The 72089-nt window shown below is 40.1% G+C and overlaps 1 protein-coding gene across 1 annotated transcript; it reads right to left on the bottom strand.

Annotated features, from left to right (window-relative positions):
* Positions 1 to 21440: 21440 nt before the first annotated feature.
* On the bottom strand, positions 21441 to 57117 carry UGCG (UDP-glucose ceramide glucosyltransferase). The gene is made up of 9 exons (XM_032418374.1): positions 56581 to 57117; positions 37132 to 37273; positions 30050 to 30152; positions 29239 to 29340; positions 27668 to 27780; positions 24457 to 24635; positions 23319 to 23405; positions 22267 to 22456; positions 21441 to 21764 (listed from the first exon to the last, which is right to left on the bottom strand). Exons 1-9 carry the CDS (start codon positions 56676 to 56678, stop codon positions 21594 to 21596), a joined length of 1185 nt encoding a protein of 394 aa, XP_032274265.1. The 5' UTR covers positions 56679 to 57117; the 3' UTR covers positions 21441 to 21593.
* Between the last annotated feature and the right edge of the window lie 14972 nt (positions 57118 to 72089).

Genomic DNA, 72089 nt, shown 5'->3' with positions numbered 1-72089 from the left:
GTAAGTTTTCATACCTTGCAAGAGCTGACTTTGCTGGACTCTTACTTTGCTCCTTCTCTTGCACTGTCAACATAAATTCACAAGGCCTTGATGAAAATGAAGATGCTCACAGAAACACAATCTCTGACCAAAAGCTCCCTCGTTGGATTCAAGGATGTGAGTCAGGAGTATTTTGTTTCACTGCTTAAGACACTGAAATCTGAGGGCGCCTGGGTGGCTCAGTTGGTTAAGCGACTGCCTTTGGCTCAGGTCATGATCCTGGAGTCCTGGGATCGAGTCCCACATCGGGCTCCCTGCTCAGCAGGGAGTCTGCTTCTCCCTCTCCCGCTCCCCCCTCTTGTGCTCTCTCTCTCAAATAAATAAATAAAATCTTTAAAAATAAAAAATAAAAATAAATAATAAAAAAAAAGACACTGAAATTTGAGTCTTGATGATGACTCTGTGGGCTCATAACCAGCCCCAGGATTGCTTGCATGGAGCCACTGGAAGTCTGGAGCAAGTTCCTGGGAGCTACCAAGTAGCTGACAAACTAGGAAGCATGATCTTTGACTCATCCACCCATTACACAACTAATCAGCACTACAGAGCTTGGGTGTTCACCGTGTGTCACCACACGCTGGAGCCACACCTCTCCATTGCTGGTATAGCTTGCCTGGCTGGCCTTTGCAGCATCAGAAGATGTTTGTTGACTTGAACAATCAGTGCCTTTTCTATTACCTAATGAGCTGCATTAAGACTGACATTCTTACTTGTCAGTCATTTTTCAGTGTGAGAATTTGGTTGTGGGCTCATGTTGTGTCTTGGGCAATTACTGTGGATTTCTCTGGAACCACCCCTGTTGACATGACTTGTACTCACACCTAGGATTAAAGTCTACTGACTATCAGAGGGCAAACACCTGTCCTCACACTGAACACAGCTAACATTACAGTCAGGGCACAACTTATTTTTCTGTCGGAAGTATCTCCCTGTCATCCAGGAACTCTAGACCCCACCATTATTCTGTTCAACTCCCTCCCTCCTCCCCCATTCTTTCCATGTCAGAAAATTTACCTCAGAATCATAAAAGTTGAGACTGCAGATAGGGAAATAAGCACAAGAAGGCTCATTCTACATCAAATAGCAAGTGAAATGGTCTTTTCACCCAACTACCATGCCCCCTCAAATGAAGAACTGGTGTAATATGTGGCAGGAATGATAGGAAAGGCGGTACATATCTTTATTTTTCTAAAGGACTCTAATATTGCCTTGGAATTCACCAAGCTCAGAATTTTATGGAAATGGCAAAGTGAAATGTTGAGAATGATTAAAGCGCGGCTATAGTACACACTGGGCAACAGCCCATGGTGAGTTCTGAACCCTAGCTCCGGCTCCTCTTTAGATGATTCTGGTGATGACCCTAAAGCAGAGGGGCAGATGAGGTCTAATTCTCTGTAGGCAGCCCATGTCGCCCCATCTCACACAGTATGCCCTGCACTGGGAGGTCTGCCTCTTTCTTTTTTTTTTTTTAAAGATTTTATTTATTTATTTATTTGCGAGAGAAAGAGATAGAGCACATGCGCATGCAAGCTGGGGAAGGGGCAGAGGGAGAGGGAGAGAATTTCAAGCAGACTCTGGTGCTGAGTGTGGAGCCTGATGAGGGGCTTGATCTCAAAACCCTGAGATCATAACTTGAGCCGAAACCAAGAGTCAGACACTCAACCAACTGAACCACCCAGGCACCCCAAGGTCTGCCTCTTTCTGTAGGATCCAACTGCTACATGTCATCTTTCTGCACATGCTTAAAGGTACAGTGTTTGGATGCTGAGTCTGGGAATAGCTGAGTGAGGCTGGTGCCCTGAATCTCTTACCCAAAGTCTCTGAGTGTACACTCTGCTGGGACTCCTCTTTTCTAGTGGCTGTATTCATTATAAATTGTGGTGGCAAAAAGGGGTTTTAAAGGCTCTCTGGCCAGAGGAGTCCCTTCCTGCTTGAGGTCAGAACTGAAAATGACTTCCCCATTTACACAGCATCCTGGCATTTCCTATACAACAGTCTGTCACTTTTTGCCCAATATCTCCTATTACATGGTCACAACCCTCTTGCACTCTTTCATGCATCAGAAAGGCAGAAGAGTTGGTGAGTAGTTTGAGTTCTTCAGCTGCAATCTGTAAGGGATGTAGCGAAGTGCTATCTGTGGTCGTTTTATGGGGAAAATCGAGGAAGGTTTGATGGAGGGAGATGCCCCCTACCTCTACCCATCCTTGATCCAGACAGACATTGGTTACAACACTGCTTACCCCATATCTCGGACTGAAGAGACTTTCAAAGATTCCTTCTTCCTCATTGGAGCCATCCTTAACGGATACCTCCTGAAAAAAAGAGAATAAAAATAAAGTTTGCTACGTGTATATCTTTAGGATAAACTCCTAGAAGTGGAACTATAGGTCAAAAGGCACATGATCTATAATTTTCATACTGAAAATTATGCCAATTTGTACCTCCACCAGCAATGTATGAGAAGAGTGCTTGTTGTCCTATACCTTTGTAAATAAAATGGGCTTTTGCCAATTTTATAGATGAGCAAATAAAATAAAGTTTGCATTCAACTGTGAAAAATTCATGCTTGTATCACTGGAGATTCTTTGGCAGAAGGAGATCTGGATTCTGCAGAAGCTTTGTTGAGGTTTACTCATTATCACCCCAGGGTCCTGAAGAGAGGCTGGGGAGAGGGGGAGTGGGGAGGAGAGAAGAGTGGTACAGAGGGGAAAAAAAGGGTGAAGAGGGTGAGGAAGTCAAGTGGTAGTAGGTTGGGGCACAGCCAGCGAAGCTAGAGATGACAGTTCCTAGCTATCAGATGCATTCCTCTTCTCTCTCCACCTGACTTGCCTCCCTCCATCCAACACATACATTCCACCCAGCTGCTCCACGTCCGTGAATAGGTAGTTATGCTCTGGGCACTTAATCATCCCAACGCCATTCTTGGACCTCAGGATGGACACTAGACATGGAGGCACCCACTGCCCAAGGAGTCCCTGTCGAGTGTGCCAGGAAAAAAGGGGTTGTTTAGGCTGCACCGGAAGGCTTCTAAGGCTGCATTAGTGATTATTTGGGATGGAGGACATGATCACAGGTGAGATTCTGGTCTAATCAAAAGACCTTAGGTCTTACTGTGAGGGGGGGATAAAACTATTGGATCAAAAATTTTAATACTAATGTATATGGTTTGGTAAATGTATATGGTAAAAGCTAGTGTGTTAGTCTGTTTGGGTTGTAATATACAAAGTGGCTCATCCAGATTACCCTGAGCGTTGGTGGTTTGTGAAGCTACATGTTTTAAGGAAGAGTGACATGTTGGCCATATAACCAGGTCTCTGGTGAACCTATAAATAGCTCAGTAGCTAACCTCCCCAGGGCCTAGAACATAGTTTGACAATTGGAAGGTACAGGATCCAGTGTGGGTCTGGCAGCTAGGTGATGTCTACCCCTCCCTCAGCAGCAGGAGGAGCTAATTGCTACTCTGGAGCTTCACCATCATTTGGATCCAGCTCCTCCATCCTTTCTTCTGCCATCTACATCTCCGCCAATGAAATACTCTTTACTCCACCTGACCTCACACTCTGCGCACTCAGAGCTTCAGCTCATGTCTTCTTACTGCCTGTTCTCTGTGTCTTTTGCTTTTCCTATCAATTGCTCAGTGCCCAATGTCTTAAATTCAAAAATCCTCAAAAGATAGAATCTGGTGGGTTCAATTAGTCACTGGCGTCCCTTCTGCTCAGTTTATAGACTGACATCTAGGCTGGCTACCGTTCCATCAGATGCTCATTCAGTTATGGCCATGCTGGAGGGGTCAACAGGGGCAGCATGGGATCCAGGGTGAGAAAGCCTGAGAAGGGGGTCATGGGTATGGGGCTTAGGTCATTAGACTTCTTTAGGACAACCAGACTAAATGCCTGGACTCACATCCCAGCTCCATGTATTCCCATATGACAAACAAGCCTGTCAGGTGAGCAGGGATTTCTTGTACATGATCTTCAAGGTTCTTTACAGCCCTGACAATCTAATTTGGTGGTTATACCAGTCCGCAAATAACACATCTGCTCTTCCTGGTTACCAGTCCTTCCTCCTATATGATTGTCTCATTTACCTACCATTTGAGATAAGACATCAAAGACCATTGTCTTTCTTTCCTCATCACAATGGATTACATATTGCATCTGCTGATGTCTCTGATAGACTCAGGATGTTGCAATGTGGGAAGCACAGTGTTGAGAGGAAGGAATGCTTGTTCCCCGTTCCTGACACTGTCATGGAGAAAGCATGGGCAGACACACCCAGCCTGTGTCTCCACATAGTGCTCCCCAAGGGAGGAGGAGTGACCAACTGGAAAATTCTCTTTTGGAGCAGCTTACTCTCGGAAAAGGCAGATTCTCTGCTTCTCGATGCAGTGAACTTACCAGAACATATTCTGCCCTTAAAAAAGAGAGAGAAAAGACTACTATTTGGGGGGTAAATAGTAGGAAGTCTGGGGAGGTGAAGCCATGGTCTCCTTTGCAGCCATGAAGCTAGTATTTTTATTTTTGTCTTTGTAAAATTTTACAATTATGTCTCAGTCACTTTGGAAGATGGCTTAGGAGGGCGGGGTATGGTCAACGAGCACCACCTTGTTTCCCAATAGATGCCCATCCTTGGGCCTGGATGTTAGAAAGCATGCCACACCAGCTTTGATACAGCCCAGAGTGATTTGCCTCAAGGGTCCCAAAGTAACCTGAGGAAAGAAGGACACCTTGCAGGGATATTGGCCTCCTACCAGGGAATCCCAGGCCCCGGACTCTATCCAGAAAGATGCTCTATTCTTCATTTTCTTCTGTGGCTCGGTGCAGTGGAAAATGTTCTGGGTTTGGAGTGAGAGGATTTGAACTCAAATCTCGGCTCTGCTGGTTACTATTTGCATAATTGTACATACATGTAAGTCTACTGAGTCTCAGTTTCTCCATCTTTAAGATGGACCTCATGATACCTACTCAGTCCTTGTGAAGAGCTCATTCAATAGGGAAATAAGTGGGAACACGTTTGTCGACTCTGCAGATGGGAGTGGTTGCCAACAATCCCACTGAGAATGAGTGCATTGTGCTCTTCTCACCCACCCACCTCCCTCTGCTTTTCCTCTTGAGTTCTGGTGGAAACGAAAAAGATGCAGTAGTTTTCTGATGACTATCGCATTGCTAAGTTTTCTGTGAGCCCCCTCATTTGGAGCAAAAGGAGAACCGGGGCCTGAGCCAGACCAACTGGGACTAAATCAGCCTGGCAGGGGGGTATTCTGAAAACTGTGGGGAATTCACTTGTCAGAATCCCTGGTTACTCTTATCATTTAGAAAATGAATATAATCATTCCAATCTCATAAAGTTCTCAGGGGGAATAAATGGGCTCAGTGATCAGGCGCATGATTAGAATGTTAAATGTTATGTCTCTTCTTTCCATTAAACACTGAGTAAGATGCTACTCCTCAGAAATGTTTCTTATAGAAGTAACTTGCTTTGCAGGAAGGACCACACGACAAAGAAAGCTCACAGAATGTCAAGTTCAAACTTGAATCCACACAGAGAACTGTCATGTGACATCCGGACAGATTTGAGTTTGATAATTTTTTCAAACACCAGAGAAATGATTAGTAGTGACTTTTCTAAAGATTTTATTTATTTGAGAGAGAGAGAAAGAAAGAGAGCATGAGTAGGGGGAGGGGCAGAAGGAGAAGCAGACTCCCCGCTGAGCAGGGAGCCTGATCCCAGGACCCTGAGATCCTGACCTGAGCCGAAGGCAGACGTTTAACCCGCTGAAGCCACTCAGGTGTTCCAGTAGTGACTTTTAATATATTAAAAGTTGTGATTAGAAAGCCAAGTGAGTTCTTTGCCAATAGTCAAACCAGGAATGAGACTTCTCCAATTCCATATCCCTGACCTAAACCCCCATCTGGTCCAAGCCTTGGCGTCCCACCTAGACTAGTGCAATGGCCTCTTCATGGGCCTTGTCTTGGCCTTAATTGGAACTTGTCTCAAGTTCCTCCTCAATAAAGCTTCCCTACTGTTGCCAGCTGAATTTTTCCCGATGCACCACTCTGATAACATCAGTTCCTGCTCGGAGATCCGCCCTGGTTCCACAATCACAGTTTTTAAACTTGCCTCCTGTTCCTTCCTTTTGTGTACCCTTCGACCCTTTCAAATGGAACTAGCACCTGTATGGATCCTTCAGTCACCATGTGCAAGGGATAGAAATAGTCTCTGGATTTTGGGTAGTTTGCAGACTGATTGACAAGACCAGAGAGTCAGCCACAGCCCTGTATTTATAGAGCCCAAACAGCCGAGCCACAGAGCTGGCTTTATGAGGAAAACACCTTGGTTGTTTCCCTGAGCATTAACCAAATCTGTGGTTTTTCCCTGCTGCCACTTCTGGGTCAGAAATTCAATTTTATTGCAACTGCTATTTCTGCCAGGATCTGTGACATCTCTTCAGCAAGAACTCAGTCTGGAGGGCTCTAGAAGCCAGAGTTCTGCTACCCTTTGGACAGAAAAAATTAAATCTATATGCACTACTGTTTCCTTATATTGCTTACTTCAAAATCACTGTCTCCGTGGGTAAGCCTTATCGATGGGGTCTGGATTACATGTTTATGCTACAGTTGACAGGAACGCTGGGAGAGTTCTTTTGGCTTTTACCTTGGGGTGGGGTGGGCTGAGATTTATAAGATGGCAAATTCCCAAAACATAGCAAGAGTGCTCAAAAATTGCTGGGCAGCCAGAAAATGTGATGAATATTTATGGTATAGTCAACTCTGTTTACTCAACATTAATCTACACCCTTCTTGCATACTTAAGCTTACCAATGACAAGTCTTCTACCTTGAGATAATGCAACTATCCTCCAAAAGAAAACAGACTTATCCTCTGTCCAAAAAGGAGACAACTCAAGGTCTCACCAATTAGGGCATCTGGCTTCAAGTCCCGGATTTCTGGGTGACGCACATTCTCTAGTTTCATCTGGATTCTGGCTTTATATCCGGGAACCTATGGATTATATTGTTAAGATAACCACCAGCACCACAACCCTCCATTATACATTAGTAAGCGTATAGGAAAGAGGAAAAATAACAGTTATGACACAGAAAGGAAAAAATACAAGTACATAATATAGCCTTTCCCCCCACTATTTATTAAATGGTCAGAGTTGGTGTTTATATGTCTTCTTTCCTCTACCATCCACTCTATGTTCCTTTGTCCTCAGTTAGCCTGTTGGCTGGATGATTCTATACTATTCTATAGCGTTTTTTATTTAACTGCTACTGGGTGAAGAAATACTGGGAGGTTGTGAAATATTAAGAAAAATACATATTGGTTTCTGTCCCCAGTTCCTGACTCAGACTGTACATTCTAAGCACTCAGAGCACTAGGAGCATCTTTTAGTCTACTGAGATGACTCTTGGTGGGCTCCTCGATAGGGGATGGTCACCAGAATGACCAGGCCATGATTAGCAGCTTGGAGTTTTCAGCTCCAGAGAGGGGAGAAGGGCTAGACATGGAGTTCATAAGTGATCATGCCTCCGTGATGGAGCCTCCATAGCATCCCAGTAGTACGGGGTCTAGGGAGATTCCAGGTTGGTGAACACATTCAGGTACTGGAGGGTGATGCCCCCGAACTCTATGAGGACAGAAGCTCCTGAGCTTGGCACCCTCCCAGAGCTCACCTGATGCATCTCTTCATCTGGCTGTTCATCTGTATCCTTTATCATGTCCTTCAATACACTGGTAAACATAAGTAAAGGCTTCTCTGGGTTCTGTGAGCCATTCTAGCAAATTAATTGAACCGGAGGAGGGGAGCCATGGGACAGAGGCACAGGTTACAAGCTGGACTTGTGATTGGCACTGCAAGTGGGGTGGGAGCAGTCTCGTGGGGCTGACCCTTAACCTGGGGGATCTGAGGCTATCTCCAGGGAGCATCAGAAGTGAATTAAGTTGTAGGACACCCAGCTGGTGTCTCAGAGAATTGCTCGGTGGGGGAAAACCTCCGCATACCTGGTGTCAGAAGTGCTGTGAGCGTGGCAGGGTGAGGGCACAGGAGACACACAGGAGGAAAACCAGGTTTGTCCTTACAGAGACCTAAGGTATATCCCGACTTTCAGACATAACCTCCCCCCTGCCTCCATTGTATAACTGCAACCCTCTTCCACCTTGAAAATCAGGATAAATCATCCTGGTCAACACCATGACCCCCTTTCTGCCTGTTCTTCAAGTGATAGGAGGAGCCCAAATGGCCAAGTGACTGGTTCAGCTTTTACTTCAGTGTCATCGTTTTTGGGTCCCTGGTGGAAACGTTCCTCGTCTGGTAGTAAGATTCTAAACTAACAGAGCTCAGAGTTGTGGAAATGAGCATCAAACTAAGTGGTATATCAGATGCAACAGTGAAGATGCTACACCCACCATTTCATCTTTTTTCTTGCTCTGGATCCTGCTCAATCCTGGAAGGATTGGTCACACAGTAAAAAGGTCCAAACAGCATGCTTAAATGTGGTATACAGGGCCTCCCAAATCTAAGGACGTCTGCCAAGCGATGTGCCTCTTTCTTAATGGTAGAAGTTGCAAGGCACACCGACCTTTTCCTTTGAAAGTGGTATCCCAAGCCTTGGGGCGCCTGGGTGGCTCAGTCAGTTAAGCATCTGCCTTCGGCTCAGGTCATGATCCCGGGGTCCTGGGATCGAGCCCCGCATCGGGCTCCCTGCTCAGTGGGGAGCCTGCTTCTCCCTCTCCGTCTGCAGCTCCCCCTGCTTGTGTTCTCTTGCACTCTCTCTCTCTCAGATAAATAGTAAACAAAAATCTTAAAAAAAAAAAAAAAAGAAAGAAAGTGGTATCCCAAGCCTTGCACTTTATGAGAGCTTTACACTTAATGAGGCAGCAGCCCCCTATATTTTCATGGCATGCGTCTCTCCCTTTGCTCACATCTGTATCTTCCCCAAGGTACCTAAAGCGCCGGCTGCATCCTGGCCTCCAGGTTCTATTAGCCTGATGTCATCCATATAATGGGCCAGCAGCACGTCCTGTGGGATAGGCAGAAAGCCAAGCTCGGACACAACTGTGGCACGGAGGCAGAGTCCAGGTAATCCCAAAGCCAAACAGAGAAGGTGAGCAGCTGTGCCTGCCGGGTGAAAGCGAAGTCGCAACTAATGCTTTCTCCGTATTTGAATGGACACAGTTACCACGCCCATAGCTGCACACCAGGCATTAGGAGCTGGGCTTGTTTGCTCTAGTGAAGAGACCACATCTGAGAGGCGGATACAATTTGAGTCTCTACCTAATTAAATCTATAGTAATACTGTATACTTCTTTGAGTTTATCTGATAGCTGCATAGGTAAAACAGATTTGTTAAAAAGGGATATGAAAGGAACCATTCCCAAATAACCATAACCACAATCAAATCTTTTTCGATTGCATACGCATTTCTGAGAATCTTCCCGAACATGTCATTGCTTCTGGTTAGCTCTCACAGTGGGGAGGAGAAGCTCGAGAGCTGGGCTATCCAATGCCGTAGCACTTGACACGTGGTTAGTCCATAAGAAGATGTTCTGTAAGTGTAGCTTAGTACAAAAATAAGTGTATTAATAAGCTGTGTATTGCTTTCATGTTGAAATGATACTGTTTTGGATATAGTGGGTTAAATAAAAAATACTACTGAATTAATGTTACCTGTTTCTTTTTACCTTTGTAAAATATGGCCACTAGAAAACTTAAAATTAGATGTGTGCTCACATTATATCTCTATTGGACAGTACTCCTTGGAGGCTTAATTTGCTTCTCTTACCACAATAGCCCTCATGACGGGGTCAGGAAGCAAACTTGGAAATTATGCTCATTGCCAAATTGATCTGTTCTAGCTACACTCAACCACAAGATAGGTGTGGGGTTTCACAGGGCCCCATGTGAAGCTGATTGGAATTAAAATATTTATCATCTGATCATGATAAGGCTGCCACTCACTGGTAATCCACAGAGGCATCCTAGTTTGCCATGATTTCAAAGCCAGAGGTTTGGAGATTTTCTTTCCCTCAGTATACATTGATGCTGATGAATAGCTGTCTCTTCGGAGAAGATGAGGAGAAAGAGGCACAGTATAAACCTGACATGTTATCATAGAGGCTTTTGTCAGGGATATGCACCCTTCCTTTCATTTAAGGGGCTCAGAGTTTCTGAAATAAATCAGGCCTGTGAATTGAGTGAGGACATGGGGTTTTCTATTGTAGTGGCTCAAGTATGATCTCTTTCCACCAGACTGGGGTTTTTTTTTTGGTTCCAGAAATCAAGTACAACCTTGTAGGAGGCTGCCCACCTGTTTCACTTCTGGATCTTATGCTTATTAATTAGATACCGTCAAAGAGACCATTCCGGTTACCACTGTAAGTACCTTTGCCACGTGCATTAATCCCAGATATCATGCCTCTGATGGTTATAGATGCAGTGTTTGGCCTTGCTCAAGAGCCCCACCCCGATCCCACCATCCTTCCTGAAATCAGGAAATCCCTCCCATCTGCATCTTTGGCCAAATACCTTTACAAAGATCCTTGCTCTCCCTGAACAAACGTGTTTCTCAATGGTTTGGTGATAGGAGTACATTGTTGATCTTTACTGGGAGATGGACTGAATCACCGATGATAAATGCATTCCCCAATCCCTGTCTTCCTAAGTCTACTCCTTCCTTGCCATTGTCCCAGAAATGTCTGCCTTTCTGGCTTCATTTGGTGGGGTCCACCTCTGAGGTAGTTTCCAGCCAGCCAGTTGAGCAAGACAATCAGACGTACTCCCAGCTGTTGGAGCTAGTAGTTTCATCCAGAATCTCTGGCAAGAATACGGTCTCGAAAAATGCAGCCTAATCTTTAGTCATGTCCCTCTCTCTTTGGTCAAGCCCTTAATCTCACACACATTCACCAGGGTTTTGCTGATAAAAATTAGCAAAGATTTAAAAATTCCTTTGATGTCTTAGCCATCGTCCTGGTTCTGGGCCCCTGGGGACATACTAGGATATAATTCTAGTTATAAAGTCTGGAGATAATCAGAGATGATAAGGGTAGGGCCTGAAGAAACTGGCTCCCCCTTGCAGAGTAACTCCCGGGAGAAGATCATCGTGGGATCCCCACTGGACAAGAAGGAAGAGAAGCTGCATCTGCCGGCAAGAGGCTCTGTGGGATTCGGGATACTCTGAAGCACACAAATCCCCCCAAATCAATTCCTGGGGACCTACTTCCTTCTGGTCAATGCCATAACTTTTGCAATAGACCTGATGAAGCTATGGATTCAGCTAAGGTTTTAATTTAACAAGCTTCAAAATCAAATTTTGAATATTAGGTGGCAGCAGGGAAAGCCAAGCTGTGAGTAGGAGACTTGAACAGGGAAATAAAGTTAATAGCACCAAGAGCCCGTCATATGCAGGAACAAATTGGAGAGTGGTGTCCTTGAGAAGTCAGGTGAGGGTAGGAAGTCAGATGCAGTGGGCTGTCATCCTGACATGGATTTTACTTAGGTGTCAGCCTCCTGGGACTTTGGGAAGTCAGACCCTCATGGAGGCAGACTTAGGGTCGGTATGGAACAGAAAGGATTCCCAACTGTAGAAAGCGAGCAGGTTGTAAGTGGAACATTCCCATCTGACCTGCGCAAAGGGAAAAAAGAAGTTTCTAGCCACGCTGTGGTCATAAAGGTAGGGATGGTTTTCATAAACAAACAGAAATCCTCTTAGGTTAGAGCAACAACTTTCCTTCTGGTCTCTGCCTTCAGGGTCATTACCACTCTTATCTCCATGTAGCAACCAGAGAAATCTAACACACAAAACATTCAATGGCTCCCTACTGCCTTCAGGATAAAGCTTAAATTCTTTATCTAGGATTCTTTATCTTTAAATTTAATTTATCTTTAAATTTAAATTCTTTATCTAGGATTTCAAGGCTTAGCATGCTCCTGCCCTGTCGTTCCATCCATCTTCATCTCATGGTCCTCACCTCCATCCCTACCCCTATTCTCAACCCTATTGCTTCCCAATGACCCTGAATTTCATCCAGGACTCTGTCATGAAGCGAGAGAAATGTTCTTTAAAAGCCTACAGCCTTCTAATGGGGTGGATCCTATCAAAAGAAAGACCATAATCACAAGGTTTTTGCTAGTCCTTTTTATTTCTAAGGGAGAAATTGTTCCTTTTGTTCAACTGAGCATCTTGATGGCTTTTGGAGCTGAACAGGTGGGCCTGGAGCTAAGTTTGCAACCTGTAGCTGATCTGCCTTGTGTCAAGAGTAAGACGAATGTGGCTAGGAACAAAAACAAGGATGGGGAGCTGAGAGGGTAAAGAAAGGACACCACTATGTGTGTGTGTGAGATAGAGAGAGAGACAGGCAGAAAGAGAGAGAGAGAGATTGAGGGGATACTACTATTACCATTAAGAAATCCTCAGTGGAAGGATGGGCAAAGGACTTTGCAGGTCTGAGGAGCAATTTGAAGTTGTTTTTCATGCACTGTGGCATGGTACCACAGCTCGCGACTTGGTAAACCTCAACAAAGCTTGAAACCATTTTTACTTCTCCATTTTCTTTCACATCCCTACTCCTAGGTTTGGAGATGTTAGAATTTTAGCCAAGGCTATTGAACTTTCCCCTATAAAAAGTCTTAACTGATTCAAAAATTTCTCATTATTCCATGCCACACTAGCATCATCCATTCAGATCAATACTAACACAAGGTTCCTTATTTTTTTTTAAAGATTTTATTTTATTTATTTGAGAGAGCGAGAATGAGAGAGAGAGAGAGAGCACATGAGAGGGGGGAGGGTCAGAGGGAGAAGCAAACACCCTGCTGAGCTGGGAGCCCGACGTAGGACTCGATCCCGGGACTCCAGGATCATGACCTGAGCCGAAGGCAGTTGCTTAACCAACTAAGCCACCCAGGCGCCCACAAGTTTCCTTATTTACCACAGTTTCCTTGAATTCTTTCAATTCTCCCATGCAGAGATTTCGGATTTATTTTCTTGAGTATTTTCTTGACTAATTTCTTCAGACAGAGAACATGGCTGGTGTACTTTCTGAGGCCCTCTGTGTCCAAAAAATGCCTTCTTTTTTTTGCCCTCCTATAATAATGTTTTGACTGGACGTGAGCTTTTCTGATCATAATCCACTACCCCCCCCCCCCCCCACTAGCCTGTAGATATCATTCCTGTGCCTCCCAAGAGCCTCTGGTATTGCTAATAGTCCAATCCTGGCCTCACTCTCTTTCCTTTGTCAGTAACTTGCTCTTTCTGGCTGATGAGGGTAAAATTCATCCTTGAAGCTCAGACCTTTCACCAGCATGCTTCTTTGTGGGTGTGTCTTTTCAATAAACCCACCTGGGCCCTTTAAATAAAAATCATGTCTTCAGGTTTCTTCTCTCTTCCCCTTTTCCCTGGGCCTCCTACTGTTAGACTACTAAGTCTTCACCCCACTGGTCCTTTACCTTTTGGATCCGTGCATTTTCGCATTTAGAATGCTTTGTTTTGTTTTGTTTGGCGCTGGGTTATTGAGACACCCTCCCACCCCCAAACACTAATTGGTTTTTAGACGGAATCACTCTATTTCTACGTCGAAATTCTAAATTTAGAAATCTTGCCTTTTAGTTCCATAATTTCATTTGTTATGCTCTAATTCCATCTTCTTGAAAGTTCTCATTATGTTTTCCCACTCATTATGTTTTTTAATTGAATTCCCCTCTGTTTCTCCCATTAATTCTGCCTCCACTTACCCACATCTTCTGGCCACTTGGTCTCTTTCCTGCAAATGACATGTTCTCTTCGGTTGCAACTTCTTTTGCCTGATAATTTGGTAAGTCAGCTGTGGAATCCCTCCAGCAGTGGTGGGCTGACTGCCACTGTAATATGGGCCAGCCGGAACAGGGACAGGAAGCCTGACATTTCTGTTGAGGCTTTGGGGGTGGGGTCTCTGTTCTCAGATGGAAGAAAGCTCAATCTTCTTTCTAGCACCATCAGTGGAATTCACCGGTGTCTCCCAGACAAGATCACGGCAAGGACGTACGGCAGCCAGATTTGGACTCGTGCCTAGATTTCAAGCAACAAGCTCCTAGCTGTGTCTGGACTCTTTATTCTGTGGCTGAGTGGTCCTAGCTGGGAGGGACTGAGATCAGAAGTGACTATAACAGGGGCACCTGGGTGACTCAGTCGTTAAGCGTCTGCCTTCGGCTCAGGTCATGATCCCAAGGTCCTGGGATCGAGCCCCCCATGGGGCTCCCTGCTTTGCGGGAGGCCTGCTTCTCCCTCTCCTGCTCGCCCTGCTTATGTTCCCTCTCTCGCTGTCTCTCTCTCTGTCAAATAAATAAATAAAATCTTAAAAAAAAAAAAAGTGACTATAACAGGTTGTCATTTTCCCAGAACTCCGTGGGACGGCAGGTGCTGCTCTCAGCAACTTTGACTCAATGTCTTTAGACACAGCAATGGTACTCTTCCACACACTTCCCCCCTTGGGCTAATCCATGAAAACAAAGTAAAATTTTTAAGTTCCAGCTACCCTGGTAACAAAGTTCAAAATTAGAGTTTCTAAGAAAAAAATATTTGAAAACTTTGTTAACTTTTCAATGTGTTTTCCTCTGCGTCTAAGTTCCCACTAACCCGGCCTCTTGTTTGCCAATCAACATCTGCCATTCTGTATGATCTGCCTCGTAGATTCCTGGGTGTTGTGGCAACCTCTGGTGATTACACTTGCACGGGGCCACTATTTGGTTCCTGATCACCATTCCACCATGTGGCGGGGGAGGTTCCCCCCACACCAAGCAATGCTCAGGACACCAGCTGGGTGTCCCAGAGTTTAGCTCCATTGTGACACTATCTACCCAGAGATAGGATTAGACCTCACAGGGTAAGGTTTCAGTTCTACAGGACAGTTCCCCAACCTACCCCCTGCCGCTTCCAAAGCTGGTCCAGGTTGTCACCTAAGCTTCTGACCAACTGGCTATAGATTGGAGTTTCCAACCACCCCGGCCTTGAGTTCCATTATTCTGCCAGAGCGGCTCACAGAACTCAGAGAAACATCTCACTGACTAGATTACCAGTTTACTAAAGGGAGTAACTCAGGAACAGCCAGATGGAAAAGATATAGAGGCCATGGCAGGAGGAAAAGCTTGGAGCTTCCATGCTCTCTCCAGGCACGTGGATCTCCCCCAAATCTCCATGTGTTCACCATCCTAGAAGTTCTCTGAGCCTCATCCTTCAGGTTTTCATGAAGGCTTCATTATATAGGTACGATTAATTAAATCATCGGCCATTGGAGATTGATTCAACCTCCAGGTGCTCTCCCTTCCCTGAAAGTTCCAACCCTCCAATCACGTTTGGTTCTCCCAGCCACCAGCCCCAACCCTAGCTGCAGTCAGAGAGTCACCTCATTAACCTAACAAAAGGCCTCTCTTCATGTAGGAGATTATAAGGGTTTTAGGAGCTCTGTGCCAGAAAGGGGGGGGGTGAAGATCAAATGTATATTATTTTTTTTAAAGTGGTCTCCACGCCCAGCAGAGCCCAACTCGGGGCTCTAACTCACGACCCTGAGATCGAGACCTGAGCTGAGACCAAGAGCGGGCGCTCAATCAACTGAGCCACCCAGGCACCCCTATGTTTCTTCTTATAAATCAAAGTATCTTAGCCACTTCGAGATCAAAAAAAATATGTCGTAGTGGCTGAGCCTCAACTTTCCTGCCCACAAGGCCACCACCTTCATTCCACAGTCCTTGACTTGTGTGAAATGCATCCCCATGGTAATATAGCTCTACTGAAATGTTCCTTGAAGTGTCCCGGAAAGTGCCTGCATCACAATCTAAGGAAAGCTTATAAAGGTACGGAGTTTTTGGCTTTAGGACATGGGAGTGGAGCACTGCAGTTGGCATTTAAAATAACTCTCATATGAGATGCCTGGGTGGCTCAGTCGGTTAAGTGTCTGCCTTCGGCTCGAATCATGATCCCAGGGTCCTGGGATCGAGTCCCGCATAGGGCTCCTTGCTCAGCGGGGAGCCTGCTTCTCCCTCTGCCTGCCACTGCCCCCCTTTGTGATCTCTCTCTCTGACAAAATCTTTAAAAAATAAAATAATTCTTAATACTCGTTTGGGAACCATGGAAGCTACAAAGCCATGCGGAAGAAAAGTCCCCGTCAGATGGCCACGTCTAGAGACCTCGGCCTCCATGCTAATTGCTGTCAGTGCCCAGAGTCAGAGAGCACCCAGGAAACTCTCTTTGAATTATACAGGAAATTGTGCTATAAAGGAATAATAGCTGGAAATATTCCAGCCATTCCAGCCAAGGTAAAATTCCTTGAAGCCCATGTCACGGGTGCACCTCATTCCACACAGGTGTGTCGTAATGCTCTGCTGTGAACAGCAGGTTCTCGGCCTTTAGATTCTGTGGCCATTCTTGTCAGACTGCGGGTCTGTGCAGTGGGGTCTTGCGCTGTTCTGCCAGGCCTTGCAGCTCAGGCCGTTGGCTCTGACATTCTGAACAGTATTACATGGGCTACAGTGGCACTATTGAGAACAGTTTAAATGAATCAGATTGATTTTCATCTTGAAGGCTAGAATATTTACTCTGAACCACCAAGGGCTGAGGGGTCAGTTGCCCTACAAAAGATCATGCAACTCTCTCCATCAGATTGTGAACAATTCTTTCCCTCAAGCCTTGGAGGAAGAAGAGCTACTTTGTCGACGGTGTAACTAAGCTTTCATTTTCACTTAGTGACTTGAGATCCTTATCGTCACGCACAAGGTTTTACTGAGAACGTGGCTTTTCAAATGCAGTCCTCCTTTTAATTCTCACACTGACCCTGAGAGGTCGATCACGTCGGTGTCCACTGAGGCAGAGAGAGTGTGTATAGGAAGCAAATGGTGACGCTGGAAAGTGGACCCGAGCAGGCTGGCTCCACAGACTGCATTCCTCTCATGTGATTGGCTATAGGTCTCAGGTTGGTGACACAGGCATGCTTATCTTTGTTTGTTCGTTCATTCCAGAGAATGGACTTTGTATCAGGTCCTAAGCCAGGAGCTTGGGACACCAAGTCAAGTACATTACTGACCCTCCCTGCCCTTGGTATTTCCAATTTAATGATGAACACAAACAACTATAGGACCAATGAAAATAACTAGTATTAGGTACTAGGTACTAGGTACTAGGTACTAGGGCGGACGTGCAGGGCGAGGCTGTGGAGGCAGACACAGGGTCCAGAAGCCGTGCAGGTAAGTCCCGGAGGGACTGGCACCTGAGTGGAGTCCCAAGGGCAATGTGGAGGCTGGAGGAACGGAGTTGGAGGAAGTAACAGGCACAGAGGCGCAGAGCGGGAAAGAGCAGACGTCAGGTCAACGGCAGGAAGCTTACAGTGAGAGTTCAATGTGAGTGGGCTGAGCAAAACAGCAAGAGGGGAGGTGTGCGCAAGGATGTCACCTAAAATGGCCTTTCTGCCATGAGTAAGCCTTGGGCTTTAGCCTGAAGGTAACATCAAGCCATTCAAGTGTTTTAAGACTAGGAGTAATGGAGGCCAGGTTTTCTTAGAGGATACTGGCGGCCTGGGGAGGGACGGCCTTGCCTGCAACTCTGCTCTCAGACCTGAGGTGCAAGTTCAATCCGCACAGGGGCTGCAGACCTCCTGCCCAGCAGCACACGCAGCTAGCAGGAGTCCGAAGAGAATTATGAAAATGCTGTGTGCATCTCTGTGGTGCAAATAACCAAAACGGACTTTGAAAGACAGAAAATGTGAACTGATTCGTACCAATGAAATAAACTGCAAAAGGTTATTGAAGTGCCAGGCCCATATAGTTTTATGGATAAATGCTTTCAAACTTTCAAGGAACAGATCATTCCTGGCTAAATAAGTAATTTCTGGAGCACAGGGGGGAAAAAAAACCCAACTGACTTTGCAGTTAGCATAACCTCACTCTGAAGCCTAGAAAATATTTCATTAAATACTAGCAAATAAAGTTCAGAAATGAACTTCTATCTGGTGATGTAAATTGTTTATTATGGTTAAGAGACAAGACTTGGAATACACAATAAGGAAGCATTAAGACCCTCACTTAAATAAGATCAGAAATTCCAGTGGTTATAAGTCATACATACAAAATTACTCAATTTTGCCAGTCATTTAAAAAAATCCGTATGTTGAGGGGCACCTGGGTATCTGACTCTTGATCTCAGCTCAGGTCTTGATCTCAGGGTTCTAAGTTCAAGCCCTGCATTGGGCTCTGCGCTGGGCGTGGAGCCTACTTTAAAAAAAAACAAAAAACAAAAAACTCCTTGTTTAAACAATGAGGTACAATATTTTCATCTCTCAATTTTAGAAAGATTTTGAAACCAGCCATTCTGTGTTTGAGCAAGGATACCAAACAACGAGCAGCTCTGCGCACTTTCTCGAACCATTTCGGCAACAGGTATCAGAAGACTGGAAGGAAATAATACATTAATGGTGGTTTCACGATTTCCTTTATTTATTTTAAAAAATTCAGATATAATTAACAGACCATAAAATTTGCCTTTTAAAGTATACAATTCAGGGTTTTTTGTCTATTCACAAGGTTGTGCAACCATCACTGCTGTTTTACGGCAAAACATTTTCATCATTTCAAATTCTTTTCAGACTCTTCCTCCCCTGGGATCTGCTCTCCAGTTAAAAGTATTCTGCCCTCACAGGCTGATGGTGAAATAGGCCTGGAAATGCCTCCAGCTTGGGAGGAGCCTGGCCCTGGACAGTGCGGGGGTCGGGCTTAGCAATCTCCCATCTGGGTCTCCAGCCAGTGGAGCCATTTCTTTCCTTTCCCAGCCACTGGAGTGGTACCATCTAAAAGGCTGAGTCAGGCTGTGAGCCAAGGCGGGAGGGGGGGCCAAAGGGGCCAAAAAGGGCCAAAGCTTCTCAGGTCTGCCTGCTCAGAACAAGCAGAGCTCAGGCCTCACCCCGGAATAACTGAACCAGAATCTCCTGTGGGCAAGGGCGAGGCATCTGTATTTTTTTTTTTTTTTTTTAAATTCTCCGGGTGGTTCTAACATGCAACCAACGTAGAAAAGCCCAATGTGAAGCCATAAGCCTGACTGTAGTGCAGGTAAAAAGGAAGATTTCAAAATTAACACTTGACAGAATTCTCCCAGTAATTCTGCTATGAATAGTGGAACATGTTATTTACAAAAATATAAAATAAAAAAAGGAAAGACAGTAAACAAAAATACATTATTGTTAATGTTTTGATTGTATTCAAATTTTTATTTTGAACAAAAAACTTAATACAATGATTTTAAATAATAAAACGTGGTATATTCTAGATACTTGTTGGTATTTTTGTTTTAAATTTGGACTCCTACAGTTCTGTTGTGATGCTTCCTTCAACATTTATATTATTTCTTACCATATTATCACCACTCTAAACTTGCTAAACAAAGAATCACTCTAAGTGAAGCTTCACTTGAAGCTTCACTTTACCACAGAAAACACACATACAGAACAGTCATTTTTATATTTACAAAACACAAGAAGTCTGTCCAGCCATTTGGATTTGTTGTTACATTGCCCATACTGAGATTAGCAAAAAGCTAACTAATAAGCAAGATTTCACTTCAGCAGTGCAAAAGATGGCATCAACCAAACTTCATTAAACAAACCGACAAATTACAAATTCAGTAAAATTCAACTTGTGTAATAGAGATTAAAAAAAAAAACACAAAGTGGGTCACAACTAGACTGGTTTTCACTGTGCAACTTTCCTCAGAGAACAACACTACCCATTTCACATAGAAAGGAATATGCATCAAAGCCTTTGTTCATGAAAAAAATGCCCTCCAAATTTGTCATAAGGCGCAAAAAAAAAAAAAAAAAAAAAAAATTTTTTTTTTTTTTTTGAATGAAGCAGTTTGGCCCAGAGAAAAGCTTATACATAATGTGTATACATAGTATATACACATTAATAGCTACAATTGAAACCATGTTAGTCATTAGACAATTAAATGAATTGGCTCAGTGCAGTGAAAATGTGTCCATTTTCTATAAATATGTAATTATTGCTGATATGCTACACATGATGCTTTGACACGGAAACTGTAGTAACTTAGACTTGCAAGCCGCCATATTGCCGGCGTCGGCCCTGCGGCAGGCGTTCACGTGGACAACATGCCATCCAATCCTGAAGAAAAAGCAAAAATTCCACTACAGAAAAAAAAAGGCTTATGCACTGTCCCTTACATTTTTGCCTATTTTTTTTAAAAAAAACAATAACTAGTCCAGTTCACCACAAGTTAAGTACAACCTGACAAGCAAGTTTAGCGGCAGGATGGGGAGAGAAGAGTGAAAGACAGCATGCATTTACAACTAGCGCCGATCTAGTCTATTCTGTCATACAAACTGGAATACAAAAATCCAATTTAAATAAGACTAGACTAACTGTAAGAGTTAAAAAAAAAAAACACATACACAGTAGACTTAGTTTGATACTGATTAATTTTAAGAGGAAAACTCATCTTGTCCCCACTTAATACTCTACTGCAATTTATTTGATGGCTAGAATATTTACTTACTTAAAAAAGATATTAAATACCTGTATCATGAAATTACATTCTTTTTAACAATAAGACATACTGTGTAAGAAAATAGCTCATGTGTGAAATGTGTCTGAAATGCATTTTTCCTCATAACTATCAAAACATCCACTCACACTAAAACAAAACCACCACCACCCCCCCCCCCAAAAAAAAGTTCAGGAAAGATGGGGTGGGGTCAGGTAAGGAGCAAGGAAGGAAAGGTTTACCAGCACAGTGATTAACAATGGTTCAAGACAGAACCAACAGGAGTTGGTCAAAAGGATGCCTTCAATACATGGCTACAATTAAAAACCCAACTCAACCACTTTTGGTTCATTGCAGTGAGACCAAAAAAATCTCTCTCACAGATTCATATAAATACTAGACTCCAGCTCTTTTATTATTATTTTTAAAGTTTTCCCATTTGTTTTTGCAAGGCCTAGCTACCTTATTACAATTTATATTTGCTCTGCAACAACTACAAGAGGTAGGCATAGAGCATGAAAAAGTTTCTTAGTTAGTACCCCGCTGTGGGCTGTCCACCACATAACACCTTTCACTTTAGACACGTAAAGGGATTACTTTCTAGCCTTTCCTAAACCCCAAAACAAAGCTGCTGCCATCCCATGAATGTTCTAAAAGAGTGTACTCACAAATAAGAAACTTTCTCTACTGAAGGATACTGTCATAGTGTTTGTTGCAGAGCATTCATATATTTATATATATATATTTATTTATTTTTAAAAAATAAACAAACAACAACAAAAACCAAACCCAGGTTCCTAGAACCAATTCTCTTGATTCACTACTTCCACAAAATAAAGTGTACCATTTGGCCAAGACTACAGATGTGTTTTTTTTTTTTCTTCACAGATGCAAGTGCCATGCAAAATAAATTAAAGAACAGATATCAAACATACATGTGATAAAACTACTGAAGGTAGATCTTTAAAAGCATTTATATAAACATAATTTATAATACTTCTCTTTTTTTCCTTTATGTACAGTCACAAAGCTGTCGTTATACATCTAGAATTTCCTCCGCTGTGCCTCCACAGCGCAATCTGTAGCGACCAGTTCTCCAGCTTATGGTAGGGTCCCATAATGCCGACAAAAAAATGTATATTGTCATGGATTCACGGATGAACCAGGCTACTGCATAATCAAGTTTTGAGAAACACAGTGTGCCACCCTGGGGATTTAAAAAAAAAAAAAAACAACAACAACTGACTGACCGACTGTCGAACTAGACACAGTTAAAAAAAATGAAATTCTTCAATTTCACTCTTTTAAATACACTACATAAAAATCAAGCCTGCTTCTTTGTATGATTTAACTGCCATGCTATATCTGTTAAAAAGTGTTAATGATGAGTAGAAAAACCATTAAAATCATGGCTATCCTGACCTATTTTAGTGTGAATACTTGATTCTTTGGGGAGCCTTAATAAAAATCATTTTACTACATTATTTTTTGAGCCTTAATAAAAGTCATAGTATAACTACCAACTGAAAGTTGAAAATCAAGTTGAGTTTTGCATCCGCATTCTACTAAGGAAAGTAATGTTTAAACCTGATATTAACCTTCAATGGGAAGCTAAAGAATGGCTCAGATAGATTTCTTCAACCTTTTCTACATTAAAATAGTTCTAGTTCTACCAAATGACTGCCAGCCTCTTCATGCCAGCCACATACCTGGACACCCCTGAGTTGAATGTAGTCAAATATAAACCAGGCCAGGCAATGACACATGAAAAATACCATAATATCCCATCTGAATACATGGTGGGCCGCCCATCCGATAATCAAACTGGCAACAAAGCACTCTGAAATTGGCTCACAAATTATTGTAGCAGGAAGCATGTTAATTCGCAATTTGGTCCACCTTAAAAAAAAAAAAAAAAAAAAGATTTTCTTTAAACAACAGCTTGGTTACAAGACTAATCAATTTTCCCCCCAAATGATCAGCTCTTTACCCTGTAATATAAAGGCCCTCCTCTTTAAAGAGTATTTAATGAATTTCTTTTCTATTTTTATTCAGTATATATTAAAAAAGTCTATAAATTCATTTGTATGGATTATAGAAGTCAAAATATAGAAAGTCAGAAAACAGAGATCAGCATATTGAAGAAATCAAATTCTCAACATCTTTTTAATTCTTTTTTTTTTTTTTTTTAAAGATTTTATTTATTTGACAGAGAGAGACAAAGCGAGAGAAGGAACACAAGCAGGGGGAAGGGGAGAGGGAGAAGCAGGCTTCCCACCGAGCAGGGAACCCAATGCGGGGCTTGATCCCAGGACCCTGGGATCATGACCTGAGCCGAAGGCAGACGCTTAACTGACTGAGCCACCCAGGCACCCCTCTTTTTTTAAATTCTTTATTTAAATTCAACTTAGTTAACATATACTGTATTACTGGTTTCAGAGGTAGAATTTAGTGATTCATCAGTTACATATAACACCCAGTGCTCATTACATCATGTGCCCTCCTTAATGTCCGTCACCCAGTTACGCCACCCCCCACCCACCTCAACATCTCTTTATTGAATGCTTTCAGGGTTACACAGCAAAGAAAATGTATTTATACAATAAATTTATTTTAATAATGATGTTAAACTCTCTTTTCTGGAACTAAGCAAAATTTGACTTTTAGATATTTTAAATACCAAGTTAGACCATGTAAAAATTACTCCCCCCACCCTTTTTCTTTTAACCAAGTATAAAAAGAAAAAAACCAGCTGATTTACCTGATCATTCTGGACTGAAACTGGGAAATTGAGTAAGAGCCAGAGTTTTGCATTGCAACCTGAGTGGACATCGCAAACCTCCAGCCTCTGAAAATTAAGACAATTATAAAATGTACTAAGATGATGATGAACACATACAGGCATGACTGACTATGCATTTACTCATCACTATAAAGAGGAAGCAACCGTTGGTGTTCAGGGGGAGCCTAGTTCTCAGGATTAGCACCCTACTTGGGGTATATCATACTTATGGATGTTTTAGCAATTACACAGGCCCATGACAGTACCATCTACAGCTGGAAGGAACTACAACCCCTCCGTTTACAGTTTAAGAAACTTAAAATACAGACATTCTGAAAGTACTAAGTGGAGTGGGTTCTGTATTTCATAGTTTAGTCCCTGATCACTACTAAACAAAACCAAAACACCACCAGCTCAAATGGGGGGCGGCGGGGGAGATACATGTGATACGTGCGTATCAACAAGATATCCACATGTTGTGGATATTCAACAAGAAATGCAAACAAAATGCAGCATTATGTATCTCATGGGAAACACTATGAAACTATGAGCCACATGAATAACATCATGAAAGAATTTTAAAAACATACCTCAATTTTTAAAATCTTATCTTTAGTAAATTATCACACAAGGCAATGAAAACCCTTTTAAAAGCAAACAAGTATTTTGTGACAGAGAAATGTTATTAAGTCATTCTGTGAATCATTAGGTGGCTTCATAGCAAAGCACCAAATAATCTACTGAGAAATTCCAAAATGCGAAATCATATTCTTTAAATTTTCACCTGCTGGCTTATGACTGCACTAATATTTTTAATTCTTCTAAAACACATAGAAATTTACATCTATAATAATGTAAATTTATAATCACAGAGAAGCTTCTTTTAATGTCAAACCACGTTAAAGAATCTAAAAGAATCAGAACACTTATTTTCTTCACTTATTTCTTTCATAATGTATCTATGAATAATAGGAATTACTTTGTAAAATATTAACCTATTCTGTACTCACCAGCAAGAAATAAAATAGCCCCAAACCCATGGGTTTAAAAAATACAATAAACCAACAGGAGCCAGCTACTAAGACTACTACAGCCTGATGTCATTTCGTTTGCTTACCGGTCAGCTATGGCTTTGGCCATAAAGTAATCTTCGGCAATGTACTGAGCAAAAGCTATAAGCCCTCCTGCTTGATCTAACACATCCTTTCTCATTAAACAAGACATTCCCGTCACACATTTGAAACCAGTTACGTTGGCAGAGATATATGACCTTGGATGAGAAGTTCCAAAATATACCTGCCAAAACAAAAGCAAGAACATTTATGCATAATTAGAATGTTATGTTAAAAGTATGGTATTTATAAACATTGTTTTCTTCCTAATGAACCTCCTTTAAGTATGACTGAGTATCTTATTATTATTATAAAATTACCTGAATAAAAGTTATTACAAAATAATGTTTACATGTAGCGGGCAATCAGTAATTTCTTATTTGATTGACTATTCTATTTTTTTTTTCAAGATTTATTTATTTATTTTAGAGAGAGCAAGAGAGAGAGAGCACGTGAGCAGGGGGCAGGGGCAGAGGGAGAGAGACTCTCAAGCGGACTTTGCACTGAGCAAGGAGCCCAATGTGGGGCTCGATCCCACGACCATGAGATCACGACCTGAGCCGAAACCAAGAGTCGGACGCTCAACCAACTGTGCCACCCAGGTGCCCCTAGATTGACTATTCTTGTTACCACTATTACAAAGAAAAATATACTTCTGGGAAAAAAAAGTGTATTCTATTCTCAGATAAATATTGTGTTCCATAAAGCTGCAAGATTCAAAGATTTATCCAAATGTAACTGGTATATAAAATAAATTAGGTAAAAATATCATTCACTGACATATCAAATATTAACAAATATCTTACACAGCCTACTATCAAATGTTCGTGTAATGACACACACACACCCCTACATACACAAGTGTATGTACGTGAATGTACATGTGTACTCACACACGCATACATACATACAAACACCACCTATAGGTGTATCAACCTACAGGACAATCCTATTTTAATTCCTTTCATAGCTAGCTGCTTCCTGCCCAAGTCACTGAGCTTTTTCCCGATTTCCCCAATGTTATTTTTCAATGTATTTTTCATAAGCAGGGTAGATACTAAAATTCTGTCTCCCATTTTACTCCCCCTTTCCCTAGATATGCTTTGAAGTCATGAGCTATGCAAGTTGCTAAATTAGTGGTAGAATAAAATGGTCATCACCCTAATTATTAGACATAAAACATTATTATTTACATCTGAGATACGCTGCCTTTTCCAATTAGCTTGAGAGGAGAACGGTGATTTTTCTCAATGGCAGGAGTTATGCACACAGTGTGGAACAAGAGAATTATCAGGGGTGATGAAGAAGATGATTCTTGCTACCTACCCTATGTCCAGACTTCAACGAAGCTTTGATGTTTGTGGGACTGAACTGAACCAAATATATAAGACCAGAAGCACACATCTTAATTCCTTAAGTAGTTATTACGTGGGGCTTTAAGAATGAGGTGTAAATAGGGACTATGTCAACGGCTCCCAGGATTTCTTTACAGACTTGAAACAATCCCTCTATTTCCATTCACTCTAAGTACGGCAAAAGGGGCCTTTAAGGATTAAATTTAACCTCAGGGACTGACCGTGATCTAGGAGATGTGGCATACCACTGCCATATACATCAACTTGGATATTTCTAAAACAAAAATACAATGTGGCATATAAGAATAAAAAGTATTTTATTTTAAAGTAGCGGCTCAGAGTTTCTCTTAATAAACAAAAACTCCGGTATTTAAAGATTTAACAATTTCTTGCAATAGGACAAATATATTCATAGGCAATATTAAGAGCTCATAGCTCAAACTGCCAAAGGTTAAATTCCACTCACAATGTACCTTTACCCCCTTAGATCTGTGGTAATCACAAGACTGAAATACAAAATAATGTAAGTGCAGATATGCTTAAAAGCAAGTTGATATATTTAAAAGACTACAACCGTATATCCTTCCCTGATGACATTAAGGCAAGTTTTTCTTCCCAAATGTGTTAACAGCACAGGAATGGTTAAATCAGGTATAGAACATACATATGATAGACTGTGACACAGCCCATAAAAATTAATAACTTTCTAAAAAGTTATTAATGATATGGAGAAAAGCTAATGAAGTGACAAAAGTCAACTTATTTTTTAAAAGCACATAGAAAAAAACAGAAACTTCCTCTAATAGGTAGGGTTATGGGTTGTTTTTTATTTTTTGCTTCTTTTATTTTTCCAAAATTTATAGTTTACATTTCTGTTATAGGGTAAAGAGAAAAAAAAAGGAAAACCCAAAGTAAGTTTCTCAGGTAACTTTTAGAAATCTGTTTTTAAAGGAAATCAAACAGGGGTGCCTGGGTGGCTCAGTTGGTTAAGCGCCTGTCTTTGGTTCAGATCATGATCTCGGGGTCCTGGGATCAAGGGTCCCCCCCATGTCAGGCTTTCCTGCTCAGCGGGGAGTCTGCTTCTCCCTCTTTCTCTCCCTCTGCGCCCCCACCCCTGGCCAAGCTCCAGAACACTCTCCCCTCTCAAATTAAAAAAAAAAAAATCTTTAAAAAAAGTAGGACATCAAATGGATTTTATAATGATTTGTATGAATAATTTTCCCTTTTTTGTATATTTAAAATACTCTGGGGATGCCTGGGTGGCTCACTTGGTTGAGCATCTGCCTTCGGCTCAGGTCATGATCCCAGCGTCCTGGGATCGAGTCCCGCGTCAGGCTCCCTGCTCAGCGGGAAGCCTGCTTCTTCCTCTGCCTGCCGTTCCCCCTGCTTGTGCACTCTCTCTCTCTGACAAATAAATAAAATCTTTAAAAACTAAAATATTCTGTGATATTTAAAAAAGATTCTTTTCAGACTGGATCTCTGAAAGAATTATATGCCATGTGCTTTTATGTAAATCAGTAGTCTGGAACCTAACTCTAGATCTGAGAGCGAGAGCGTAAGGAGAAAGAATACATTCTGTTCAGCTGGTGATGAGACCGTAAGAGGAATTTCCTGTGCACATTCCTTCTCTGCCAGAGGGCAGTTACGTTCAGCTGTGAGTGATTCCAGGGGCCCAAAAATGTCTTCAGTAAGAAAACAACTACTCTCATCTTGAGGATGTCAGTATCTAGCAAGTTAAAACAGACTTAATCACAGTTAACTTCGGGTAGCTCATCCCAACTCTCAGACCTAAACTAGTCTCAGGTTTCTGGTAGATGAGGGATGTGACAATAGGAATATTACATATGACCACCATACTTACCTGTTCTAATGTGGCAGCAAAGCCCTGTCTGTCTGCTACATAAGGCAGACCATGAACCAGGCCTACTTTCTCTGTCATTTGGTTAACCATGTCAGTGAGTGTGTCTGGAATTACTACAATGAAAAAAACAAAAAGGTGGCAAGGGAGAGAGAGAAAAAAAATTATTTTTAGTAAAGTGCCCACTAATGTGAAACATATTTTGTGAGCTATTATCCTTTTTTTATATTTGGATCTAATAGAATCATTCTCCATCACTTTTCTAAGTAGAATACACATCCCAAAAAAGGCATAATACATGATAAGCTAATTTACACGATACATTTTCAGGCTAATAAATACCTAACATGTACCAGAGACAGGATATACCTTGAAAATGTTACTCTCCCTGTTTCAGAACCTCCAAACTGGACTAGAGACAGTATGTCCTAAAAGAAAAGGTACAGGAGCAGAGCTCTAAAGAACCTCGGTCCTTATGTTGGTTCCCGCATTCTCTAACTATAGGAAATGAGCCTCCACTTTCTTAGAGGGTATGAGATATCCTATCTCCTAAAACCGCTAATGCTAATGCGAACTGAATGGCATGATACTTGACAGGGATGTGTACATATGTTATGAAAACGTAACAAATATATGAGAAAAACAACTGAACATAGCAAACACGAAGAATGAACATAATCTCTGACCACGAACTGAGGGATCTGTAATGATCCTGATTAATTAGGCATGCCACACTTCTATTAGTTTCAAATCTGCATTTTAAGCTAATAAAAAAATTTAAATCATTGTCCCCTCTTCAAATAGCAAACATCTCATATCTTTTTACATGACTTTATTTTTATTTCCTTCAAGTCTTACGAACGAAATCTACTCTATAAAGTGTACTTGGACCTTAAATACAGTGGTTCTCAACTGCTGCCCTGCAGGGGACATTTTGCAACGTCTAGAGACAGTTTTTGGTTGTCACAACCAAGAAAGAGGTGCTACTGGCATTCAGTGTGTAGAGGCCCGGGATACTTGCTAATCATCCCACAGGGCAGCCTCAGCAACAAAGAGCTATCCAGCCCAAAATGCTAAGGTCAAGAAACTTGTGGTAATTAGATATAAATATTTAAAAATGCAAAACTGCAAATTATAATTTCAGTATATAAACGCCTTCCTACTAAAATAAGCCATGTATGTATTTTGGTAATACATTCACCTATTAATTTTTGTGAACTACATTTTGTGTGAGATAGTATATTATTGGTGCCACAAACAGATCATGAACAAGGGAAAATTTACAACTATGAAAAATCCTATATAAGGGGCTATAAAATGGACCATGACTATCTTTTTCTTAATAGCTGGAATTTTCTCTTTAAAGCAAAATATTTTTATACATGTAACATTCTAGGTTAGCATTACAAAATTCCAAATCTTAGTAAGTATAACTTGACATTTTACCATGAAATAAGATGAAATAAATTACTTTGTTAGGCAAATAAAAAGGATTGACAAATATATTTTCAGACTGCTTTTGGCATTTTACCATCAAATGGATAGTTTTGTGAAATAAATAAAAAGAAGCTCACCTCTTATTCCACTATCACAAATCCATATCAGATCATACTTTGCAACTTCATATCCTGGCATTAAATTATTAATTTTAGGATTAATGCCAACTTTTTTGCCACCTAAAAATGTAAAGGTGCAACAGTGAAAAAGATTCATGCAATACTGAAAATATTTTCTATAATACAGATATAGGGTAGAGAGAAGTGAAAAGTACTTTCATACATAATAATTTAAACAAACATACTTTATCATTATGCTTAACATTCCTTATTATTCGTAACATTTAGAAATTGTTCATTCTCAAAGAGAATTTCTTTGAAAACATTATTTTCAGTTTTTTAATTCTTAAATGCATCAGTAGTAAGTATGAATCAATGTTTAATGGCAAATATCTCTCTACAAGTCTTCAGAATAAGCCTATAGGCTTTTGAAAAACATTTTTAAAAATATATATATATTCTTTTTGTAATATCATAAGAGCAAATTCTATCAATCACTCCCAATTACAGTGAATGCGATATAGAAAAGCCCACAGATCGAAAATATTAAAGAAACAAAAAAACAGACTCTCATGTCTGATTGAGAAAACAGGGTAATTGGGGGGGAGGGAGTAGGGGTTTTTGTTGTTATTTTGTTAATCCCAGATATGAAAAAAACCTGTGTTTTTAGAACTTAAGTTTTCTCAAAAGGATATAAACATATCCTATCACTACTCCAACATGCATAAAGCAAACATGCTAATAACTTCACTCTAGTTTAATACAAAGATTGCTGATACTTAATATTATTAAAGCAAAAGGGTTATTGCCGAAGTAAGTTGTTACCTACCAATAAACAATCTAGCATCAACATTTGGGTATTTTCCAAGAAGCTTCTTACATACATCAATGGCTGGATCATCATGATCTTGTACACAAAGGAGGACTTCATACTAGTCAAAGAACACATTTTATGTAAATTAATCTCTTACAAAAATAAGCACATTATTAGTATTTGCTGACTGATAAAAAGGCGTTAGGAAAAACAAGCAATTGTACACACACAGTTTAAAGTTAAGAGAGTACTCATAATGGATGCAAACACTTATGATATCAAGTGTTGCTTTAATTGAGAGCAGCTTCTCCCTGAACAGGGGCCTATTTGCAAACAGAAGAGATCATGAAGGGCCTGGCAGCCCTCACAGCTGAGGGCCATTCCCAGATAGGCATGACCTGATAATTAAACTGGATCTCAAGCTTCTCCGTGGCTCCGAAGCTTTACCAAATACTCACAGGGTGCCCAGCAGTGTAAACGCAACATAGAAAGCAAAATAAACACCCCCTCTGTTCTCTAGAAGCTTGGTCTCTGAATTTATCATTTCATGAAGGTGCTATCAATTACGTATCAACTCCCCTTATGATCAATTTAAAGCACTTTCCCAAACTCTTCGCATGAAAAGGACAAAGGGAGTTTAGATTTTTGCTGTATAGTAATTTCTGAAATAAAATAGAATTTGACTAAAAATCTATCAGCCTGAAAAGCACGGTTAGCCTTTTAACAATGAAAATACCCAGGGTTCTATTCTGCTCAGTAGGTTAGGGAGTCATTTCTTTGCACTTGACTGGTTTGGTCCTTTTCCCTGGGATATTTATTTAAAGAAGAGAATACTGGGCCCCACTCTTACTTTTGAATTAGAACTCAGGGGGTGATTCTGACATGTAACCAGGTTTATAAAATCTTGAGCTAAACTTTAAGTTACCAATTAGTAAACTACTAAATTTTTAAAAAGTATCTGCTTTCACATACAAAGATGCTACTTCAATATTTTATGGGGTATTCTAAGTAGTAATTTTTTTTTTCCAGAAGTGCTATTAAATTCATGCTGACTCTGCAACAAATTTCCTACCAATCTTTTTCTAAAATGGGGTTGGCATTTTTAAGCAAAGGAGGGAGGTTAATTATGTCCACGAAAAAAATAACAAATCCATGGGTCCTAAAAAATAAAAAGAACTAAAGACATAACTTTTTAAGTGTCTAACATACAGGGACTAGCCCAGGTAAAGGGGAAACTCAGCAAAAACTGGCAATATGGAAATTGGTGGCTGAGTATGAAAAGGGGCCAGGACTAAGGTCAAAGAAGGAGATAATACGATTTTTTAAGTGTAAAAAAAAAAAAAAAAAAAATGTTTTCTCAATAATTAAGTAGAGGGGAAAACAATGTATACTTCCCTCATACTTTCCACCTATTATTAGCATACATTCTATCAACTATCTACCTTTAATGATGACTGACCAAAATTGCCACTCAGGAGGTATCAAAACCAACTTTACAACTACCCAGTCTCCAGGGACCAGATAAAAATCGGAGGATGGGAAGGACACCACTCTGGCCCACACCCTTGAATTTCCCAAAGGGTTGACTCTTAAGTCCTATAAAGCATCAGTCATCCTCGAAACCTGACTCTCAAAACAATGTTTGGCTGAACCAGCCAAAAGGCACTGACCTTAACAATGAAGATCAGAAAGATTAAGTGACCTTCCAAAGGGTAAAAGTAACAATTGGCTTCCCTACTAGAGCAAGCTGTTCAGCCAGGCTTGCGGTAAAGAATTCCTTGTTTTTCCAAACACCGCATGGTTTCTTTAATGCTTTTACAATTTATGCTGTTTTGCAGGTATGACCGAATACAGTGAAAGGGATATTCATAAGTGATATAATTCCATAAAATATAATGAAAAAGCTTTGTAAAATATATGTTCTAGAAATGATTTCAAAGGAGGCAGAGTTTACCTTTCTTCAAATGCAAGATTTAAAATTTTTATTTTAGGGGCACCTGGGTGGCTCAGTCAGTTGTGTTCAACTCTTGATTTCAGCTCAGGTCATGCTCTCAGGATCCTGAGAGCTGGAGTTCCACATGGGGCTCCCTACTCAGCAGGGAGTCCGCTTGAGATTTTCTCTCTCTCCCTCTGCCCCTCCCCCTGCTTGTACTCTCTAAAATAAATACTTCAAAAAATTAAAGGTTTTATTTTTATTGATTATACTTCTTAAACTTAATTTTAAACAAAAATCAAAAACCTCCTGATTAGCCAGGGTGCAAATAAAACTCAATTCACATTATCTAAAAAACGTTAAGACTCTTATTAAAAAACACATAACTTTTGCTTGTTTCTGAAATTGAAAATGAAAATCATACCAAATAGGAGGTAAGCATTTCACGTATTTCCTAAAGTATGAGATTTTAACCAGGAGTTCGTTTTTTAGCTGTGATAATCACCTGTGTCTTCAGTTTGATCAAACATTTTATTTGCTAGGAATCTCTATTAGAATAGTTAAGTCACTCTAACTACCCTGCAACTGGCAAAACACAACATTATCAAATTGGTTAAAGGCTTTCTTAGTTAACACACAAAAAAATTTCTGAAATGTTTTTTAAAGACTGTGTTTATTTACTTATTTAGACAGAGAGTGCATGAGTTGGCGGGGGGGGGGGGGGGGGGGGGCAGACGAACAGAGGGAGAGGGACAAGCGGACTCTGCGCAGAGCCCAATGTGGGCTGGATCTCACGACCCTGAGATCATGACCTGAGCTGAAATCAAGAGGCGGAGGAGGCTTAACTGACTGAGCCACCCAGGCGCCCCTGGATATTTTTATATTATCTTAAGGATGGGACATAAGTATATATGTTCAAAAACATAATGTTTATTAAAAATATTACACTTTAAAAATATTTCAAGATAACATTTACTTTATAAATCTGAAAGGGCTATAAGATATAGTGAATTCCATTATAAATCGGCGTATTATGAATACATAAAGTCTAGAAATAAACCCCAGAGTAGTTTAGATAAGAAGGTTAGTGTTCCACAACTCTTTGGTAAGGTTACTATACAAATAGCTAAACTGGCTAATTTTCCCTTTTTCTTTTCAAACAGTGCAATGACTAAAAGGCTGAGAACAAGAGAGGTGCAGGAAATCCACCAACTGGGATTCAGCCCTTTGATATTTAAGAACTGAATATCTGAAACAGCAATAACCATGAATGCTACTTTTCAGTTTTTACAAATAAATTCAGATGCATACATAATATTAGATTTAGATATATAAATAACATTAGAAAAACCTCACTGATAAACTTTGCACTATAGCAAACAAAATAAAACATCCTCTTAAAATAGAAAACTGTTTTAATGATATTAATCATATTGCATATCAAGTAGAAATATCTTGAACTATTCTATAAATAACTACACATTTTTACAGAAAAATTTTATGATGATATTTGGATGACAGCAGAATATGAATTTTCTGTAACAGAACAGATTTAAACCCCAAATGCCTAGAACATTCTCTGGCATGGAGTGATTAATACACTTGTTAAGTTAATGCATTTATCCTTAGGATAACTTCTGAGTGAAAGACAGATGCCAGGAAGGAGATGTTTCATAAGAACACAGCTCTGAATTCAAAGTTTGGACAAGTAATATTACATACTTCTCTATTTTCAAGAAATTGTCTATACAGTTTTCCAAATTTACTTGGCGAATTCCTATCTTGCAGATTCACCACATATATTGTGCTTGGTCTTCTGATAATGGATTCGATTTTCTGTCTTCTCTAATTCTTTGTTTAGATCCTGTTAAGGGTAACTACACTACCAGCAAGAAAGAGTCCAAACATGGCACCGGACTTGTAACATTTTAAACCAATTCTGTATTTGCAAAAAAGGCAAAAAACCCACCATTATTACCACAGCCTCACTCTGGTAATAACTCTGATCATTTAATTTAAAAACTCCTCATATGGCCAGAATTTACTAACATAAAGCTGTCAAGCCATTTGAGACATTGCTGCATCTTCCCTCCGCAGCTAAATCTCTCCCTAAAACGCCGTCTATGCTGACACCAAGCTGAGCGCTCAATTTTGCGGAAAATGAATTGTATGGCTTTTTCATTATTTTTTTTCCCCCAAGGAATAAATATCAAAGTAAGTGGAGGAGTGCCTGGGTGGCTCAGTCCATTGGGCGGCTGCCTTCGGCTCTGGTCGTGATCCCGGCGTCCTGGGATCGAGTCCCGTGTGGGGCTCCTTGCTCAGCGGGGAGTCTGCTTCTCCCTCTCCCTCTGCTGCTGCTCCCCCTGCTTGTGCTCACGCTCTCTCTCTCAAATAAATAAAATCTTAAAAAAAAAAAAGAAAGAAAGAAAAAGTGGATTGGGGCTCCTAAGTGACACAGATGGTTAAGTGTCCCAACTCTTGGATTTGGCTCAGGTCGCAATCTAGGGGTCCTGGGATGGGGCCCCAAGTCAGGCTTCGAGCTCAGTGCAGAGTCTGCTTAGTAAGACTTCCTCTCCCTCTGTCCCCCACCCCCCGTCCATGCGTTCTCTCTCTCAAATAAAATCTTAAAAAAAAAAAAAAAAAACCCAAAATAAGTGGACTGACAAGATATGTAAATGTAAAGTACAGAAATCTTTCAGGGCAATTAGTATAGTAACGATTCTCACCAAAATTTAAACCCAGAAATTCAGAACAAGTACCAGCAGTAAATCTTGCACGTGTCCAAAATTAAATAAAATTTCTAAACTTCAACATGTTCTTTTTCCAGAATGGTCTATAATGTTCGGAATCAATTCAGGAGGAAAACCTTATGTCCAGAATGAAACTGGACATACTTCTGGAAAACAATGTTCACACTCGAAAAAAAGCCAATAGTAAAGTCTGCTGGGCCTGGCAGTCAGACAGATGTCCCTTTCAGGACTACATGCCTCCTGGGTGACATAAGCAACTTGTCTGTTCACACTTAGATTTGTGGAATTTCAGCAGTTTAACTTCAGTTTCTTGTGGAACATCTGCCACTGGGCTTGGTCTTTTAAAAAGCCAATAAAATGCCATGAAGTCCAAGGTTTCCTTTAGATTGCAGGTCCCTAGCACTTTCCCTCCGCTTTCTATATTTTCTATTTACACAGCTAACAAACAGTACCTTTATAATTAGTAAAGTTCTCTGAAAAAAGAATAAAAACAATCTCTTATATATGTGGTTCCTCATTTTATAAGTATCAAAACAGCTTTCTCTGCGATCAATTTAAATACCTCAATGACGTAAGTGCAAAAAGAAGCAAAAACTAGAGCTCTTGAGATAATCTCAAATTGTAATAAAAAAAAATCTTCATTCATTCAGAAGAAATCAATTATTGATTTATCCCAAATGTTCAGGATTAATGGATACATATGTCCCTGGGTTATTTTTAGAAACTCTTTCTACAACTAAAACCCACACTAACTTCCGCAACCAATTCAATTCCATCATCCCCCAAGGACCCAATATAAAAGTTCCATAACTAAGTTCTGAGAGTGGGTGAATGGGGATAGGGTGGGATGATGATTAAACAATTAAAATGTGACATCAAGTTTCACAAGGATAAATGCATGATTCTAGCTTAATAATAATCAATGAAATATTTAATAATAATGAGATTTAATAATAACCCATGAAAATATTCATTAAAAAATTCTCTTTGCATTTACTTACATAATGTGAGGTTTGAAAACCTTCCATTTTTCTAATTAATTTTATTTGTATCATTCTTCCTAAATTACAAAAGTACACTTTTTGCACTTTTAGTTTAAAAACATCAAGTATGTATCTTATTTTTAAAAAATTACATATTCGATTTATTGGATACATACTGTGTGCATATATATATACATACACACACAGACTAGAAGAAAAATACGTAACTGTTTTGCTTCAAATTAGCTTCAAATACCCACTTCCAAACTTTAAAAGCACTAATATAAAAACAACACTAAAAAATAACCAATTATACTCGTGTCCACATACTTAATAAGAGGTGTATTAAGGCTATTACATCTGTGTCTTCTCTATTCTTTTCATTGATGCTACCGAGAAAAATACGGGCTGAAAGAAAAGAAATAAGAGTGTCACCCTAAGAAATGTGGTGTGTATTATTTTCCTTCTCACAACTTGAGATACACTGTCCTAAAGAAATAGGAGGGGAAGGGTCTCCAAGTGGCAAAAACTATGGACAAACTGGACAGTCAGTGTAAAAACTGACACAAGACCTTGGAGGAAAATTCAATGGATCATTCAATGAATGATCAAGCAGGTAGAAATGTAAAGACACATTCAAAAGCGGTGTTTCAAAGAGGCAATTTAAAAAGCTGCAATAAAGCTAGATACATAAATCTCTTGATTTAGTAAGTTCTCCTAAGAAACTACAGGTGGAATATTAAAGGGAAGAGATAAAAAGGATACTGTCATCTCAAGAAAACCGGGAGTTCGCCAAAGGCGGCGTACGTTGAGTTCACAGATCTACAGACCATATAGATAAATGATACGAACAATACAATTAGGCATTCAAACCCAGAAAGATAAAGAAATTAGAAATTAGGTATGAGGAAGCCCCATCTTACTGCTAATTGTAACCTATTCTTGGCTCAAAAGCCAGATTTCTCAAGGGAATTTACGTTTACTTCCAGCTCTCTCGAATCTCATTTCAGACCACTAAACGCTGTTTTTTCTTTTGCACTGCCTTCTCCTCCTGTCGTTCACATACAACTCTCATGGAACAAGATTTTTATATTCAAACTATCAGGGACTTAACAGTGTCTGAGCTCCAGGCGGTCTGCTCTGGGATTTCTAATTCAGATGGACATGCAGGTGGTCACAAGGTCACAGAAGGAATCTGCACGCCTTCCTCAACCCCAATTCTGTCCTGTAACTGCTGCTATTGCAGCATCAGTTGTATGAGGCCAACATCATCATGCACTTTTTTAATACCTCTACCTTTTACAGTCAAAATGCCTCTTTAAGGGTTTACCATGAGAGAAAAGCAAAAAAAAAAAAAAAAAAGAAAAGAAAGAAAGAAAGAAAAAAAGAAAAGCTCTCACCCATTCCTAATGAGTACAAGGCTGTACTTACTTTGGGGTAATCCAATTCGAAGAATGTCTCCAAGTTGTTGATTAGGTTAGGATCTACCCCTTTCAGGGGCTTCAGAAGAGACACGCCTGGGAGCTTGCTATACGGCTGTTTGTCTGTTGCCTTCTTGTTGAGGTGTAATCGGCTAAAAAGCAAATGATGTTTACGTCATTTCTGCAGAACACATTAGTGCCAAATCTGTATAAAGTATGTGTTAAGCTATCAAGAAATTACTAAATTCTAAGTTTTAAAAAGCTATCTGAAAATGAAGGGATGTAACCAAATAAGCATCCAGTTTAGGAAAACCAGAACTAAGCAGAATGAATGTTCCAGTGAAGGCTGGAGCTGAAGACTGTTGTTTATGGCTGTACTCTCAGTGCTTAGAGAACCATGCCCAGCAGAGAGGAGGCATTCAATAAATACATGGTGAAGAAATGAATTATAGTGTTAGCCCACATATTAACCACCCTTCCTCCCAAACTGCCATCACTGTAGACCAAGAACTATAACAACAGTGGGGGGAATCCCTATCTTCCCCAGAAAGAGAGAAATATAACCAGAAAAATCTGAGAAATTTCTACCAGAAATTTCTACAGAATTTTCTACCAGAAAAATCTGAGAAATTTTAAAGAGCTGATCCTCTGCAGTCCACACAACACACGACTGAAAGAAGTACTACACTCCCGAACGGCAAGCAAGAAAATGGGATAACTAGCAGAACTCCTGATATACACAAGATCAGAATGGCAGCGATGGAACAGAAGGAATTTGAAAGTAAGAAAAAGAAAAAATCTCAATGATAAGAAAAATGTCTATTAATGCCATTGGAAGATAACCAGTGCCACCAACACACAGATACGTTAGCCATTGTTCTCAGTGCTGGTCCATCCCAAGGGTGCTACAGCATGGGGCTCCTAAGGAGGGAAGCCATGCCAATTAATGAGAGAATTTGCCTCAGTTAATGTTTGTGGTGTGACAACAGAGAGAAGAGATGCCTTTCAGCCGAGTGGTGATGTTTCTATTTTTTTTTTTTTTTTTTAAAGACCTTATTTATTTGACAGAGACAACAGTGAGAGAGGGAACACAAGCAAGGGGAGTGGGAGAGGGAGAAGCAGGCTTCCCGCGGAGCAGGGAGCCCAATGCGGGGCTCGATCCCAGGACCCTGGGATCATGACCTGAGCCTAAGGCAGACGCTTAATGACTGAGCCACCCAGGCGCCCCGAGGGGTGATGTTTCTAAAGGAAGTCACTGAAGTCTTTCCTCCTTCTCATAAGCAAGTCTCCAAGCACTCAACAGTAATTAGAGGTTAGAACAATCACGGGACCATGCACAAGATATTTTAAGACACACGTTCTTCCACATTTTAACATCTCTGAAATCAATGGCATCTTAACAATTGGTGGCATCCAGTAGCAGTCCTGAATTAGTAGCATGAAAACCAACCAATGAAACCTTCTAGAAGATCAAGAAAACACCAGCATCAATGCATCTTTGATTCAATGAAATACACTATTAATCTATGAATGACTTCTGAAAGTACACCACTAACATCATGCAGAGCAGTTAGCCATGGGCTCAGGTTCAACTAATTAAAGGCTGGGATGTGCCACGGCGGAATATCTAATGTTTCAGATAAGGCCACAAAACATTTTACAGAAAGAAAACAGGTTACTTACAATGGAAAAAATTTAAACCAGTAAGAGATTTTTTAAAGAACAAGACTGTATCAATATCCGATCTACAGCCCCCAAATACCAGAAAATAATGGGGTACCATTTCCAGTAGTGCCGCTTGGTGTGGTTAGTGCATAACTTGCTTTTTTACTGGTCTGCGATGAGAAGAAATGGAGAGAAAGCGTTTAGAAACAGTTACAGCAATTTGACATTTCCATGCCATCCAAGCATGTGATCAGTATTTATTTTTATTGTAGTCTACCAAAGTATCAGTCCATGCCAGACTGGAAATATTTTAAAGAGCTGATCCTCTGCCATAGATAGTTTGGAAAATATTCATCTAGCAAGTTCATCGAGAGGCTGACCAGAGGTAAAACCATGATCTAAAATTTATATAACCACCGAGGCACGTGGGTGGCTCAGTTGGTTAAGCGTCCGACTCTTGATTTTGGCTCAGAGGTCATGATCTCAGGTTCATGGGATTGAGCCTGCACTGAGTATGGTGCCTGCTTAGGATTCTCTCTCCCTCTTCCCCGCCCCCCATGCACACGTATGCATTCTCTTTCTCTCTCTCTCTCTAAAAAAAAAATAAAATAAGGGGTGCCTAAGCGGCTCAGTCTGTTAAGCATCCAACTCTTGATTTTCGCTCAGGTCATGATCTTGGATTGTGAGATTGAGCCCTGCATGGGGCTGACCATGGAACCTGCTTAAGATTCTCTCTTTCTCCCCCCCAACACCCCCCCCCCCCCCCACCGCCACTCTCAGATGCGTGCACTCTCTAAAAAAAAAATAATAAAAATAAAATAAAACAAAATTTATATGACCACTATTCCATACCTAACAAAATGGCAGACCAGATGTCTGGAGAAACCTATCCAATACAGAACATACAGATTGTTGGAGAAAAAAAGTTTATATATTTAATTGATTGACAGTAATATCCACATGGTTCAAATCACCGAAGATATTAAACACAAAAGAAGTCTCGCTATCATCCCTGCCCCCCATTCTCAGCATTATTAGTTTCTTACTCATCTTTCCAGAGACTTTTTAAAAATGCACATACAAGCCAACACACATGCACAAATTCTTACATATTTATAATGTTTAACATAGATGCATTAAAAGCTTGTTTTAAAATACATAACTGAACTGTTAGGAAAATAAATGAAACCTCCCAGGTCAGAAACAAGGAGAAATCTCTGAGTGAGGGAATGCTGACTGGCCCCAGGGACATCTGTTGGTGGAGACAAGCCTGAGACAAGAATGAGGGAACTCTGTTCTGTCCACCGTGTATAAATATGGAATCTCTGAAAGGCAAAGTAGAAAAATGCTGGCCCACAGTGGGAAGATGGGGATGCTCCCTTCTTGGATTCACTCCTGAATGAAGTGGAATAAAAGGAAAAAAGTCTTCCAAGAGAACACCCAAACACATGGGTTTGGAACCCATAATGCAAACTACCTGTGATGCTTGAACAAAACCCAAGGGAAATAAAAAAATTATAATCACTGACACTAGAAACTCAATAGACAGGTAGGACAAAAGAATGCATATACAGTTTAAAAGAGAACTGGAGAACTGGAATCTAGATTTGAAGAAATTATTCAGGATGTGGCACAGAGAGAATGGGACGGAAAGACACTGAAATCATGGAACAGTTTGAGACATGGGAGGATAAAACAAGAAGGCCTGATATCGCAGGAATTTTTTCATCTCTTCCTACTCCATGATCTTTAAGTGCTATTAAACTTATCAAAACTTGCACGAGGTCATGCCAATACAGAGAAACCCAGACCACTAACCCATTGATTTTGGCAAGTCTTTAGATTAAAAACAACAAGGATAACTTAAACAGTGTTAAACAGTCTAGTATTGATTCTATTCCCCCCCTTCCCTTCTTCTTTATTAAGACATTTTAGTTTAAGACACATAGATCAATGGGATAGAATAGAGAGCCCAGAAATGGACCCTCAACTCTACGGTCAACTAATCTTCGACAAAGCAGGAAAGAATGTCCAATGGCAAAAAGACAGTCTCTTCAACAAATGGTGTTGGGAAAATTGGACAGCCACATGCAGAAGAATGCAACTGGACCATATCCTTACACCACACACACAAAAAGACTCAAAATGGTTGAAAGACCTAAATGTGAGACAGGAATCCATCAAAATCCTAAAGGAGAACACAGGCAGCAACCTCTTTGACCTCAGCCGCAGCAACTTCTTCCTAGAAACATCACCAAAGGCAAGGGAAGCAAGGGCAAAAATGAACTACTGGGACTTCATCAAGATAAAAAGCTTTTGCACAGCAAAAGAAACAGTCAACAAAACCAAAAGACAACTGACAGAATGGGAGAAGATATTTGCAAATGACATATCAAATAAAGGGCTAGTATCCAAAATCTATAAAGAACTTATTAAACTCAACACCCAAAGAACAAATGATCCAATCAAGAAATGGGCAGAAGACATGAACAGACATTTTTCCAAAGAAGACATCCAAATGGCCAACAGACACATGAAAAAGTGCTCAACATCGCTCGGCATCAGGGAAATCCAAATCAAAACCTCAATGAGATACCACCTCACACCAGTCAGAATGGCTAAAATTAACAAGTCAGGAAACGACAGATGTTGGCGGGGATGCGGATAAAGGTGAACCCTCCTACACTGTTGGTGGGAATGCAAGCTGGTGCAGCCACTCTGGAAAACAGTATGGAGGTTCCTCAAAAAGTTGAAAATAGAGCTACCATATGACCCAGCAATTGCACTACTGGGTATTTACCCCAAAGATACAAAGGTAGGGATCCGAAGGGGTACGTGCACCCCGATGTTTATAGCAGCAATGTCCACAATAGCCAAACTGTGGAAAGAGCCGAGATGTCCATCAACAGATGAATGGATAAAGAAGATGTGGTATATATATACAATGGAATATTATGCAGCCATCAAAAGGAATGAGATCTTGCCATTTGCAAAGATGTGGATGGAACTGGAGGGTATTATGCTGAGCGAAATAAGTCAATCAGAGAAAGGCATGTATCATATGACCTCACTGATATGAGGAATTCTTAATCTCAGGAAACAAACTGAGGGTTGCTGGAGTGGTGGGGGGTGGGAGGGATGGGGTGGCTGGGTGATAGACATTGGGGAGGGTATGTGCTATGGTGAGTGCTGTGAATTGTGTAAGACTGTTGAATCACAGACCTGTACCTCTGAAACAAATAATACATTATATGTTAAAAAAAAGAAGATAGCAGGAAGGGAAGAATGAAGGGGGGGATATCAGAGGGGGAGACGAACCATGAGAAACTATGGACTCTGAGAAACAAACTGAGGGTTCTAGAGGGGAGGGGGGTGGGGGGATGGGTTAGCCTGGTGATGGGTATTAAAGAGGGCACGTACTGCATGGAGCACTGGGTGTTATACGCAAACAATAAATCATGGAACACTACATCAAAAACTAATGATGTAACGTATGGTGATTAATACAACATAAAAAAAAAGACATTTTAGTTTAAATGCTAATACAGATGTACCTTCTATCCTTTGGAGAGCTTTTCATATCAAGAATGCAGCATTTTATCAGACACATTCTGACTCACCCAACAGCAATGAAGCTCTCTCCAGGTTTATGAAGAAGAGAACTGGTTAATACTAAATCTGAAATTTCTACTCAAAATAACTATAACCTAAACTATATCATAGGACCTTTAGAAAAAATTCTCATTTGTGTTTCTCCATATCTATCTCTCCTCCCCCACCCCCCAATATTTTCATTCCATACCCCAAGGAGTCACCTTGTGGAGTATACCCTAGGATACAAGAATCCTACTTTGGAGAATATTGTTTCGATTTATGTAACAGAACTGACAAAGCCCCTTGTTACAAATTAGGTGAAATGTTTATCAAAAACAGTAAAATATCCATTAAGTCACACACAAAATCACTCCGCACTGTGCTCAGCACACAGTGGTGCTCCATGACTACTTAGCATTCCCTTGCTGAACAATCATTTTTGAACCCCAAATGTACACTAGGCATTACCTTGTGCACTGGTGGTATAGCGAACAGGGGAATTCCCGACTATCAGGGAGCTGCAGTCTAATGGGGGAGTTGCACACATATATAAGCTCTTCTCCATATAAAACTTATATGTATAGTCAACCAAGCTATGTTCTAAAGCAAGAAATATATTAACTTGGCCTGCCACCTAGAGAAATGATGCAGGTGGATGCCTTAGCCATAGCCAGTGTTTTGTAAACCCATCTGTATTTTTCCAAAATATGATCAAAAGCCCATTTGCCCAGAGTCTCAAAAGTGGCCTGAGTGATGGAGTCCTCCAAGTGGGGTGTCTGTGACAGGGTCTACAAGGTTTACTGGTTTCAATCTTTGGTATCTGGTTTTTAACTTTGGTATCTCAGGGCAGGGGTTCTGTATTACTTAGAACGGACTTGAGCCCACTGCAGCCACACATTGCACAGGCTTTATCATGGGTGCCCATTTCTACCCTGGGCCTAGAGCAGGTGACTTGCTTTCTGTCAGGATCCTTTGTACAATACTTTCTCAGTTTCAGGTTCGACACTGGGAATCCAGTTCTACCTCCCCATTGTGCATTTGGCTTGCGGGCCTTGTCCTTCTTTAAGAGGGTGGGGGAGAGTATTTTTTCTTGATGGGTAACACACATATAGTAAAGTCACATGCATTTTCTCAGAGTGAAACACCCATGTAACCAGTACCCAGATCAAGAAACAGAATATTACCGGAACCCCAGAAGCCCTTGCCATGTCCCTATCTACTAACTACCCTCCTCCTCGAGGGTAACCACTATCCCGACTTCCAACACACTAATTCTGCCAGCATTACAATTTTATCTAAATGGAATCCCATAGGATGTACTCATTTGTGTCTGGTTTCTTTGACTTCAGTGAGATTCATCTTTGCTGTTACATTTAGTTATAGTTCATTTTTAAAAAAGATTTATTTATTTTCAAGAGGGAGCACGCGCATGCACACACAAGCGGGAGAGGGTACAGGGATAGGGATAAAGAACCTTAAGTGACTCTGCACTGAGCATGGGCCCAACACAGGGCTCGATCTTACGACCCTAAGATCGTGACCTGAGCCCAACTAAATATCTCACTCAGGTGCCCCTAGTTCATTCATTCTTATTACAGCATGTATTCCTTGTATTAATATACCACACTTTATTTAGCTACCTTCTGTTGATGGGCATTTGGGTTATTTCCAATTTGGGGCTAATACAAATAGTCTGCAGCCTTGTCTCTGTCCTTACTAAAGTACCAAAAACCCTGGCCTAAACCCCACTCCCACCCCTGGACTTAAACTTTTAGACAAGATGAAGAAATAGGGACTGAATCTGCTTGCCCACCTGAAGCAATTTTTTAAAAATCAGACAAAATATGGGAAACAATGGCTTTTAAGATACCGGACATAAGGTAAAGAAGGACAGTGATTCCTGCGACATGGAAAACAAATGAAGTAAGCCCTCCAATTGCCCCAGCTTACTGCTTTGAAATAATTTCCAGGCCAGGAGACCAGTGTTTCTCAACATTTAATATACATAATGCCCAGAGGTAAAAATCACAACTTAATGGACCAGCTGCAGAGCTTAAGAATCTATTTTTACAAGCATCCCAAATGATTCTAATGCAGGCTAGCGTGAACCACACTACAGTAGACTATAAATTCTCCAGGCTCCAGGAAAATAATGATAAACAGTATGTTTATCTCAATTAAAAAAAAAAACACCACTGACTAAATAAGAGTAAATAAACATATACAGAGCTCAGAAGGTAAGGTTTGGTTCAGAGATAAAATTACAGAGCCATCCAGAGTTTGTTAAATACATTAGCTCTCTCAGGTAGAGCATGCCATTAGCAGGTACCCACAAATCAATGTAACTGATAGAGGGCCAGTAATGCATGAAGGAGACCAGGAGTGAGTAACCCAAGAAGCAGAAAGATAGGCAGGAAGAAAGGATTTAGTAAAGAAGGCTTTATTTGGCTAAGCTGTTTTTCTTTTTGAAAGTGTTCAAGGAAGAACAACACTAAATGCAGCTGAGAGAGAGATCAAGACATGTCCCTGACTGTCCCCCTGACTGTGTGGCCTTGGGGCCCTTGGAGCACTGTGGGCAGGGGGAGGTAAATGAAAACAGGCTAAGAAGTAAATGAATGAGAAGTACAATGTGATAACAGGGAATAAACACTATTCTCTCCTGAAATCTGACCTGAATAAAAGTTACTCTGGCCAGAGGAACTAGATGGAGAAAGGTTTTTCAGTTTAATTTTGGAAAAAAAAATTTTTTTTCTTTAATACTTGAGTATAGAGAGTAAGGGGAACAAGCTAGTCAAAGGTAAAGAGAGAGAAAATTTAAAATAATTAATGGCATGCTAGGACCCACGGTGTGAAGCAGGAGTTAGGAAAATCTGACAAGACTGAAGGTAGGAGGGTGAAGAGTTGGAGAGGTTCTGCCAGTAACGGGTGACAGGGGCTGAATAAAGAAACAAAGCATCCGGATAGCACCGCAGGCTCAGCAGAGATCTGAGACCATGAATGTGTAGTAGTACTAACCCACAGGGCTATGGGATTGCCCTCTGCAGGATTTTGAAAGTTGAGAAGCTATAAATCATAAGATGGGTTCAGGATAACAAGGCCGACTGACAGGAGGAAAGGCGAGGGGCAAGATGATGGAGTGATGAACTCGAGCTCTGGCTAGATGGAGGACTTGACAAAACACGAGATAACAGGTGGAGGCCACAACTGTGGATGGGTAGATGGCCTAGGGCAGTTGTTCTCAACTTGACTGCACCAGAAAATCACCTGGGGAGTTTAAAAAAATCCTGATGCTCAGACCAATTAAATCAGAATGTCTAGGGCTAAGATGTAGGCAAGCAGTATTTTTTTTTTTAAAAAGGCCTCCCCTGGTGACTTCAAAGTGCAAAGCCGAGAACCATGGACCTAGGAATACTAGATCACTGTAAGAAGAGAAGAACGCAAGAAGGGTGGAAACTCAGGAAGATCAGCAGTTACAGGATGGCTGAAAACAAGGAGGCTGTGAAGGAGCAGTTCAAGTCATGTGAGAATGGGGAAGAGCTGCAGAAAAGAAGTAGGGGGTCTCTCCATAGTACTCTCAACACTGCCAGTTACCAGAAACTTCAGATTCACAGCAACTGGAGAAAAGTCCCATACAGATACTCTATCCCTGTGGATTACTTCCGGGGTTATTTTTAGGTTATCACTAGCTGTACAGAGCAGCATGCTGGTTTAAGAGCCTGGGCTGGAGCAGATCGCTGGGATTTTTATACCAGCTTCACAGCAAACGGAGTATCCTTGGATAAACTACTTCTTTATCTCATTTTTTAAAAAAAGTGTGGACAATTAATACCTACCTCATAAAGCAGTGAGAAATAGATGAGATTAAGCCACAAGGTAAACATTCAATGATAGCTATTACTGTTTTTAATTTTAAGGACATTTTCCACTTTTCTGAGTTACCAAGAGATTTAGAAATGTCGAACATTGATGAGGCTTATACACCAGAATGGAAGAACTGGAAATTCATGTATTTAAAGATTCTTTCATAGATATTTAAATCTTAAGCCATTATGTTGGATTTTTAAATTAATTTTTATTTTTTAAAGATTTTTTAAATTAATCTCTATACCCAATGTGGGGCTCAAACTCACAACCCCAAGATCAAGAGTTGCAGGCTCCACAGACTTAGCCAGCTAGGTGCCCCTATGTGGGTGTTTCGTCTTACTTTGTTTGAGAGAGAGAGCGAGAGAGCATGAGCACTGGGGGGCAGGGGCAGATGGAGAGGGAGTGAGAGACTCTTAAGCAGGCTCCACGCCCAGCACGGAGCCCAACACGGGGCTGATCTTACGACCCTGAGATCATGACCTGAGCTGAAATCAAGAGTTGGACACTTAACCGACTCAGCCACCCAAGCACTCGGGGTTTTTTAAAACATAAAATCACCCTTGTGTATTAAGAAAGATTAAAGGGGGAAGAGGAATCATCAAAAGTCCCAAATCATGGTTAAAACAGAGCAAGTCAAAACATGGCATAAAACACATCTAATGTAAAGTTTAAATTATATGCAGTATATAGGCTAAAGTTATATTCAAAATTAAAATTATGCTATTTAGGAACCAATTCAAAATCCTACAGAGATCATCCAAAAGCATAGAGGCAATTAAGTACAACAGAGAGGAACATTAAATATCACCAATGATCCACTGAAAGTGGCCTGAGCTCTCCTTTTAAACCACTAGAGAGGTTCTCAACTGGGCAGAGGCAATGCACAGTCCTGGCTTCTCTGAATTCCTCTACCCTCAGAGCCTCACTCAAAATGTGGGATTCCACTGCCACAAGAACCCTTCCCTTGGCTCTGCTACAGGGAGAGCTCGCCACGCTCAGAGCTGAGGGGAGAAGGCCAGACACAGATGAGCAAAGTAACTCCCAGTTACTATGTAATCCAAGCACACTGCCTTCCAGGATGGAGACGTTTTGAGGGATTCCAGAAGAGACTGTTTTGTTGACCATTAAATCACCATGCCCATGGCAGTCCCCAGAGCAAACGCTACAAGGCAGCCTTCTCACCCTAGTCCAGGCCAGGGGGAGGCCCCTCTGCACAACCCCTAACACCGGGTGAGCCCTCAATCCAGTGGTAGCCATGTCCCAGGCTGCAGGCCCAGCAGAACCATAACTGGGGATTTTAATAATAACCTTAGTTCTTTATGAAATAGAATCTCCCCTAACACCTACATCCATTTGATTTTCAGAAATTTGATTTTATTACATTTTCAGGAACACACTGGATATAAAAGGAATGCACCTCCTCTATGTCTGGTCAATGGTTTTGATTTGTTTCATTTTTAAAGGATAAAATGATCCTGGAATGTGAGTGAGCAATGTTGGGGAGACAGAAAGCACAGGAAAATTTCAATGTGCCACTCCTGAGGAATGATTTCTAAATTAAATTCTCTATCAGAAGCTAGTCACTCTGTCACAAAACTCGTAATTAAGGTCCCGCCGCCCTCAAGCGCGGGGGGGGGGGGGGGGGGGGGGGGGGAGGTGCTCTCAGCAGGCACCTGCAGGGCTGCACCCGCCAGCAGCAGCAGGACTGGGAGCCGGAGTGCAGGCAGGTACACCATCCACGGGGCTTCCTCAGAGGAAGTGAAGTCTAAAAGGTTGTGAGGGATGAATCACAGGCAAAAGAGAGAGGCCTTCAGGGTCCTGCTTTCCATTGTGAGCTAGAAGGACATCTATTCAGGGAACACTTCAAAGAGCTCCAAGCAACTGGTAAGAAATATTCAGGGGTTCTGCTGGACTTTATAGCAGCTTTATCTTCGTGAAGCCTAATCGCCTCTCGGCACAAGGGTTTTCAACTTCTGAGCTGATGGAATGGCCTTCTTTCATCTTAGGTGATTTTTATTTCCTAACAGCTCAGTCTCTAAAATTGTTACTCTTTTTCATCATTTTGGCTTACTGTTTCATCCCTCTACTCTTTAGCTCCCCCCTCTCTCAAGTTTTTGATTTGCTAGTGTGCACCACTTTAAATGATTTATTTTACTGGTTCATATTCTAATTTCGTTCTGAGCAGGAGGGAAGGAAGCCTGGTGCGAAGGGAAGCTCCCTGGAGAGAGGGCGGGCTGTGCCCCTTCAGTCGGCTGGCAGCAGCCTCTGCAGCAATCCTAACGCAAAGCTACACCTCCCAGAACGGCGGCACAAGGTCCTCACACAAGGCTTGAAGGGAGAATGTGGATTCCTTGAGAGCAAAGTTCACCTTGCTTAACAGCCCCAGATCGTGCTTTTTTATAGTTCTGCTGGGTGGCTCAGTTGAACCAATTTATCTGATTCTCGGAATTTATCTCCTCTGCTCCATGCCACCAAGCTTGTTAATATGTCATGTAAAATGAGGCTGACTGCTGTATCAGCAGGTCCCCTACTTCACAGAGTCCGTGCCTGCAATTTCCCATGATTAAAGGCTTCTGTTGTTGTTACTTGTTGCCTGTGCCCTGGAAGGCTGTTACCGTGTGTTTATGATCAGTATGTGTCATGACTCATGTTACTTCCATATTGCATCTATCTTTTCAACAACGGTATTGCATCAAAATGAGCTTCTTCAGCAACACAAAGCACACCTTCTGGTACAACTTGAACTCTGCAGACACAAGATTCCCCACAAAATACATAATAACCAATACTGAGTTAGCTTTATGGGAAAACACAAACTATTTCCACTGGACAGTACACTTATATACTACAGAATACAAAAGATTCCATTACCATTGAAAACAAGAGATCTTTATTAATTTTACCACACCCTCCCCCCAAAAAACCCCAATTCACTAAACCCAATTCACTAAACCTCTGTGACAACAGAGCTGCCCTAGTTGGAACTGGATAGAGCATGGTGTTTTGCTAATAGCAACTAAGTAAGCCAGGCGCCCAGCAGAAGCTATGGTTCCAGCACACAGTGCTCAAAAACACAGGAGACCCTCAAACATACCACATGCTCAAACTCTTTTCACATCAAAACGAAACTAATGGGACTCAGTGCTCTTCTACAAAACTGGCTAAAGCAGAATGTGATGTTTAAATTCTTCTGTGTATAAAATAAAATTCTTGGATGGAGGAAAAGTGGGGGGCACTGATGATTTGCCCATCAACCAACTCAGGAGAGTACTGGGCTCTGCACCCCCTGAAAGTCAGATCTTAGTGTAAAGATTATTTATGGTAAGACAGGCATTCCCATCGGAAAACCTTGGGGAGGGGATTCAGATTTGTAGGTAAGCATGTTATTAATAAAACCCTGTTTCTATTTTAATGTGCTATTAGAAATAGTGAAATAAAGATTTCATTTGGTCCAATAAATTTCATTAAAGTCCATCACCACTGAAAGCATCCCCAAATCTGACCATCTACCTCAGATCACAAGGGCCAAGTGACACTGAACTAAAGACACTGAAAAATCCACCATTACCACTGGAAAAAATTCAAAGTTCGTTCATTCAACCAGCAATAATTGAGTGCCTAGTACACACTGGACATTGAACAGTAAATAAGACACTATCCCTACCCTCAAGACCTTACAATCTAATTGGGAAAAGAGACAACTGAACACATTTACAATCTGGATGGGTAAATTCAAGGCACTAAAGAAGGATATAAGAAGAGGTGCCTGGGATGCCTGAGTGGCTCAGTCGGTTAAATGTCTGCCTTCCGCTCCAGTCATGATCCCAGAGTCCTGGGATCGAGTCCCACATCCTCTCCCTCTGCCTGCCGCTCCCCCTGCTTGTGCTCTCTCTCCCTCTCTCTCTGACAAATAAATAAATATAATCTTAAAAAAAAAAAAAGAGGAAGAGGTGCCTCATAATGCAGTAAAAAGCTAAAGTCTAAATAGACTTGAATGAGTAGAAGTAAAACAAAAAGGAAGGGAGGGAAAAAAAAAGGAAGGAAAGAGAATTCTAATACACAGCATATTCAGGGGAACGTCAGTAATTCAATACTGCTGAAGAATTAGGTACAAGGGCTCAGTTCCTAAAGAACTATGCGTGTCTTGTTAAGGAGCCTGAATGTTAACCTAAGTCAATGAGGGAACCATGGTAATATTTTAAGCACATGATCTAAGATTAGTGCTCCAGGAGGATAAGGCTACAGTAAGAAAAATAAAGCAGAAAGGGAGCAAGGCTGTTGGTAGAGATACCAGTGAATAGAGACAGTTTCAATAATCTAGAGTAGAGATAAAGGGTACTGCACTCATGATGTAGGAAAATGGTCGGATAATGCATTAACAGAACCATCACTGAATATTAACACTGAATTATAACTGTCATGTTGCTTTTTAGAGCTATCACACTGTCACCCAATTCGGTGTCTTCCCAGGCTCAGGTTAAAGAGGCTCAACAGCCTCATTCATTCTCCCAAAAGTGGTCCTGGCAGCAATGACCCTAACTGATCAACACATGACCAAAGTTCAAGAGCATCCTCAGAACTGAACCCAGAAAAGAAGCTCTCGATTTACAATTCCACTACGGCTCAGAACACCAATGTATTAAGGAATTTAAGGCAAAGATCATACTATCTAAAAATATTATTTGAAATGCTAAAATTTACATTAAAAACAATTAGTTTCTGACAGGATGTTCACAGACATCCTGATACAATGAGTATTTAAATTCCACTCAAAAGCTATGCAGCAGGTATAAAAGTTGCTGTGCTAAAAAGGTTTGAAAAGGTAGAAGGAACTTGAAAGGAAACTCCAGGGAAAGACCTTTGCTTTACTAGAGGGCAGTTAATATTTACAGATACAAGAAGTTATTTCCACACTAGCCTGGCACCTCCAGTCACTTAAAAGATAAAGCCTAGCACTGACCATTAGAACTTTACAAACAGAGGACAAAAAATAATAATCCAAGGAGAGGGAGAAGGGAAAAAAAAAGGGAGATGGAGGGAAAAAGGCAAGATGCCTCGCTAAGATACTCTTATCATCCAGCAATATGGCTCCTAAGGGCTAAAAAGAGAAGAAAGTGACTGGTTCCAGACTTTTGTAGGATTTCACCGCAGCTCCCAAACTATCAAACCACACTAGCTCTCAAAAAGGAAAAGCTCAAAGATCACTTAACCATTAACTCTGCCCAGTGAGGCTAGACTCATTAGTTTTTTTAGGAAATTAAAAAAAAAAAAAATCTTGGGAATAAGAGCCCTGAATTTTAGGCTCTAATTTGAATATTATCTTGAACATTACAGGCAGTAATCCCACAAAAGTCTGCCATCTAGAACATATTACAAAATGACTAAGCATCAGTTCAATACAAAAACTGGAAAGGAAGGTGCCTCAGTGGGTTGGGCATCCCACTCTTGATTTCGGCTCAGGTCATGATCTCAGGGTAGTGGAATGGAGCCCCACATCGGGCTCTCTGCTCAGCGGGGAGTCTGCTTCTCCCTCTCCCTCTGCCCCCCCACCACCCATGGTCACATGCCCTGTGTGCGTTCTTTCTCTCAAATAAATAAATGAAATTAAAAAAAAAAATAAAAGAATGGCTTTCAAGTTTATAAATTATCTCAGTTTAAAAAATTTTTTAAATTAGTTTTTAAAGATTTTATTTATTTATTTGACAGAGAGAGAGAGAGAGATGGCACAAGTAGGCAAACTGGCAGCCAGAGGGAGAGGGAGAAGCAGGCTCTCCGCTGAGCAGGGAGCCTCACGCGGGCTCAATCCCAGGATTGGGATCATGACCTGAGCCGAAGGCAGACGCTTAACTGACTGAGCCACCCAGGCGCCCCCTCATTTTTTTTTTTTAATTGCAGGCTTACAGGAATTGTGAGACATTTGTGAAGTCTGAATAATCTGAGCAAGAACTGTTCGCTGTATTAATCACATTGAGCTCCATTTTTTAAAGTTTATTTATTTATTTATAGTAATCTCCGCACCCAAGGTGGGGCTCAAATTTGCAACCCTGACGTCAAGAGTTGCAGGCTCTACCAACTGAGCCAGCCAGGTGCCCCTGAGCTCCATTTTTTAATACAGGCCAATACTTATTAGCTCTGTCTCTTTCTAAGAGGACACAATTCAATAGAACACTGAATCTAAATTAACTAGATACCATTACACACTGTATTTAATTTAAAAAAATAACCAATTGGTTTTTAAAAGTTTTATAACTTTTCTTAGCCATTTACTATAATATCTGCATGACTTAAATGCTTTTAACAATTAGGTGTCCATGATTAATCTCTTTAATGTGACAACCAGATAATGGAGTAATATAAGCTTTTGAAATAGGCTCCATTTCCACCAGTTGCAAGCACAAAGTAGGAGAGTTTCAGTATCTGCTTATTTTATGTACACTTTACCTTATTTCAAAAAAGATTTGAGAGACACAGACCATGTGTTCAGAAAATATATTCTTCAATAAAATACAGAACATTAGCACACTATTTTAACCAAAATATTGTTGCCAGTGTTCTTTAGCTTTCCTTGTCAAAATGTTAACAAGTTTGCAATTTCACTAAATAACAGTGGGGGGGGGGAAGCACAAACTGTAGTTCTATGCCTAAAATAACTCATTAAACTGGGAAGTATCTTTATTTCAGTAAGAAAGTAATGAGATCAAACACATAAGTAATTTTGAAGGTGGGACCAGAAGAAAGGAACTTATCCAAAAAAAAGGGTTAAGATTTAATTTATACATAAATTAAGCTGCTGACTATTTGCTCTATGTTGAATTACCCATTTCAGAAAGGTATTCACAAGATTCCTTTAACTAGCTGTTCATTATAATCTGTTATAAACTAATTGCATTTTCTTCATTCTATTTTCAGGATCCTGTTACTGTCAGTCACAAAGGTAACTATATGGGGCATTAGAAAATAAATACAAAGCCTCTCTATAGTATTTTAACTAAGCTAAGTGTTTGCACTATTCTCAAACACAAAGTATTTAAAGAAAACTCTAAACATAAAATAAATAAAACAATTGTGGAGTTGTCTCAAGTCTAACAGCACAGGTTACTTGGAATATTAGGCTACATCACTAGTGTTCATTCTAATTAAAGAAGTATGACTTTACCATTATGTATATATAATTGAGGGAAGGGGAATATCATAGTTCTATGTTGAAAGAAGTCAAATTTTTCCAAATTGAGCTGTAAATTTAATAATTCCAATTTAAGAACAAGATTTAAAAATTGCAGTTATAAAACCAGATTACTTAAGAGTCTTGGAAAAAATGTTAAAATACACCTTTAAGTAAAAATGTGTAAAAGCCAATAAAGTTTGGAAAAGAATGAGGGGTTTGCCTCACCAGTAATAAGGTAATAAAACTTCATTAATTAAAACAGTGGATACTAGTACAAGAATAGATCAATGAAACAGCACTGGGAGCCTTGAGACATATGCAAGTATACAGACGAATTTAGTCTATAATAAAGGCAGTATTTCAAAACCGTGGAACGATAAAATAGTAATTCACTAAGTGATTTTGGGACAAGTGGCTAAATATTTAGGTGAACCTAAAATTAAGGCTCTGGCTCTCATCATATAATGAAGTAAAACGAGTATATTACAGGATAAAATGTAAAACAAAACAAAAACAAGAAACAACCAACGAAGGGGCGCCTGGGTGGCTTAGTCGTTAAGCATCTGCCTTCAGCTCAGGTCACGATCCCAAGGTCCTGGGATCGAGCCCCACATCAGGCTCCCTGGAGGCCTGCTTCTCCCTCTCCCACTCCCCCTGCTTGTGTTCCCTCTCTCGCTGTGTCCCTCTGTCAAATAAATAAATAAAATCTTAAAAAAAAAAAACCAACGAAGAAAATTCAAATTACTAAAGAAAAACAGATATTAACTATATAATAATTGGAGAACTAGATACAAAATTACACAAGTCAAAAACATTTAAAAAAAAAAAAGCCCTGAGAACCCAAAACACAGGCACACATACTTTTCTCCATGTTAAATATATGAACATAGTTGAAAGACAAAAAAAAAAAAAAAAAAAAAAAGCTAGGGAAAAAACTTCAACCTATCACAGAAGAACAATCTTCATATAAAGATTAACAGAGCAATGGATTGCAGGACAAAGGATTATGAGTATGTAATTTACAACTAGATGTAACTAGCGTATCAATATATGAAAAATGTTCAATGGAACCAGTAATTAAAGGAATGAAAATAAAACAGTGAAAAGCCTGATACTTAGTAAAGGGAAATGGGCACCATCATACATTTTTACCAGGACTATGAATAGATACAACTTTCTATAGGGCAATATGTATCAAAGTTTAAAATGCGCAGGCTTCTGGCCCAGTAATTCCTCTTTCAGGAATGTAAACTAAGGAAATCCTCTCTCAAAGATATACACATATGAATTCACCACAGTGTTTGTTACCTTGATGAACTGACAACCTAAATGCCAATTAATAACAACAAATACATACTAGTACCTCATAAACAAAAATGCTATGCATCTATTTAAAATGATACAGAGATTATATATTTACTGACATGGAAAAAAATGGTCATGACACTACATGTAAACTCCATGTGAGCAGGCTGGGCAAACCCTGGATGTCCTGTTCTTCAACCTTATTTCCAGCACCTAGAATAGTGCCTTGTACAAAAGAGCTTCCCAGAAAGCATTTACTAAACAGATTAATTTTAAAAGCAAGCTACAGAACAATAATCATAATGTTGACCCCCCCTTCTCTCTCTCCCTCCCTTCTATCTCCTTTCTCTCTCTACACACACACACACACACACACACACACACACACGCACACACACACAAACACACACACAAAGACAGTCACAAAAGGTTAGGGAGTTTTGGTTTGTGTGTTTAACTTCCTTCTTTATTCCACTCTGTACTGTCTAAATTCCTTACATAGTAAACATTTTTTATGATTGGAAAAAAGTAACAAAATTGATTTTTAAGAACTCATATATTAAAAATGAACTCCAGAAAGTGTTCAGTGACGACAGCTCACAAACTACAAAAACTAAGATCAGCAATATCCAAGTGGCATTTTCTTTCATCTCCAAAGAAATACTGGTAGGTCTTCTACAATGTAGCATCTTTCTCCAGTACCAGGAAATGCCACCCTATACTAATAAAATGCAGAACTTCCAAAAGAAAAAGCACATTTTTTTCTGTAGTAAAAGGGGGGGGGGGAGCAACAAATTTCTTAAAAGTCCTCCCATCTCCTCTATTAACACATGCCCTCTTCTAGTTGGTGATAAAGATTACTATGTATAGTCATTTTTTTTTTTCAGGCTAAAATGCCAGTGAATCCATCAGAAATGTGCTCTATGCAGTTCATTCATTTCTTTGGAAAAACAGATTTTATTTTAAAGACATTTAAAAAATTGAAATATCAAAACTAGCCACATACCCTCTGTCATTATTCATCCCACCACCCTGTTTTATATTACTCACAGACTTTATCACTACCTGAAATAACCTTATTCGAATTTTTATTATCTGTCTCTCCCTTCTAGAATGTAAGCTCTATGAAGACAGGAATTCTGTCCTTCTCACCACTGTGTCCCCAGTGAATGGCATCTAGTAGGCCTCAAGGAGTATTTGTTGAATGAAAAAGGGGTGTGTGGGGGGGGAGGGACAAATCTAAGGAAGACTATAAATAAGGAATTGGAAAAAAGAAGAGAAAACCACAATGAAATGTACAAGCTGACATGACTCAAGGCTATAACGTCAGCCCGGAGGTTTGGTGGACATTTTTCAAGGTGGACAGGTGCTTCACACCTATCTAAAAGCATAGAGCTCTTCCAGGAAGAAGAAAATCCACAGGGAGGTCCCCGGGTAGCTGTGTGCAGCTCCCAGAAGACTGGGAACGATCATCATCATAACAGAAATGTCGTCCAGATCGAGAAAACAACAGCAACAACATACTATACATCTTGGCCCAGATGAAAAATCAAACGAATTCTCGACACAATGAAACCAAGCAAGCAACCTTCCGCCCGACACGTAGAAAGAGCACAGTCTCCTTTCCCCTGGCCGTGCAGTCGCCCGCAGCCCAGCAAAACCCCTCACTCATCACTTTCCCCCCTCAAGGACCCCCGCCCCAGCTGGTCCAAGGGGAAAGGGAATGGGGGGCGGGGAACAGTATGAGAATCAGCTTTCTCCACCCCCACCCGAGCCCAATCCTCTCCAAAGCGCAATGCCTCCCACCCACCCACCCCGAGGCCCTGACCCCCGCGCCAACGGCTCCTCCAGCAGCCCCTCACTCACGTGTAGATGATGGCCATGAAATGCATCAGCCACAGCACCAAGAAGAGGACGAACCCGAAGACGGCCATTCCCTCCAAGGCCAGGTCCAGGAGCGCCATCCCCCGGCCTGGCCTGGCCCGCTCCGGCCGCCGCCGCGGACCGCGCTCCCGCAGGAGGACAGGGTGGGCGCCCGGCGCGGGGGCGCAGTAGGGGAGAGGAAGGTGGGGAGAGGAAGGGGCGGAGGGGGGTGGGGACGGAAGGGGCGGGCAGGGCCTGCGCGCCCCGCCCGCGCGCACTCGTTCGCGCTCTGTCCTGGGCGCGCTCGCTGCTGCGGGCGCTGCGGTGGCCGGGCTCCGTGGTCAGAGCGGCCGTGGCCCGCGCTCAGGCTCGCCTCTCCACACCCTCGCGGTCGCCGGCCGGACACTGCGCGCCTGCGCCCCCGATGCCAACGCCCCGCCGCCTCGCCGCCCGGCCCCGGGCCGCACAACTCCGCACCCTGCTCCGCCGCCGCAGCTCCGCGCACTAATCGAAACCGGCAGCCAGCGCTCCGACTCTCCGGCGCGCCCCGCCCCGCCCCCGCCCCCGCCCTCCGGAACGGCGGCGCCCGTCCCTCTAAGGGGTGGTGCGCGACGCTGCTCCCCGCCCACCCTGCCGCCCTCGCGCCCGCTGCGTCACCGTCACCGTCACCGTCGGGAGCGCGCCCCTGGGAGGCTTCTGCTGGACGCGAGCCCGCCTTCCCCGCGGGCTCCTGTCTCCCGCCGCGCCTAACCCTCGGCGTTGGGCGGCGGCGCCCGGGGCGGCCAGGAGTGCCGTCCTGGGCCGGCCTCCCTCGGCGGTGGCGGCACGTGACCCTGTGTCCCGCTCGAAGGCTGCTTGCCCTCTGCCGGGCTCCAGTGTTTCCGAGCGCCCCAGAGAAACATACGGAGTTCCAGGCGGCCGCCCGAGTTGTCTCGAAATCTAGCTTCCAAAGCTGTGTTTGCAGCTTCTCCGCCCGACACTGCTCAGAGGGGCTTAGGCCCTCCTCCAGGCCACGTTCCTGGGCGCTTGGCTGTCCCATTGCCTTCCTCCCTCACTGCTTTTAATGCTGTGTTGTCTTGGATCACAGCCGACCCGAGAGCAAAATAATCTTATTCCTCACAGATCTGTAAGCACCATAGAGACAGCGTGTAATGTAAAAGAAATTCTCAAACTCGGAATGTAAGGAATCAGTATCAAAGTCCCCTAAGACTACTGTCCAATACGGTAGCCATACGGGGCTATTGAGCGCTTAAAATGTGGCTGGTAGGAATTGAGACGTCCCGTGCGTCTAAACCATACACCGGATGTCAAAGACCACCTCCTTAATACATTTTATATTGATTACATGTCGAAGCAATATTTTTGATATATTGGGTTAAATTAAAAATTACTAACTTCACTGTTTTTGTTGTTTTACTTTTTAAATGTGGCTAGCTACTAGAAAATTTTAAATTACACATGTGGATAGCACTGCTCTAAAATGTAAAGAAGTGGCACTTTGGACAATAAGTTAACTTAGCCTTTATCTTAATTTTAAATCAGTTCAGAGAGATGTTTTAATCTAGTACTAAATGTTTCTGTTTGTTTCTTTAGCCTAGATGAGTTTATATTGTTTCTTGATTGTTTTATGTTTAGACAATGTTTATTATTTCAAGTGATTTCCTTTTAAATAATCCATGACCTCCCTTGAGAGATTTCAGAATTGAATTCAATTTTGAAAAGAAGTTGGTTATTTTATCGTTGCTATTTATTATGTTTGATATTGATTAAATGAACTATCTTAATCTACAGTTAAATGGTAAACTATAATCAGTGAAGAGTTTAATGTCTGTACTGAGAACCAATTCTGCATTCACTATACTCTGTGTTTTACTGGGGTAAAATCAGTAAGAAAGAACAATGTTTACAAATGAAACTTCCATTCTTCAGTTACTGGTTAATGAATTAAAGTTATAGCGGGATAGAATACTACCAGCAAAATAACTATAAATGGAAATTTTAAAAACATCACCATTGTAGTTCATTAATTCTAGGATTCATTTTAAAAAGAAAAAGATTTTTTAATTAATTTATTTGAGAGAGAGAGAGTGAGAGTGGTGGGAGGGACAGAGGGGGAGAGAGAGAATCTCAAGCAGACTCTGCGATAAGTGCAGAGTCCTCCTACCCCATACTTGGGGCCTTGATCTCACAACCCTAAAATCATGACCTGAGCCAAAACCAAGAATCTAATGCTTAACCCACTGAGCCACCCAGGTACCCCCAGGACTCACTTTAAAAAACTCTTTAACATGGGGCACCTGAGTGGCTCAGTTGGTTAAGTCCCACTTCCGGTTTCAGCTCAGATCATGATCTCAGGTTGTGAGATTGAACCCCGCCTCTTAAGATTCTCTCTCCCTCCGCCCCTCCCCCTCTTTAAAAAAACAACACTTTAACACATTTTAACATTTCTGAAATGTAAATGTATCTCACAGTAACATCTTAACACTAACTGGTAGATGATTTTTTCTTGATCATATGTAAGTAACAGTGCATCTTACAATGAATGCTCTCTTATATTCAATGAACTATATCAGTTGGTCAATTAAAGCATTTTGTTATATTCTGCTTTTCTCCAAAATGTTTTTTTGGAACGTTACAACAAAAGATTTTATATAGTATGAACAATAACATGGAAAATGAGGCCAAGAAAAGTGAAAGAAGCACATATTCTTAAGAACAGAATTGGTATAATTGAGTATAATCAGTAGATTAAAGATCAGCTATGTTGTACATAGGCCTAGTTAAACTTGGTCTTGTCCAAACCATTCTATAGTATCTATAGAATATTAGGATTACATATTCTAAAATGAATATGCATGAATATGTAATCCTAACATTAGAATATATAATCCTAACATTCTATAGATACTGTAAAAGTGTATATTTCTTCCACGTAGCACAGGAACATAGGAATCTAGCAAAGACCCTGTCCACTGATCTTACTTTTTGGCAGTTAACTTTCTTTTTTTTTTGGTTGTCTAAAGGGCCCTCCTCTCTTTCAGAAAACCAGTTTTCACCGAGGTCAGGGCTTCTGATTCTTTCCAGGGACAATCCAGTAGCATTAGTGTATATTAGAATTCATACAGTTTGAGGAGCAATATTTTCAGAGACAAACAAAATCCAAATTTGAGTCATTTAATGGCCCTAGATATTTTAGTTTATAAAACCTTAACAAGAAAAGAATTCAAAATATCTGGTTCAAACCAAGTAGTTAGAACACATTTTTGGCTTGAACCAAACCCAAACCAAAATATTTAGCTGACTCGAAACTGAAACTGAAATGAAATTGTATTGGTTCTAGCCCAATGTCCCAGAAAAGATAGGGCAGAAGGCTGGGAGAACACAGGTACAGAAGTTACTCCAGAGAAACAAAACAATTTATCTTTGGCAAGTTGATACTCTTAGTTACATTATGCCCCAACTGCCTGTATTTAAAAGTTAGTGTTACATTTTTTAAAGTTACATTTTTAACAATCAGGATTCCTGATTTGGGTTGTGTCTAAGAAAAACATCATCTTTGGTAAGATTCTAGATAAGTTTAAAAATGTGGCACTGAAAGGCTATGCAGAGAAAAAAAGACAAATTACGCCAGGTGATTATAAATATTTGTCTTTGAAGAATGAAATGTGTTAATATTTTTTACCTGCCATTTTATGTTGTTGATTTCCTATAATGAGCATTATTGTTTTTATGGTGAAAAATGGCCATTTTTCTATGTTACAAAGGAGTTAATAAAAACCAAGTAGAAATTTTTCATAACTTTTCTTCAAATTATGAGTGGTACAGTCACTTTGGAAGATAGTTTGGCAGTTACTTACAAAACTAAACATACTCTTACCATACGATCCAGCAATCACATCCTTGGTATTTACCCAAATGAGTTGAAAACATGTCCACACAAAAACCTGCATACAGATGTTTATAAGAGCTTAAATCATAATTGACAAAACGTGGAAGCAACCATGTCCTTCAGTAGATGAACGGATAAATAAACTGTGGTACGCCCAAACAATGGAATATTATTCAGCACCAAGAAGAAATGAGCTATCAAGCCATGAAAGACTTGGAGGAAGCTTGAATGTATATGACTAAGTAGAAGACTCTTTCCCACTATATGACATTCTGGGAAAGGCAAAACTATGGAGACAGTAAAAAGATCAGTGGTTGTCTAGGGAGGAGGCAAGGGATGAATAGGCGGATCACAGAGGATTTTTAGAGCAGTGAAACTATTCTGTACAATACTATAATGGTGGATACACGTATTATACATTTGTCAAAACCCATAGAATTTACAACACCAAGAGTGAATTCTAATATAAACTGTGGACTTTGGGTGATAACAATGTGTCAGTGGAGGTTCATCAGCTATAACAAATGCACCATTCTGGTGGAGATGTTCATAGTGGGGGAGACTGTGCATGTGTTGGGGCAGAAATTACGGAGAACTGTCCGTAATTTTTGCTCAATTTTGTTGTAAGCCTAAAAATCCAGAAAATAAAGTCTATCTTTTAAAAATAAGTACTCCACTGGGCGCCTGGGTGGCTCAGTTGGTTAAGCGACTGCCTTCGGCTCAGGTCATGATCCTGGAGTCCCTGGATCGAGTCCCGCATCGGGCTTCCTGCTCAGCAGGGAGTCTGCTTCTCCCTCTGACCCTCCCCCCTCTCATGCTCTCTCTCTATCTCATTCTCTCTCTCAAATAAATAAATAAAATCTTAAAAAAAAAAAAAAAAAGTACTCCACTCAAAAATATATATATTGAAAATGTTGTCTGGGTAAGTGAGATAAACTAGTTTGTCATCAGATACTAGGGCTTTGCACCTTCTAGGCACTCAAATATTTGTTGAACAAATGAATAATCTACATCGAGAGAAGTCACTGGAAAAACTGCTCATCTTTCTCCTTTGTTTGCAAATACTTTAAAAATATTTTTTCTTTGTGGAAAAAAATACACATGTACACATTAACTACCATAACCCCTCCTTCCTATTATACAATTAGATCACAGAGTGAGAGTAACTACACATTAGTTTGCCTAATCACAACCTGAAGACCTGCTCCAACGCCCATGCTCTACTTGACAGTCAACAGCATGATTTTTATGTCAGCATTGGACATATTTTCCATCTTTGTCATTATTATAAAGAAACTTTCATATAAACATTTTTAAAATCACAGTTCAGTTCCCTATGGTTAATGTGTTGTTTTTAAAAGACAGGTATACTATAAATTTTCAGCCCTATAAAAAAACTTTTTAAAAATAAAATTAAGCAAAACAAGGTGATGGATCCTCCAGAAATTGAGTAAATCTGAAGTTTCAAAAACAAAGTTAGAATCAATTGATTTGAAATTTGTGGTGCTAATGCCAAAAGAAACAATTTAATTCTTGTTCTTTCTTTTTTCTGTAAGCATGTTTGCAATTAGTTAGAAAAATGCCTTATCTACTTATTAGCTCAGGTGCTTAACTTAATGTTAGTTTTGTTACCCATGAAACAGGTAGGAACAAATCCTAAGATACTATGTAATATTACTGTGAATAGCCTTCAAATGCACAAAGGTTCTAAGCAAACTCAGTTCAGGGCCTGATCCTGACAATCCACAGGTAGAGTGTGTTTGTATGTATGGGTGTGGTCCAGGGGAGTGCCTGGAGTTCACTAGAGTTCATTTCATTCACAGGTGTTTTGCTAACTCAGACCCAAATGACTCATTAAAAAGATTTACCTCATACTCATTTTTCTTTTCAAATTTCATATTTAATTTTATTTTAATCCATAGTGTGCTAGTGTGCTAGGTTGAAGCACTAATGTTTATTCTTAAAGGAAGCTAAATTTAAGGGGTGCCTGGGTGGCTCAGTCGTTAAGCGTCTGCCTTCAGCTCAGGTCACGATCCCAGGGTCCTGGGCTCGAGCCCCACATCTGGCTCTCTGCTCAGCGGGAAGCCTGCTTCTCCCTTTCCCACTCCCCCTGCTTGTGTTCCCTCTCTCGCTGTCTCTCTCTCTGTTGAAAAATAAATAAAATCTTTTTTTTTTTAAAAAGGAAGCTAAATTTAAAATATTTGCAAATATGTCTCATATAAATGTCAACTTTTCTTTTTCAAAATGTTTTAAAAATTGCTTTTAATTTTTTTAAATTTTTAAAAAATTTATTGATTTATTTTCTTTAGATTTTTTAAAAAAGATTTTATTTATGTATTTGACTGAGAGAACACAAGTAGGCAGAGCGGCAGGCAGAGAGAGAGGGAGAAGCAGGCTCCCCACTGAGCAGGGAGCCTGAGATCCCAGGACCCTGGGATCATGACCTGAGCCGAAGGCAGACGCTTAACCGACTGAGCCACCCAGGCGCCCCAAGATTTTTTGTTTGTTTTTAAAGTAATCTCTACCCCCAATGTGGGGCTTGAACTCATTACACTGAGATCAAGAACTGCATGCTCCACTGGCTGAGCCAGCCAGGTGCCCCTAAAATCGCTTTCTTTTTAGATAGACTCAATTCAATTTATTTATTAAAGTTTATAATGTTAAAAACTTACCTAAGCTGTGTGTGTGTGTGTAAAAAAACTTGGTAGTTTATTGAAATAGACACTTTTACTGAACTGAGGATGATACTCTAATATTCACTGAACACAAGAACATAAGTTATATACCAGTGAGTTTTTGAAATATTAACTTGATTTTCACAAAAGTCATGAAATATATAATTAGAAGCCAAAAGATTAAGTTAGCTACCCAGGTGACACACCTGATAAGTGAGGGAGCTGGAGTTGGACCTTCAAAACCAATACTCTTTGTATAAGCAAGTAAAATATTAAGTTATTTTAAACAATATATAGTGGATGATCAATCCTCACAGTTCAGACTGCAAAGTAGATTTTTGTTTAGCATTATTTAGTTTGGAAACCAATGTTCTCTATAGGTCAATTTCACCATCGGAGATGTAGGAAAATATATTAAGAATAGATCATTTATTTTATGCTGATACACTGGCAATTTAAACATCTTGCTCTTTAACACATTTTTTGCTTCAGTTAAGAGGAATTTCATAAAATATGCTGTCATTTCAGAACAATTCATCTAAGAGAGTAAACAACAAGTAGAAGAATTAAAAAGAACAGTTTTTTTTCATAAGTGTTTTCTTCCCATAAAATAATTCAGGGAAATACCAATCAAATCTGCTTCTTCTGGTAGTTATTTCATTTATTATATTTATTCATTTATTATTATTATATATTAACAATATAATTCAAGTGTGAATTTAACTTTTACTAAGTAGCAAAGGCTGTTGAGATAACCTGTATCACCTGAGCTTAGGATCTCTACAAAATACCTTTTATCTTAAGAATGCTTTGTTTTAGGATTCAGTATAGACTATCAGTTAAGCACATCCACTGTGTCTTAGTTTGAATCCCAGTTCTACCATTTACTAGCTATATGTTGTGGGCATTAAAGTACATATTTTAAATATTCAGAACAGTTTCAAGCACATGTAAATTCTATGAAAGTTTTATTACCATTCCTTAATAGAGTTCATTCATTCTAATTTCATCTAGATCACTTGTTTTCTCCACTTCTCCCTCTGTTTTTACCTATAGAAAATAAAATTATACTTACAAGGATTTTTTTTTTTTAGCAAATCAGTCTATCTGTAATAGAAGCATATAACATTCTACAAGTCCTGCATTTTACACAAATAAGAATATCCTATAGATCTCATTTTCTTGCCAACATAACTGGTTTAGTCAATCAGAAACAAGTGCAATTAGATGACAATTGCATGGAATAGGAAAAATATAATTAAATAGTAAAGAGCAAACAAAGATACTTTTTTTAAAGATTTTATTTATTTATTCATGAGAGACAAAGAGAGAGAGAGGCAGAGGCAGAGGGAGAAGCAGGCTCCCTGCCAAACGGGGAGCCTGATGTGGGACACTATCCCAGGACCCCGGGATCATGACCTGAGCCGAAGGCAGATGCTTAACAGACTGAGCCACCCAGGTGCCCACAAAGATACTTTTATTCCATGAATAAATTCCTTTTATTTCAGGCCTTGAAATATAATATACCAAGCAAAGAATAAGATTAAAAAGGTATTTAGATATACAGGGGGCCTTCTGACATGTAAGAAACGGTGATATTGAATAAGTGTTCATAATATTTGTTGTAATAAATAACTTTAAAATACTCAGAATAAAATGCATCAGGCTATCAGGATTGACAGAGGCAAAGCTTCTAGAGTCTAGTTTACATGACAATATATATACATGTTTTATTGTGGTTTTTTTTTGGTTTGTTTTGTTTTTTTAGCTCAGACTTGGTTTTAAAAAAAAAAAGATTACAACAGGGCACCTGGATGGCTCAGTCAGTTAAGCATCTGCCTTCGGCTCAGGTCATGATCCCAGGGTCCTGGGATGGAGCCCCACATGGGGCTCCCTGCTCAGCGGGGAGCCTGCTCTCCCTCTCCCTCTGCCTCTCCCCCTGCTTGTGCACTTCTCTCTCTCACTCCGTATCAAATAAATAAATAAATAGATCTTAAAAAAAAAAAGATTATAACATTTGCATAGTTCCAAACTAAGAATGAATTTGTGAAGATAAGCCCTCCATCTAGCCTAGCAATTTTATGGTTCAAAAATCCTATCAGATTATTTTTAAACCTTTATTTTATTGTGGGCATAAATTTGAAGTGTTATCTCAAGTGTGAAGAAGCATGAAACAGCCCATTGTGCAATTCCAGGAAATAGAAACAACTACTGGGGCCTTTTCCATACTAAGCTCATCCCTAAATTCAATAGCCCATTGTAATTATTTTGTAATCATTTGGGTTTGGGAGACATCATTAAGGGCCAGTCACTGTACAATGGAAAATATTGAGCAAAATTATATGAACAAGACTGTTCAGATAACAAGGTAAACAAATGGCTTTCCTAATCAGGTATTTCTTTTCCTTTATTCCTCAACAAATTTCAAAAGAAACTATGTTCCAGGAGAACATTGTTCTCATGCTTTGGATACAAAGTTAAAATTGATGTAATCATTTTTTTCCCCAGAAGTTTGCAGTTGACTATGGAAGATAAACATCAAAACATATCATTGTATGCAATGTTATAAGTGTTGATAAAGAGGTGTGAGGAAAATTGTTTGGGATTGGGAATGATTATTTTAATTTAGTAAAGTCTAGAAAGACTTCATGGAGAAGTCCTGGGTCCTGGGTCCTGGGTCCTGAAGAAAGAGTAAGAGATTACCAGGTAAAGTGAGAGGAAAGCAAGATGTTTTGTGTGGTTCCTTTGTGACTCCAAGTATTTTAAACAACTGAATAATCTGAGGGAGCACGCTGGGAGTCAGCCAGAAAACAGTTTGAATGGACACAATCTGAGAAACAGTTGGCCTTGGTTAACTAAGAATTTAATTGATATGTAATTGAAAATCCAGTTATAGAGAATGTGACCATATAAATGATTGTCTGTCTAAATCAGGACGCTTTTGAGAAAGCAAGGGGGCACTATTACCAATCAGGCTAGGAGAACTGGTGTAAACTAAGACTGTCTTTGGCAAATTAGTCATGTGGCCACATACAGTTTAAAAGACACAGGAGTCAGCCAAGGCTCCATTAGGGCTCTTCCTCCATTTTTCTGTGATAGTCTTGGCTTTCTCCTTCTCAACATGTCAGTTCTATCTTCCAGCTGACTTCTCTCATGGTTGTAAGATGGCAGCTAACAGTTACCTGTCCCTCATAGTTTTCCCTTCACATGCAAGAAGAAAGAAAATGTGTTAGTTATTCAAACCCACCTAACAAAACCCCTTGATCATTGAATTGAAATCACATTTAGACCATAGAAACAACGTTAGCCATTAAGGAAATGCAAATCAGAACTATAATGAAATACCATTTCATACTTACTAATATAGCTATAACAAGTTTTGGTGAGGATGTGGGAAAATGGAAACTCACATATATTGCCGGTGAGATTGTAAAATGGTAGAGCCACATTAGGAAAAAGTCTGACAGATCCTCAAAAAGTTCAAGTTACCCCAAAACTCAGCACTCCTATGTTTGTATCCAAGAGAAATAAAAATATATGTCTACACAAAAATCTTTCAACTTGAATGTTTGTGACCCCCCTAAAATGCATATGTTGAAATCCTAACCTCCAAAGATGACATTATTAAGAAGTGGAGCCTTTGGGAGGGGAGTAGGGCATGAAAATGAAGCCTTCATGAATAGGAAGATTACTGCTCTTTTAAAAGAGATCCTACAATGGTCCCCAGCCTCTTCCACTATGTGAGGGTACAGTCAAAAGATGCCGGCTATGAACCATGAAGAGGGTTCCCAATAGGACACAACCATGTTGGCATCTTGATCTTGGACTTCCCAGCCTCCAGAACTATGAGAAATAATTTTCTATTGTTTATAAGTCACCCAGTCTGTGTATTTTGTTTTAGCAGCCTGAATGGACTAAGACAGATGGTGAACATATTTTCATGTGTTTATTGGCTATTTATATATATTCTTTGAAGAAATGTCTATTAAAATCCCTTGTTGATTCTTAATTGGCTCTTTATCTTTTTATTATTTGGCTGTACGAGTTCTTTATATATTCTAGATACAAGTCCCTTATCAGATATATGATTTGTAAACATTTATGCCATTTTGTGGATTGTCTTTTTTCCTTTCTTGATGGTGCCCTTTGAAACACAAAGTTTTTCATTTTAATGGTCCAATTCATCTATTTTTCTTTTGTCACTTGTGCTTTAATATCATATCAAAGACACCATTTCATAATTCAAGGTCACAAGATTCACTTCCCTGTTTTCTTCTTTTATAGTTTTAGCTCTTGTATTTAGGTCTTTGATCCAATTTGATTTAATTTTTTTTTTTTAAGATTTTATTTTATTTATTTGACAGAGAGAGCAGGAGAGCACAAGCAGGGGTAACAGTAGAGGGAGAGGGAGAAGCAGGCTCCCTGCTTGGCAGGGAGCCCAATGCGGGGCTCGATCCCAGGACCCTGGGATCATGACCTGAGCTGAAGGCAGACGCTTAACTATCTAAGCCACCCAGGAGCCCCTGATTTAATTTTTTAAATTAATTTTTTATATGATGTGACATAGGGGTCCAACCTCATTCTTTTGTACATGGGCATCCAGTTGTTCTTGGCACCATTTATTTAAAAGATGACTTTTCCCCCTTGAATGGTCTTGGCATGTTTATTGAAAATCAGTTGGCCATCAATGTATGGATTTATTTTTAGACTCTCAGTTCTATTGCTAGTACCATATGGTCTTCATCACTGTAGATTGGCAGTAAGTTTGAAATTGGAATGTGTGAGTTCTCCAATTTTGTTCTTTTTCAAGATTGCTTTGGCTTTTGAGTTTCAATATGAATTTTAGGATCAGCCTGTCAATTTCTACAAAAAAAAAAAAACAGCTGAGATATTGATAGGGGTTGCATTGGATCTATAGATCAATTTGGGTAGTATTGCCATCTTAAAATTAAGTCTTCTGATACATGAATATGGGATGACTTTCCATTTAGTTAGGTCTTCTTTAATTTCATTCAACAGTGTTTTCTACTTTTTAGTGCACAGGTCTTACCTTTCCTTTCTTAAATTTATTCCCAAGTATTTTATTTCTTGGGAAATTTATTTCCAAAGTATTTTATTCTCTTTGATGCTATTGTAAATGGAATTGTTTTCATTTGTGGATTGTTTATTGCTAATGTATAGAAATACAACTGATTTTTATATATTGATCTTGTATCCTGAAGCCTTACTAAACTTGTTTATTAGTTCTAATGGCTTCTTTGTGGGTTCATTAAGATTTTCTATATAGAAGATCATGATCTTCCAATAGAAATAGTTTTACTTCAAAAAAAAAAAAGAAAAGAAATAGTTTTACTTCATTCTTTTCAATCTGAGTGCCTTTTATTTCCTTTCCTTGCCTAAGTGCCCCAGCTAGAACCTCTAGTATAATATGAATAGAAATGGCAAAATCAGAAATCCTTGTCTTGTTCCTGATGATGGGGTGGGGGACCTTTCAGTCCTTCACCACTAATTATAATCTTAGCTGTGAGTTTTATCAGGGTGAGGAAGTTCCTTTATATTCCCAGATTGTTGAATATTTTTATCATAAAATGGTGCTGAATTTTGTCACATACATTTTCTGCATCTACTGAAAGGATTATATAGTTTCTGTCCTTTATTTTATCAGTATGGTGTATTACATTGATTGATATTCAGATGTTAAACCAACCTTGTGTTCCTGGAATAAATCCCACTTGGTCATAGTGTATAAACCTCTTTAGATATTGCTGGATTCAGTTTGCTAGTATTTTGTTGAAGATTTTTATGCCTATATTCATAATGGTAGTTTTATGTTCTTACAATGTCTTTCATTTTGGTATTGATAATACTGGCCTCATAGAACAGCTGGTTAGCATTCCCTCCTCTATCTAATTTTTGGAAAGTTTTTGAAGGATTTGTGGTACTTCTTCCTCAAATGTTTGGTAGAATTCACTAGTGAAGCCATCTGGGCTTGGGTTTTTCTTTGGGTTTTTTTTTTTTAATTATCATTTTGATGTCTTTACTTGTTATAGGTCTATTCAGATATTCTATTTCTTCTTGAATCAGTTTCAGTAGTTTGTGTCTTTCTAGGAATTTTTCTATTTTATCTAGGTTATCTGCTTTGTTGACAAACAGTTGTTCATATTACTCACTTGTAATCCTTGTTTATTTCTGTAAGCTCAGTAGTAAAGTCCCCTCTTTCACAGCTGACTTTAGAAATTGAGTCCTCTCGTTTTCTCTTGGTCAGTCTAGCTAAATGTTGTCAGTTCTGTTGATCTTTTCCAAGTACCAACTTCTCATTTCACAGGTTTTCTCTATTGTCTTTTTTATTCTCTATTTCATTTATTTCCATATTCATTTTTATTGGTTTCCTACTTCTGCTTACATTGAGTCTTGCTCTTTCTTTTTTTCTAGTTTCTTAGGGTGGAAGTTTAGATTCTTGATTTGAGATCTTTCTTCTTTTTTAATATAGATGTTTACACCTATAAATTTCTCTCTGCAGTGCCTTAGCTATACCCCATAAGTTTTGGGATATTGTAGTTTTGTTTCCATTCACCTCAAAGTATGCAAATAGGGCAAATGAAAATGTCACAAGACCAACTGTTCTTACCCAGATTCAGACATTTTTCTCAAATAAGTTCTCCTCAGATGATTGTGGGTTGTTGGTTAATTTACAGAGTTCTGAAAAAATTAATTTTGACAGTTTCTGCTAGTGTTCACATTGCTTTTAGTGTTTCAGAAAGATAGAATTTAATATTCTTATGTTGTGATATTTAACTGCTTAGCATACATAGTAAAATGGGAGTTAGGTTATGTCTTAACTTAAGACTGCTTAGGAAAGGGAAATTTTTACTAGCATTTATAACCTCCTATGTTACAATAACTTTTCCAATCTCTTTTTATGTCTATGTCCTCCTATCACCTTGACCAGCTCATCTTGTGCATGGGCCCTGATGATTTATTCCATGGTTTATATTACCAACTAACCTTGGCTAGGATACATACACTTATCAGTAGAACTGGAATCCTGTCAGAGGACTACTAAACGTATATGCTGGAAAGAGATAGGAATTAATCTAATATTCTAAAGAAGAAATAAAAGGAAAGTAGTTGTGTTAATTTTGGCAATTCATAATTCTTCCAAGATGGACTATTGTTAGATCCCTAGAAGAGAATGAATGAGAGGCAGATACACAAATTTTATACCTTTCTTCGTTTTGCAATGGAATCTACTCATTATTAATATTAGGGAAGGTGCTGCTCCACATTGAGCCAAATTACTCCCAAGATTTTATTGAACATCCTCTTCTGGCTCCAAGTGTTGGATCCCCCAACAGGCAGATGAAGCACATTTATCTATTCACTCATTTAACAAATATTTGTTGAGTACCTATTATGTAATAGACACTGTTTTGAGTGATGGGGAAATAGCAGTGAGCAAAACTAAGTTCCTGTTCTTATGGAGCCTGTATTCTAATAGAGAATGCAGGCAATAAAAATATATATATAGTATAGTGTGGTAGAAGGGGTAAAGAGTAAATATCTCTGCAGTAGTAGATGGCTTCTCTGAAGAGATGACATTTGAGTAAAGACCTGAACAAAAAGAGGGAGTAAGCCATGTAAATATGTAAAGAGGGAGAGTTTCATTTAGTGCAAAGTGCAAGTGCAAAGGCCCTGCAGAAGAGTACATTTGACTTCTTGGAGAAGAGCACATAAGCCAGTGGGAGTGGAGTATAGTGAGTGAAGGGAAGAAAGGTAGGAAATTGGGTCAGAGTAAAGGCCAGGGTCTAGACAATATAAAGCTCTGACGGTCATAGTAAGGATTTTGGATTTTACTTTGAGATCTGAAGCCACTGGAACATTATGAACGCATGGATGACATGATTTTGATGTGACTTTAATATGATCTCTCTGACTGTTGTATAGTGAAGAGTCCATGAGAATAAGAGTGGAAGCTAATAATCCAGTTGGGAGACTATTAAAACAGTCCAGGAAAAGGATGATGTGGATTGTATTAGGGTACATATATTTTTTTATTGCATGCCTTCTCCATTAAAATATAGATTCCATGAGAACAGGAACAGTGGAGGTGAAGTGAGTAAGCAATTAGACTTAAGATGTATTTTGAACGTGGTGCCAACAGGATTTGCTAATAAACAGGATAGAGAGTATGAGAGAAAGAAGACAGTCATGAATGGTTCTAACATACAGAGCCTGAGTAACTGGGTGAACAGTGGTCCAACTTACTGGGATGGTGATCACCACAGGGAACAGATTTGGAGAGAAAATTAAGAGTCTTGTTTGGATGTGTTACAAGTGAGATACCTATTAGGCATCTGCGATAGATTAAAGATGGCTATGGATTCTCTGCTTCCCTTCCCTTTGAGAGACAGAGTCTAATTCCTCTCTTCTCGAATCTGGGCTGCAATTGAGACTTGCCTGACCTACAAACAGTGGTAAGAGTGATATTTTGGAACACCCTAGGTTAGGCCATGAGAAGCCTCGCAATTTCTACCGAGGCCTGTTGGAACATACTCTAGGGTGCCCTGATCCTCCACGTAAAAAATCTTACCCTCTCAGACCACCATGCTGGAGAGGCCACAGTAGGTATTTCATTCAATGATCCCAGATAGGTTTAGCTTTCTGGATGTCACTACCAAAGTGAAGCTGTCTTAGATTCTCCAGGCCTGGACATCTGCCAAATGAATGCTAATGAGTGATCTCTGTCAATGCCAAATTCTTCACCTACAAAATGGTGAAATAGAACAGTTGAACAGTTGTTTTATGCCATTACAATTTTTGGCAATTTGTTACACAGCAGTAAATAACTGGGAGAAAATCCAAGTATTGAAAATATAAATCCGGGGCGCCTGGGTGGCTCAGTCGTTGGGCACCTGCCTTCGGCTCAGGTCATGATCCCAGCATCCTGG

The sequence above is a fragment of the Phoca vitulina genome, unplaced genomic scaffold, assembly GCF_004348235.1.
Source record: "Phoca vitulina isolate PV1807 unplaced genomic scaffold, GSC_HSeal_1.0 scaffold21, whole genome shotgun sequence".
Lineage (NCBI taxonomy): Eukaryota > Metazoa > Chordata > Mammalia > Carnivora > Phocidae > Phoca > Phoca vitulina.
The sequence above is the reverse complement of the archived record's forward strand: the minus strand, read 5'-3'. Positions and strand labels throughout refer to the sequence as shown.

What these genes read in the sequence shown, in the direction of transcription:
- UGCG (XM_032418374.1), bottom strand. Translation starts at nt 56,678, where the DNA reads ATGGCGCTCCTGGACCTGGCCTTGGAGGGAATGGCCGTCTTCGGGTTC. An exon ending in TGATGCTAGATTGTTTATTG is followed by an intron (nt 29,341 to 30,049) that starts GTAGGTAACAAC and finishes TTACATTTTTAG; the next exon opens with GTGGCAAAAAAGTTGGCATT. An exon ending in GCCAAAGCCATAGCTGACCG is followed by an intron (nt 23,406 to 24,456) that starts GTAAGCAAACGA and finishes CTTAATTTTCAG; the next exon opens with AGGCTGGAGGTTTGCGATGT.